The sequence below is a fragment of the Triticum aestivum genome, chromosome 3B, assembly GCF_018294505.1.
Source record: "Triticum aestivum cultivar Chinese Spring chromosome 3B, IWGSC CS RefSeq v2.1, whole genome shotgun sequence".
NCBI lineage: Eukaryota > Viridiplantae > Streptophyta > Magnoliopsida > Poales > Poaceae > Triticum > Triticum aestivum.
Window position 1 is genome coordinate 199,081,247 of NC_057801.1, and position 72,089 is coordinate 199,153,335.

Consider the following 72,089-nt stretch of genomic DNA (forward strand, 5'->3'; position numbering starts at 1 on the left):
CAGGTGTGGGCGAAAAATCTGGCCTACTGAGGAAGGCCTCAATGGATGCCGAACCAGGATTCCGGGCTAGTAACTGGCGTACTTTGATTGATCCATGTTAGAGGCTCTCAAGAGATACTTTGACGGCCATAACTCTTGTGGCGTGGACGCTATGGAAGCATGGCTATGATGTTGTCTTGAATGGAGCATCTCCATCGGCTAGCAAGGTTCTTAGTCAAGTGGCCGAAGAAAGACTAAGGTAGAGGATGGCAAGGCTCCTACACACGGATGGATTCATACCATCTAGGGTGAACATGTTGTCGGATAGCCGGTAGTCTATCTGTAGGAGGCTATCATTTGGGACAGGATGTGGCTTCGTCCGAATGTTGTCATGGTTCACCAACATTTTAGTGTGCATTTTTGAAAGAGCTAGTTATCGACTAGAGGGGGGTGAATAAGCGATTTTTATGAAAGTCTTCAAAACATGGGAGTTTCGAAGACAAACAATAGAAATGACATTATTCGTATGCAACGGAAGGTAGACTACAATAGGCAAGCCATAGTCAAGTATTCAATGAAGTGAAAGCACGAAGACTATTAGCAGCTAGGTAGTAAGGATCGGGATGGAAGATAGTATGAAGCCAATCAGAACAAGTAGTCACACAGTGAAGTCAAACAGATAATGCAAGCAGGCAATGACTTCACGAAGACAAACTGTAAGTAAAGAGAAGTGAGAGATAGAACCAGTAGCTTGGAGAGGATAGAGATTTGTTCGACCAGTTCCAGTTGTTGTGACAACTGTATGTCTGGTTAGGGAGGCTGAGATTCAACTCAGAAGACCGCGTCTTCACCTTATTCCCCTTGAGCTAAGGACACTTAGTCCCCGCCCAATCACTCTGGTAAGTCTTTAAGGTAGACTTCCAAACCTTCACAGACTTCATTCACCGGCAATCCACAATGACTCTTGGATGCTCAGAACGCGATGCCTAACCGGCTGGAGGATTCACAGTCCTCAAGTGTAACAACTCTTAAGATCACGCGAACAGAAAGACTTCAGTGATGCCAAACACTCTTTGGGCTCTGGGTGGTTTGGGCTTTGTCCTCGCAAGGATTCTCTCTCAAATGCTTCGGAGGTGGGTTGCTCTCAAAACGACAAAAGTCGTGCACTAACTCTGAGCAGCCACCAATTTATGGTGTAGGGGATGGGCTATTTATAGCCATAGGGCAACCCGACCTGATTTGTCCGAAATGACCCTAGGTCACTAAGGAACTGACACGTGTCACAACGGTCAGATTTCAAACACACGCGGCAGCTTGACTTGGGCTACAAGTAAAGCTGACTCATCCGACTCTGGATAAGATTTGCTCTCATTGTCTTCGCTCGAAGACATAGGATTTGGTTGAGCATCACTTCAGTCACTCTGACTTTGTTCACTTGGACCCCACTTAACAGTGCGGTGGTTCCTATGACTCAACAAAGAAGAAAAGGAAACAACGAAACAACTAAGTCTTCGCGCTCCATAGTCTTCATTCGATGTCTTCTCATGTCATAGTCTTCAACGTGAATAGCTTCACAGCCACCATTGTCTTCAATGTCTTCACACATTTTTAGGGGTCATCTCCGGTAGGTAAACCGAATCAATGAGGGACTACTACCTGTGTTATCCTGCAATTCTCACAAACACATTAGTCCCTCAACCAGGTTTGTCGTCAATACTCCCAAACCAACTAGGGGTGGCACTAGATGCACTTACAATCTCCCCCTTTTTGGTGATTGATGACAAACTGGTTGAAGTTTTCAACGGGGATAAAAGTATGTGAAATTGTAAAGGTTTAAGATATTGTCTTCATAGGTGGCAAAAAGGCTCCCCCTGAAGATGTGCATATAAATGTTTTGCGTTGGAATGCAAATGCACATGGCAGGTTGTACTTGTGGAGATCCTCTTCACCTTATGAAGACAATACATCATGCATGAACATATATAACAAGAATAATGACATGCATAATGAAAAATGGATGTCTGCAGAATGACTTCATGCGGGATTTATCATCGCACATGCGGAATTTATCGTCGCACCACAGAATAACAGAAAAAGTAGCAGACGACCATCAAGTTTAAGTGTTACAACTCAAAGAACCAAATGTATCAAAATTGAGAGTTGTAAACACTTGGCAAAAGTATAGCAACCACCCATATGGACCCGCTTGAAGACTATCAACATATGCTTCTCCCCCTTTTGTCAGTAAGGACCAAAAAGGTTTGAAGACATAGTCTCTACTCGTTCCCATGAGGAGTAGGTGAGGCAGCAGGGTCGTCGTTGAGGTTTGGTGGTGCAGACGAACTTGGTGCAGTGTTGATATGCGCCGAAGTTGGAGGTGGTGAAGTAGCATCATCGGCGTCATCAAGGACTCTGGCATTAACAGTTGCCGCGGAGGAGGAGTACTCAGAATCTTCGAGTGATGGAGTCTGATGCAAGACAACGTTCCTGGGAGGAGTGGTATCAAACTTGAATCTCTCTGTGAAGCCATCATCTTGAAGATCAGCTTCAGCACTGAGCAATGTCAGACTCTTCCAAGACCTCCGACAGGTTTCATGAGTGACAAATGCATTCTTGGTGGCAAGATTTCGAATGCGATTAATATCCACCAAGAGGCTTTGCATCTGACGCTTTAGCCAGTAATGATGCTTATCGTGTTTCTGATGCAAGGCCACGAGAAGCTCTCGGTCATTAAGCACATGAGATCTCTTTCGAGGCCTTGGAGCAATAGTGCTTTCAGTGGCTTCAGTACGGGCACGGCAAGGTGCACGAGTATTTCCAGCCAGGGTATAAACACGAGTGGCAACATGAACTCCTTCAACATGCTGAGAGAAACTCTGACGATCGACATTGTGAAGATAAATTGCCTCCTTGGCAGGCTCTGGGTATATGGCTTCGACGGACATATCAACCTCTGGCAAGAATATGAGATGGTTGCGTGCAGAGGGCTGATAGTCAACAGCAGAGTGAAGCTTGATCAGACGCATTACTCATGGAGCATAGAATTTCAGACCAAATATGTCTGAGCCAGATGCAACAAATTGGCGAATGAAGAAATCCTGAGCATTAAAGCTGATGCCATTGAGAATATAGAAGACCAATGTCTTCATTGAGCCTTCAAGCTTTGCTGAGGAAGAATGTCCTTTGATGGGCCATAGAGTTCGCCTGATAATGTGATAGATGGTGCGGGGCAGATACTCTAGGTCTTCAACAAAGAATTCCTTGGGATATTCAGCATCCTGCGGCAGTGGCTTCATCATACTCAGCATTTGGCTCATATTGGGCTCAGGCTTCTGGAAGATGCTTTCCAATGCATTGCGGTGAAGCTGGCAACCAGGTTCATATAGTTCACCTGGAGTGGACATGCCAGTAAGCTCAATGAGATCAAGAGCTTTGGCTTCATGGTGTACATTGCCTGTCATCCACTCAAGGACCCATGTCTTTGGATCCCTGTTGTAACCGCGAATGTGGAGAGTTTCATAGAATTGCAGCAAAAGCTCTTCATTCCAATTTTCTTTATCAGTCACAAACTGGAGAAGGCCTGCATCTCTGAAACAGTCGAGGGCTTCTTCTAAGCATGGCAGGCCCGCAATGGCTTCGCAGTCCAGATGCATATGGGGAAATATGCACCCTTGATTGTATAGGACACAGGAGTAATAATTGTGTTGCTGATAACTCCAGAACTGATCAGATGATATTCTTGGCTTGGAATATGGGTTCTTGGCTCTGTCAAAGAAAGTGTTGTGTGCAATGAAGCCATTTACGTTGAATGATCCTGGCGCAGATGCAGTACCTGGAAACCATGGCAGCCTTGGTTTTGGCTTCTGAACCTATGGCCTGTGCTCCACATGATAATCAAATTGAGGTCCAGGAGCAGGCGGAGGAACCAGAATTGGCCATCTGACAGTGACAAGCTCGCCTTGATAAAACGCTTGCCCAATGGTGTGTGGCCTTGGTGCCGGTACAGGAGCAGTGACATTTGCAATGGCGTTTGGCTGCACATTGGTTGCAGGTGCATCATTGGCTTCAGAAACCGTGTTCAATGCAGGCGCCACATTACCTTCAGCCATGACAATGTCATTGGCTTCAGTAGTGTTGTTGGTGGCTACCTCCGTATTTTCAACCTCCACTTTAGTAGCTGGAGGGTCGGGCACAGACACGTTCTCCTCGAGAACATATTCTTGGTTGGTAGGGGGTGTGGCAACACGTTCTTCTTCTTGACAGGGTTCTTGATTTTCATCGGCTGATGCAGCCAGTATGTCGTCAGCAGCTTTGGCTTCAGACGCAGAGAAATTCACAGTAGGAGTGGCTTCAGGAAACACTTGTTGTGCTGCTGAGGTGGGTTGCACTTCTCCTTCTGGAACGCTCGATGGAGCGACTTGTGGCCTTAGTCCTTTACGAAGCCTGTGAAAAACTGGAGACGCCTTTGGAGTAGGAGTTGGATGGACCACATAGTCGTCATCATCATCAAGCACCGGATTGGTGACTTGAGGTGGGGGAGTTCTCGGTGAGTCTTGACTTGGAGTTGCTGGTTGAGGGCGATCAGCCCATGAGGCATCCTGAGAGATTGGCGTCAAAGGACGACCAATACTGATGAGTTTGCTGTTCATGAGAATAGGCGATGATACCGTTTGGCGCTCGATCTGAGGAAGGACTTCATCATCATCTACATTGTCTTGGGGACCAATGTCTTCAGCCATGATGGGGTCAATGGCTGGAACTTCTTCAACTTCAGGAGCCTCTGTGGAAGCAGGCTTGTGAACTATCAACTGACGCTCTTGGTGTTCTGATGTAGGACGAGCAAAAGAGATGGGCTTGACAACGAGGGGCTCTATGGGACCAGCCCGATCTTTCTTCTTAGTCTTTCTCTTCTTGGGTAATGGAGCATCATCGGTGGTGTTCTTGAACTTGCGCTTTCTGGCTTCGGCTTCAGCTGCCCTAGTTTTCTTTAGTTCTGAAGCCACTGTGGGGATCTTAGGTTTCGAGCCTGTCATGCTGGCAGGGAAGACAATGCGAGGTTCTTCTCGCCCTGAAGCTTTGGCTTGGGCCACAGCAGGCTTCTTCTTCTTGGCAGCCAGCTTGGGGTCAATGCCAGGACTTCCAAGTGCCTTGCGCTTCTCAGCTTCATTGTAAGCTTGAACACACTTGGCAGCGAGGTTTTTCATTCGCCCGCGTGAACCTTTGGCTTCTTCACGTTTCTTGCAAAATGCCTCCTTGAGGTCATGCAACATCAGCTTGAAGTTTTGAACATCAGCCACACTGAGCTTGGCCACGTGCTTCTTGAACTGGTCTTTCTCATAGTCTATTTTGTTCTTCAGTTCAACAATCTTCTGAGCCAGAGCCAGCTCAGGAGCAATGGCGCCTTGGAAGGCGGAGCTGATGCCAATTGGGAGCTGAAGATCATCAAAGCTGAGATTCGGGTTTTCAAACCACTCATCAATGAAATTGTCCAGAATGTTCACATCGAAGAGGGGCAGGTCATTGAAGATCTCCGCCTCTTGCTTGCTCTTAATTAGCTGCTCAAGGGCATCATCACCACACTCATCATCTATTGACAGATCAATGGATTCAGTCTTGTTCCTCAGAACGGCAGCTGGTGTCAGTGCTAGACCAGAACTCTTGACATTTTTCTTCTGGGGCCTCTCTTTCTTCTTGGAGATGCGAGAGATATCTTCAGAGTTGATACTTGGTGTAGGAGGAGCAGTTGCCAATGGCTTCGCATGTGAAGCTTTTGATGCAGCGGTAGGCTTTGAAGCCTTAGTTTTCTTTTGCTTCTGCGGCTTAGGAGGAGCTGGCGCATCATCAGAATCAGCATCATCAGCAGAGTGATCCACATTTGCACCTTGGACGGCAATGTGAGTGATGAGGCCTTCGAGGTTGTAGAAGGGGCCGATTCTGTTTTCATTGGCTTCACCGGTGCCATCTTCCCGAGGAGTAGATGGACCTGGGTTGAAGTCAAGTCCAAATGCCATCTTGTTCTTCATAGCAGAGTCTTTGGCAAACTTGAAGTTGCACTTGAACAGATTGTCTTTGTGACACCACGGCAAAGAAGATGGGTCAGCATTCTTTGTCTGTGGTCCGCAAACCATGCACGGATAGAAGCCTTGATCAATGGCTTCAAACTTGGACCTGGGTGGAAGATTTTTGTATAGGATATCTCCCCAAGGTCGCTTGATGGCATTCTTCTCGGCATACTCAGCAGTGACAAATCTGTACTTGTACCATTCCTCTGCCCAATATCTTCGAATCCATTGGATTCAATTTTTGCGTTCACCATAGGTTTCTTCTAGGTCAGTCTTGTACAATTCATGCAAATCTAGCGGCAAATCTTTGGATGTGTTTCCACGGTGCTGTCTGCCGCCCTTTCTTGCTGACTTATCAGTTGCCATGAAGCTTAAACTGAATGGCTTCAAAACTAGCAAAGGCTTTCGACGGCTGGTCAGACAAGAACTGGCTTTAGGAGAATTTATGTGACTCTGTAAGAATTCTGCAAATGAATGCAAGCTATGAGAACCAAGGGATTCTCCCACGGACATGTACCTATGACAGCATTAGAGGTGCGAGGGAAGGGGAAGAGGTCATATGCATTCTCAAAAGATTTCGAAGATAAATCAGTTTGAAGACATTGACCTCATAACACGAAGACATTCACTTATTTGTTGTGAGTTGGTTCCAGATTTGTACGAATCCAAGAATAGGTACAAGTGAGGAATCTAACTTGTAGAGAAGCATAAGTGAACATACTAGGCATAATATGAGATGCAGAACGGGATAGATACTTTGGAAGTATAGAAACCACTTTTGGTAAAGAAGGATGAATCTATCAGATCAAAACGACGGTAAAAAGTAAGTTTTAATTACCACACGAAGAACTGCTAGACAGAGCGGAGTTGGAGGCCGAGCAGTTCGATCTCCCGTGCCCTAACTTGGCGACGGAAGATACCTACAGCGGCGACAGAGAAGACGAGGTCTGCGGCCGGCGTGAGGACGGCGTCGGTGAGGTCGCGGCAGCTAAGCGCTTCGTCGCCGGCGTCGTCGAGAGCTAGCGGTGGCGCTAGGGTTTGTGCGAGGTGGCGAGGTGGAAGAAGGATTTTTGACCGCGATGTGATGTGTATTTATAAGGAAAGGGATGGCACAGTGCAATTACGCAGGTGCCCCTGGCGGTTCACATCTGAAGGGCACGTGGCAAGCATGCAACACATTGGAAGTTGTTCCATGTTTCCACGCATGCCTAGATTGTCGGGGTGGTCGTTACGGTTTCTCCGGCTTTCAGGCAATAAGGATATAGCATTAAAAACAGATATTAATGTTTGTCAGATTGACCTCAGCTGACAAGGTCTCAGTGAAGACAACCGATAGTTTTCAATAGAATGCATATGATTTGGACAGATAGAGTTGAGGTAGAAGCATAGATAGGTTAGGGTCTGATCACATTCACTTAGATCAAAAGATTCAGCAAGAAGTCATAGCTATAAGTGAATGCTGTAGAGGACAGAACACAAATATGTATATAACCAGTATAAGATCAAATCAACGGGATGAAGATAAATATGAACATAAGTCAAGGATGAATACAAATCAAATACGAAGACTTTGCAATCATAACACCGAGGGAAACACTTCAAACAAAAGTTTGGTGGTGGCGTTACCCACCGTATAGGAAGTATTAGACCCAGACATGACGCACAATTATCATGGCGCTCCGAAGTCAAATTCCGCATTAATGTATTCACACTTAGAGTGTATGTCTTCATTGTTTGAAGATATACATTACTTCGTGTGTTGCACATCTAAGTCATCAATATGCATAAGTGTTAGGATGTGTGTCCAATCACAGGACATTTGAGGATTCCAAGATATTTAGCTCACACCGCAACCTGCAAAACCTTTTCTCATCCAAGGGCTTTGTGAAGATATCAGCCAATTGCTCTTCAGTGTTGACGTGAATGATATCAATATCTTCCTTCATGACATGATCTCTGAGAAAGTGATGACGAATTTCAATGTGCTTTGTCTTCGAGTGCTGAACTGGGTTGTTGGCAATCTTGATGGCGCTTTCATTGTCGCAGTAGAGTGGCACATGCTTCAGGTGGACACCATAGTCCTTGAGAGTTTGCTTCATCCAGAGAAGCTGAGCACAGCAAGATCCAGCAGCAATGTATTCGGATTCAGCAGTGGAGAGAGATACACAGTTCTGCTTCTTTGAAGACCAACAGACAAGTGATCGTCCCAGAAAGTGACGTGTGCCTGATGTGGACTTGCGATCAACCTTGTCACCAGCATAATCAGCATCTGAGAATCCAACTAGATCAAACTCTGAGCCCTTTGGATACCATAATCCTAGTGTTGGGGTGTAAGCCAAATATCGAAGAATTCGCTTCACGGCTAAGTGATGCGATTCCTTTGGTGCCGCTTGGAATCGGGCACACATGCAAACACTAAGCATTATATCTGGCCTAGATGCACATAAATAAAGTAAAGAACCAATCATGGAGCGGTATACCTTTTGATCGAACTCTTTACCATTGGCGTCGGGACCCAGATGACTTTTGGTTGGCATTGGCGTCGTGTATCCTTTGCAGTCTTGCATTCCAAACTTCTTCATGCAATCTTTGAGGTATTTTTCTTGAGATATGAAGATGACATTGCGTTGCTGACGGATTTGGAGACCCAGGAAGAACTTCAGCTCGCCCATCATGGACATCTGGTATTGCTCTTGCATCATGTGACCAAACTCATCACTGTATTTCTTGTCAGTGCAGCCGAAGATAATGTCATCCACATAGATTTGGCATACAAACAGTTCACCATCATATGTCTTTGTGAAGAGTGTATGATCTAGTGAACCAAGTTTGAAGCCTTTGCTCTTCAGGAAGTCTTTGAGTGTGTCATACCGAGCACGAGGGGCTTGTTTGAGGCCATACAATGCCTTGTTGAGCTTGTATACCATATCAGGATGTTTTGGATCTTCAAAGCCAGGAGGTTGTGCAACATATACTTCTTCTTTAATCTTGCCATTGAGAAAGGCACTCTTCACATCCATTTGATATAGAAGGGTGTTGTGATGATCTGCATAGGCTAGCAGTATGCGAATGGCTTCAAGTCTAGCCACTGGAGCAAATGTTTTATCGAAGTCAATCCCTTCCACTTGAGTGTATCCTTGAGCAACGAGACGAGCCTTGTTTCTGACAACTTGACCATGCTCATCTTGCTTGTTGCGATATATCCATTTGGTGCCAATGATATTGTGCTTACGAGGATCAGGGTGCTTGACCAATTCCCACACATTGTTCAGCTCGAACTATTGAAGCTCTTCTTGCATAGCTTGAATCCATTTAGGTTCCATGAAGGCTTCAGCAACTTTCTTGGGTTCACAGATTGAGACGAATGCAAAATGCCCACGGAAGTTTGCTAGCTGTGTTGCTCTTTGTGTTGCTATTGAACGAGTGAGTGGACCGGGTGCATTGATGCTGTCTATTATCTTCTCAATCTGTACTTCATTTGCAACACGAGGATGAACGGGACGAAGATTTTGCTCTTGCTAATCAATGTCATCATTTGGAGGGTTGTCTTCACGCTGAGCATTGTCTTCAGGTTGATTAGGTATATAAATGATCAATTCCTCTTCAGTCTGAGCCTCAGAAGGTATGATCTCTCCAATTCCCATTTGCTTGATTGATTCACTGGGAGGTACTTCATCTAGCACATTAGGCAGGTGCTGTCTTTGCGAACCGTTAGTCTCATCAAACTACACATCCATAGTTTCAACCACTTTATAGTGAAAGAGGTTGAAGACTCTGTAGGAGTGCGAATCCTTTCCGTAACTAAGCATAAAACCTTCATGTGCTTTCGGTGCAAATTTTGAAGTGTGATGTGGATCCTTGATCCAGCACCTAGCACCAAATACTCTGAAGTAACTGACATTTGGCTTCTTACCAGTTAGGAGTTCATAGGATGTTTTCTTCAGAAGCTTGTGAAGGTAAACACGGTTGATGATGTGGCATGCAGTATCAATGGCTTCAGGCCAGAACTTCTGTGGAGTCTTGTACTCATCAAGCATCGTTCGAGCCATCTCAATAAGAGTTCTATTCTTGCGCTCCACGATGCCATTCTGCTGAGGTGTGTAAGGAGCAGTGAACTCATGAGTGATGCCCAAAGTATCCAGATAAAGATCGAGGCCGGTGTTCTTGAACTTAGTGCCGTTGTCACTTCTGATATGCTTGATCTTGACGCCATAGTTCGTCATGGCACGATTGGCAAAACGTCTGAAGACATCCTGCACTTCATTCTTGTAGAAGATTATATGCACCCAAGTATGTCTTGAATAATCATCAACAATGACGAAGCCATAGAGGCAAGCAGTGGTAGTGAGAGTAGAGTAGTGAGTAGGGCCAAATAAGTCCATGTGTAGCAGCTCGAAGGGTTGAGATGTAGTCATGATTGTCTTCGAGGATGCTTGGCTCTTGTCATCATTCCAGCTTCACAGGCACCACACAGATGATCCTTCTTGAACTTGACGCCTTCGATGCCCACTACATGCTTCTTCTTCGCGAGAGTGTGCAAGTTCCTCATTCCAGCATGCCCTAGCCTTCGATGCCAAAGCCAGCATTCTGAAGCTTTTGCTAGAAGACATACGGCCATCTGTGGTCCTGCTGAGAAATCTACCATATACAGATCATCTTTCCGATACCCTTCAAAGACTAGAGATTTGTCAGATTCCATTAGAACAAGGCAACGATATTTTCCAAATAGCACAATCATGTTTAAGTCACAAAGCGTTGAGATAGACATTAAGTTGAAACCAAGGGATTCAACAAGCATCACTTTATCCATGTGCTGATCCCTTGATATTGCAACTCTACCTAGACCCAATACCTTGCTTTTACCAGTGTCAGCAAATGTGATGTGACTCTTGTCTGATGGACATAGCGTTGAATCCATCAGTAGACTTCGATCGCCGGTCATGTGGTTAGTGCATCCACTGTCCATAATCCATTCTGAAGTATGAGGTGTCATAGCCTACAGTACAGTTTGGGGGATAGGCTTCACCAAGCGAGTTGTGAAGCATAAACATTTGACGAACAAGTGGAACATGGAAAGTTCAGATCTTGGTTAGGATAGATAGGACGAGTGTCAAGGAATCCCGGGACGAAATACATAGTAAGACCATTTGGGCATTTTATCTTGCGCCCCACAAGATGTTTAAGGTCCCCAGCATAAGCATCAGACGCCTTTGATTTCCGGCTAGAGACCTTTCCCTGCAAAAGAGAGTGAAGTTTTCTTAACCACCCACATTTTCAGGGGTGGCTTAGAAGCAATGAATCTAAGTGCAGCATCTGAGAACTTCGGCTGTGGAGCCCTAGTAAATAGCCTTGCAGGAGGTGAATAATACTCATAGGAATAAGCAGAAAAGTTCTTTGTTCTATGAACATAGTGGTTTGAGGAAACACGCTCATATTCATGGGTCTGAGTATGATTTCCCTACAAAATATTGACGTTAGGGTGACTTAGATGAGTCCTCGGTCTGTATGAAGCTTTTGGACCATATGAAGCCTTTGGTATGGGGTTTGTCTTCTTCCCAGGTGGTGTCATGATGACATTCGTAGGAAGATTCTCAAGACAACTTTTGGGTACCCATATCTTCTTCATAGGTGGCCCGTTCCTGCAGTTAGTACCAATATACCTGGTAGACACTTCGCCATTCTGATTCTTAAACTGTTTATAGTTTGCATCAAAGGATTCATCAATGATAATAGGGTTAGCACAAGTGAAACCAGATAAGGTGGATGGATCTACTGAAGGTTCCTTTGCAGCAACCCATGTGGTTTTTGGGTACTGCTCAGGCTTCCAGTAAGACCCATCAACATTCATTTTCCTCTCGAACCCAACACCCTCTTTCCTAGGGTTTCGATTCAGAATCTGCTTTTTGAGGATATCACATAATGTCTGATGCCCTTTGAGACTTTTGTACATCCCTGTCTCAAGCAGTGTCTTCAACCTAGCATTCTCATCAGCAATAGTAGTGGTATCCTCAGCACAGGGGTTAGTTGCCACATTGGCGGTTGAAGATATTGCAACAGTAGTAGCAGTAGAACATTCAGCAACAGAGGTAGCGTTATCACGCTCAATGCATTTTAGACATGGTGGTTCAAATCCTTCCTGAGCGGGACTGATCTGTTGAGCGCGAAGTGACTCATTCTCTTTTTGAAGATCTTCATGAATCGTTCTCGATTTCTCAAGATCTTGCTTCCTTTGAAGATAATCGTAGGAAAGCTTTTCATGAGTTGTTGAGAGCGTTTCATGACAACTTTCAAGTTCCTCGTACTTAACATGAAGATTTTTGATGTCTTCAAGTAAGGACTGAGATTGGGTCATTTCCGCATCCAACAGGTCATCGCTTTTGTCTAACAGTTTTTGAATATGTTCCATAGCTTTTTGTTGTTCAGTTGCAATTTTAGCAAGTGTTTTGTAGCTAGGTTTGGATTCACAATCAGAGTCATCTTCACTTGATGTTTGAAAGTAGGCATCGCATGATTTTACCTTGGCACCACGTGCCATGAAGCAGTAGGTGGGAGCAGAGTCGTCCTTGTCATTATCATCAGCGTTGGTGACGGAGTCATTGTCTTCAGTGTTGAAGATGGACTTGGCAACGTAGGCTGTAGCTAGAGCCAGACTCGCAACACCAGAGTCGGACTCCTCCTCAGACTCCACCTCCGCCTCCTCAGAAGCAGACTCCTCCTCTGAATCCATCTCCTTGCCAACAAAAGCACGAGCCTTGCCAGATGAGCTCTTCTTGTGATGATGAAAGACTTGGAAGAAGACTTTGAGGATTTCTTCTTCTTCTTGTCATCAGAATCATATTCTTTGCTCTTCTTCTTCTTCTTCTTCTCATTGTCCCACTGTGGACACTTAGAGATGTAGTGACCAGGTTTCTTGCACTTGTGGCATGTTCTCTTCTTATGGTCATGGGTGGAAGCTTCATCATTTCTTGAGCTGGATCGTGAAGACTTTCTGAAGCCTTTCTTCTTAGTGAATTTCTGGAACTTCTTCACAAGCATAGCAAGCTCCTTTCCAATGTCTTCAGGATCACCTGAACTGCAATCAGATTCTTCTTCAGATGAGGAAACAGCCTTTGCCTTCAAAGCGCGAGTTCGGCTATAGTTGGGGCCATAGATATCTCGTTTCTCAGATAGCTGAAACTCATGTGTGCTGGGCCTCTCAAGTATGTGAGATGGATCAAGAGTCTTGAAGTCAGGGCGTTCTTGAATCATCAGGGCCAAGGTGTCAAATGAGCTATCAAGCGATCTCAGTAGTGTCTTGACTATTTCATGCTTCGTGATCTCAGTGGTGCCAAGTGCTTGGAGCTCATTTCTGATATCAGTGAGGCGATCAAATGTGAGCTGGACGTTCTCATTGTCGTGTCTCTTGAAGCGGTTGAAGAGGTTGCGGAGAACACTGATCCTTTGATCTCGCTGAGTTGAGACGCCTTCATTGACCTTGGAGAGCCAATCCCAGACTAGCTTCGATGTTTCCAGAGCACTCACACGGCCATATGTCCTTTAGTCAGATGACCACAGATGATGTTCTTGGCAGTAGAGTCCAGTTGAACTAACTTCTTGACATCAGCAGGGGTGACACCTTCACCGGTCTTGGGAACGCCGTTCTTGACGACATACCACAGATCGACATCAATTGCTTCAAAATGCATGCGCATCATATTCTTCCAGTAGGGGTATTCAGTGCCATCAAAGATGGGGCACGCAGCGGAGACTTTGATTATCCCTGCAGTCGACATAGCTAAAACTCCAGGTGGTTAAACCGAATCACACAGAACAAGGGAGTACCTTGCTCTGATACCAATTGAAAGAGCTGGTTATCGACTAGAGGAGGGTGAATAGGCGATTTTTATGAAAGTCTTCAAACATGGGAGTTTCGAAGATAAACAATAGAAATGACCCTATTCGTATGCAGCGGAAGGTAGACTACACTAGGCAAGCCATAGTCAAGTATTCAATGAAGTGAAAGCACGAAGACTATTAACAGCTAGGTAGTAAGGATCAGGATGGAAGATAGTATGAAGCCAATCAGAACAAGTAGTCACGCAGTGAAGTCAATCAGATAATGCAAGCAGGCAATGACTTCACGAAGACAAACTGTAAGTAAAGAGAAGTGAGAGATAGAAACAATAGCTTGGAGAGGACAGTGATTTGTTCGACCAGTTCCAGTTGCTGTGACAACTGTACGTCTGGTTAGGGAGGCTGAGATTTCAACTCAGAAGACCGCGTCTTCACCTTATTCCCCTTGAGCTAAGGACACTTAGTCCCCGCCCAATCACTCTGGTAAGTCTTCAAGGTAGACTTCCAAACCTTCACAGACTTCGTTCATTGGCAATCCACAATGACTCTTGGATGCACAAAACGCGACGCCTAACCGGCTGGAGGATTCACAGTCCTCAAGTGTAACAAGTCTTCAGATCACGCGGACAGAAAGACTTCAGTGATGCCAAACACTCTTTGGGCTCTGGGTGGTTTGGGCTTTGTCCTCGCAAGGATTCTCTCTCAAATGCTTCGGAGGTGGGTTGCTCTCAAACGACAAAAGCCGTGCACTAACTCTGAGCAGCCACCAATTTATGGTGTAGGGGGTGGGCTATTTATAGCCACAGGGCAACCCGACCTGATTTCTCCGAAATGACCCTGGGTCATTAAGGAAGTGACACGTGTCCCAACGGTTAAATTTCAAACACACGCGACAACTTGACTTGGGCTACAAGTAAAGCTGACTCATCCGACTCTGGATAAGATTTGCTCTCATTGTCTTCGCTCGAAACATAGGATTTGGTTGAGCATCACTTCAGTCACTCTGATTTTGTTCACTTGGACCCCACTTAACAGTGCGGTGGTTCCTATGACTTAACAAAGAAGAAAAGGAAGCAACGAAACAACTAAGTCTTCGCGCTCCATAGTCTTCATGCGATGTCTTCTCATGTCATAATCTTCAACATGAATAGCTTCATAGACCACCATTGTCTTCAATGTCTTCAAACATTTTTAGGGGTCATCTCCGGTAGGTAAACCGAATCAATGAGGGACTACTACCTGTGTTATCCTGCAATTCTCACAAACGCATTAGTCCCTCAACCAGGTTTGTCGTCAATACTCCAAAACCAACTAGGGGTGGCACTAGATGCACTTACAGTTTTGGTTTTGGTGGACGACGATCATAACTGAAGAAGTTGTGTCCTTGTTGCGCGGCACCATCCAAATGTCGCCTAGATGTGGCTGTTATGGCATATGCCTCATCCGCACACGCGTGTCGGAATCATAATCGAAAGCTAGGGGTCCAAGCAGCGGCAGAGCTATAATATCAAACCTGGGCGGGCCAGTACAAAGGAAACAACTAATTCTTTCTCTCACAACTCATATTACTCTGAGTCCTACACTGCATTTATTATAAGTTGGGTGCGCCATGGCCTGTTTATCTAACACACAGCTCTGCCAGTGGGTCCAAAAGATGCAGTATGTGATGCCATCAATCTATGGGTCCAAAACAGCACTTCCGCGATGTTTGTGACACATATGATGGAAACAGAGCCACGGTATTTTTACCACTATGGTGTCACCTCCACCTGAAATTGATCCATGGTATCCCTCTAGGTTGTCACGGCACCTATTTCCTTTCCTACGGTCTACGTGCGGGTATAGATGATGATTTCTTACATTTATGCAGACTCACTGTTCTCTTTCCATTCTTGGCCTTTAGAGAGTTTTTCTTTGTGATCCCATTTCTGTATTTTGGATAGAGATTATGAAAGGGATGGATCGTTTGAAGCGATAAGGTTAGTGTGGACAAGCACAAATGGACGGCCACCGAAGAATGAACCTGGTGATTTGTGGTTGCTCATCCAATTAGAACACATGCACATCACGTAAGTTGAAAAGATGCAAAAGAACACGCACAAGAAAGAAAGGAAGATATGCACATCAACTTAACAGTATATAAACATGAGCAGACTGCACTGTATCTGCGTCGCATTGCGATATAGGCATGGACGCCTCGTCGCCTTTTGCATCGTTGCACTCACCCTTGCTCTTCCTCGCCCTGCTTGTTCCGATCTTCGTCTCTTTCCTCCTCGTCTTCGCCAAGAAGCCTGGTCCATCCCGCGACAATGGCGGCGCGCGTCTGCCTCCGTCGCCGTGGGGCCTTCCCGTCCTCGGCCACCTCCCTCTTCTCGGTTCCCTGCCGCACCGGAAGCTCCGGTCCCTGGCCGAGGCGCACGGCCCCGTCATGCTCCTGCGCCTCGGCGGCGTGCCCACCGTCGTGGCCTCCTCAGCGGACACGGCGCTGGAGGTCATGAAGACCCACGACCTGGCCTTCGCGAGCCGCCCCGCGGTGCGCATGGCGGAGCGCCTCCTGTACGGCCGCGACATGGCCTTCGCCCCCTACGGCCAGTACTGGCGGCAGGCGCGGCGCGTGTGCGTGCTCCACCTCCTCAGCGCCCGCCGCGTGGCCTCCTTCCGCCGCGTCCGGGAGCAGGAGGCCGGCGCCCTGGTCGATCGTGTCCGGCGCGCTGCCTGCTCCTCGCGGCCCGAGGGTAACGTCGTGAACCTGACCGACGAGCTCATATCCTACACCAGCTCCGTGATCTCGCGGGCTGCGTTCGGGGACGAAGGGGGGTACGGGATCGACGACGACCTGACGGAGGTGTTCGCCGTGTTCGAGGAGCTGCTCGGGACGGCCACGGTGGGGGAGTTCGTCCCGTGGCTGGCGTGGGTGGATACGCTCATGGGGCTGGACGCCAAGGTGGCACGGGCGCGCAAGGTGATGGACGGGCTTCTCGAGCGTGTCATCTCGGACCACCGCCAGCGGCGTCTCAGCGGAGGACGGCGGCTCGTTGGCGACGGAGAGGACGATCACCGGGACTTCGTGGACGTGCTGCTGGACGTCAGCGAGGACGATGGAGAAGACTCCGGAGGAGTCCGGTTCGACACGGTCGGCATCAAGGCCATCATCCTGGTACGCAACGTTGGCACCTGTACATGTGTAGTGTGTACTCGCATACAAATTTCGCCGTCAAGTCTACTCCCTCCGTTCAGAATTACTTGTCGCGAAGATACTTCCATTTTAGCATTTTCGGGGAGATACATACAGTAGATGCAGAGCATGTAGTCAAGGGAACAAGACGAAGATCAGCGGCGAGCGTACGGTAGCGATCAGCTCCACGCATGTGCGCGTACGACGGCCGTCCGGTGATGCAAACGTCGACGGCGCTCACAAGCGGTGGGCAGCGGCCGGCCGGTGTACGTATCCGGGTCCTGATCGCTACAAGTTAGCGACAAAAACGTCGAGCGCACAACGATCGTCGTTAGCGTATAGAGGTGCTTTCACAGCGGCCACCACGTGCTCGATGGCATGGCCATCGTAGCCAATATTGGTAGACACTGATGTTTTGGTTCTCGATCCAACGGGTGGCGTTTAGTGTTTTAGCGTCCGGACTGGCCAGAGACCAATCGATTGAAAATGAACTTTGAAGCCTGTCATCTTAAGATAGACACTCGGCACCTATTGATGCTTCTCCGGTGAGTCTGCGGTTGCTCCTTCCTTCAGTGGCACCTATTGCTTACTTCATCCGAAATTGACTGACGCAAAATCGATATTCATGTGGCTGACGTCCACCAAATTTGTTTAGCGTGTCACTCATGGCAAAACGATATAGGTTGGTTCTCCCGTTTCGTGCTTTCATGGTCTTTTTATTCTGCCTCGACGGCCGGAAACAAAGCAGCGGAAGTTACGAAAGTGCTCTTCTCAGCTCGAGCTCAAATGAGCTTGAATGAAGAGTAAAATCTGAATTTTTTTAATCTGAACTTTTTTTTATGGAACAGACATTGAGAAAAGTTTTCATGCGTGCAAAATTTCGTGATGAAATCACATTTGTGGAGCTGTGGGCAAAATAAAAAACTCCATGTTCCAACAATAGTCTTTTTTTAGCACTGATTTTTTTCCACACTTCTAGGAAAGTGATTTCATCACGAATTTTTGTATGCATGTAAAACATTTTTTCAATGTTCGTTGGAAAGGGAAAATCAGAACCGTTGAATTTATTTTGAAATTTTCGGATTTTACTGTTTACGTGAGATTATTTGAGCTCGAGCTCAGATAGTCTGAGTCCCGAAAGTTAACTATTTAGCTTCATCAGATCAATGAAATGAAATGCAGCTCTACGTCTTCATTTTGGTTTCCCAAAACCCTGTAACTTCATGTTCTTTCTACACGATTGATGTCGATGAAACAGGACATGTTCGCCGCTGCCACAGACACGACCCACACGACTCTGACATGGGCCGTGGCGGAGCTCATCAACAACCCATCCGAGATGCACAAGCTCCAGGCTGAGATCCGCGCGGCCGTCAATGGCGCCGGCCACGTCACCGAGGACCACCTCGAGAAGATGAGCTACCTGAGGGCCGTGATCAGGGAGACGCTCCGGCTGCACGCGCCCCTGCCGCTCCTCCTGCCCCGGGAGACGCTCGAGGACACGGAGCTGCTGGGCTACCGCGTCCCGGCGCGGACCCGCGTGGTGGTGAACGCGTGGGCCATCGGCCGCGACCCAGCGACGTGGGAGCGCGCCGAGGAGTTCGTCCCGGCGAGGTTCGCGGATGGCCCGGCGGAGTACGTGCTGGGGCAGGACTTCAGGTTCGTGCCGTTCGGCGCCGGAAGGAGGGGCTGCCCCGGCGTCGGCTTCGCCGTGCCGTCGATCGACCTGGCGCTCGCCAGCCTGCTGTACCATTTCGACTTGGAGCTGCCACCGGCGGCGGCGGCCGGGGCGTCGAAGCTGGACATGAGCGAGCTGTATGGGCTGTCCGTCCGGCTCAAGGCCACGCTGCATCTGGTTGCTAAGCCGTGGTCTCCTTGAGCTGCACCTGACTCTGTAGACGCGGCTTTGGGATTGGTTGAACTGCCAGAAACGATTTTCTATCATGCAGTTGTGTCTATTGGTGCTTACAGATTTGCGCCCAGTGTTGCGGTCAGTCTAGGTCGCACAGAATACTAGAGACCGTGCACCAAATTGCTACTGTATATGATTTGTATGCTAGTATTGTCGGTGGGCACTCCGCAATTCTTGCAACTTATCAATGCCTCAAGCGATCCTTTTACTAGCCCTATGGCAAGCTTGATGTGGACAATGTTGTGCCAATACGAGACTTGTCATCTTGTGAAACATGAGCACACGTCTCCCTCTTGGTAAGCTCCAGCTCTACCAATTCCGCAGATGCATGGCAAGATGGTGGTGAAGCTACATTGGCCTCCCTGATCCAAGGATAGCCTCTTTGTTGGCATTTTTTTTACCGGATTCAATAGCATCATTTAGTCGGATTTGTCAAAACTTCTTTGTTTTTTTAAGGAGGACTACCCCGGCCTATGTATCAGGATGATGCGTGCAACCATATATTATTAAAAATGTAAAATCCAGCAGCCGAATACCATCGACCCGAAAATAAATCGGAAAACAAGCCCTGAGGACGTATACCTCGCGACAGTGCCTCCCAGATAGCCACTAATCCCTATAATACAAGACACAATACAAACGAAAATACACAACTTTTAGGCTATGCTTTCAAGAAGGAATCGCTGCACATGCGCCGATGATGGCGAGTCCACCATAAGGTTGAACTCTGGATTCTCATCCCTAAAGCCAAGCTTCAGTCTACCACCTTCAGCAAGGACACGACGCAGTGCGTGACGACATAGTCTGATCAAAGATCTTGTGTTTCCACCGGAGTGCATAAACTCATCGCTGAAGCCGTCTGTACCATCCGCCCTTATCCGTCTACCGACACCTCGATAGCCGGATACCTCTGGAGGAGACAACGGAAGAAAAAGATGTCCCATACCGCCTGCCTTCCGATACTGTCGCACCACCTTTGACCCGACAGCAACAGGCCAAACATGACACCTCCGCCAGAGCCACCTTGCATCACCTGCCGCTAGCGGGCATGACTTGACGTCTCCATATAAGACCTCGTGTGTAGCATCCGCCGGTAGCGCATCCACCATCCACCGGTGGCTTCACCTGCCGGCGACAGGCACCGCCCGACAACTTCGAAAGAGACACATGTCGAGCCTTATCAAACCCGATCTGTTGATGGAAGGGACGTCCCATACCGCCACCAGCCTCAGAAGGCCGTCGCCACCTCGAGATCCAGACTCCGAATCGCCCACATGATCCCGGAGTCCGCCGTCGTTGATGAAGAGGGGCCGCCGCCCCGATTCCGGGTGCTACGGGGAGCACCCACCGTCGCGCCAGCGTTGTCGGTGCCCATACAATAGCAACCGCCACCGCGATCCCGCATCACGCGCAGTCGACGCCGGAGGAAGCTCCAACCCCCACGCGCGTCCTGCGATGTCCCCGGGTGCGGAATCCCAAGATCCGCCGCCACCGGCGCCTCCATGTGGACCCACTATCTGGCCTGTCATCCCCGGCGGAGGGGACGCTGCCGCCGCCATGTTCGAGTCCGGGCCGGAGTCGTTGACGCGTCCGCCAAGACCGGATCCGAGCCGGACTCCGCCGCCGCCACTGGCCACGCCCAGCCCCACCTCCATCCTCTGGCCATCTCACCCAGCATCACCACAAACGCCTCCAGCAGGAGCCACTGCGCCGCCATGGATCGAGGGCACATCCACGGATTTGGCGCCCTCGCCGCCGTATAGTCCGGGAAGGAGGAGCAGCCCTCCGCTGCCGTCGAATGCACGGGCTCTGCCGGGCGCTGTCCCCCGGCGGCGGCGGAGGGGAAGGAGGGATGGGATCGAGGCGGCTGGGGGCGGCGAGGGGGTGTTGGTTTCCTTCGACGAGCTGATTTGTTAAAAACCGATGCACGCTGAACACAAACCTATCATCCGTAATCCAATGACCAAATTGAGCGAGCGAATCAAAGTTTGGAGATGTATTTTTGTAAGAAAAAAGGTCTTTGTTTGGACCGATGAGTTTGTACCGTCCTCGTCAGCGTCAGGATGGTGCAAGTGCCAGATGCCAAAATGACCATCTAATGAAACATCCATTGCGACCTCTCAGATTTAGATGCCCTGTTCACAGAGGAGGAGGTTTGCGGTGCAATCTATGACCTCCCTAATGATAAGGCCCCGGGTCCGGATGGCTTCACTGGGGCTTTCTTCAAGGAATGCTGGGACATTGTCAAACCTGAAATTATGCAAGTGATCAACAATTTCTCTGCCCTTCGCGTCTCCAACCTTCATTGGCTCAACTCCGCTAACATTGCTCTCATTCCCAAAAAAGAGGGGCAGAGGACATATCCGACTTTAGGCCCATAAGTCTTATTCATACTGTTGCAAAGATCATTGCTAAGATGATGGCCACCCGCCTTGCTCTTCACATGCCCAACCTCGTTTCCAATACTCAAAGTGCTTTCATCAAGAAACGAAGTATCCATGATAACTTTATGTATGTCCGCAACTTGGCTCGATGGTTGCACCGCAACAAAACACCGTCCTTGCTCTTCAAGCTTGACATCAAGAAAGCCTTCGACTCTGTGAGATGGGATTATTTGATGGACTTGCTTCGTCACCACCAGTTTCCGAGCCGGTTTCGAGATTGGGTCTCCGCCCTCCTATCCACGGCCTCATCTAGAGTTTTGCTAAATGGTGTTGCTGGTGATCCAATTAAGCATGGCTGTGGTCTTCGACAAGGGGATCCTCTCTCCCCTTTGCTCTTTGTCCTCGCTATTGATCCGCTCCACCACATCCTAGCCAAGGCTACCGAGCAAGGGTTGTTGCATCCTCTTCGTGGCCGGCCCATCCGTGCATCCTTGTATGCGGATGATGCTGCTATCTTTGTGGCGCCCATCATGGATGATATTCACTGCTTGGCTTCGACTTTGAGCTCCTTTGGGGAGGTTACTGGCCTAGTCACCAACTGCGCCAAAAGCCTTGTGGCGCCCATTCGCTGTGGCAACATCGGCCTTGGCAACATTCTACAGGCCTTCCCGGCAGTCCGTACTACTTTCCCCATGCGATATCTTGGTCTTCCGTTGTCGGTCACAAGACTAAAGCGCATCCACTTTCAGTATTTGGAGGACAAGGTGGCAGGCAAGCTTCTGCCTTGGTCGGCAATGCATGTGGCTACGCCGGGGCGCATTATTTTGGTCAAGGCCGTGCTCACTGCCATTGCCATTTACCACCTCACGCCTCTAGATCTTCCGGTTGAAGTGATGAAGAAGATCGATAGCCTGCGACGTGCCTACCTTTGGGCGGGCTGTGATAAGGTGACCGGCGGAAAATGTAAGGTTAATTGGGATCTCGTCTGCAAGCCCAAGATTTATGGTGGACTGGGAGTGCTCAACCTCCAAAAATTTGCAGCCGCCCTACGCTTGCGTTGGCTCTGGCATGAATGGGATGAACCACTTAAGACTTGGTGTGGCTCTGGAACACCTTGCACTAGCAACGATAAAGATCTCTTCGCGGCTGCTACACGGATGTGCATTGGAGATGGAAACAAAGCTAAGTTTTGGGAATCTCCATGGTTGGACGGCCTCCGGCCTAAAGATATTGCGCCAAAGATTTTTGAGCTGTCAAAAAAGAAAACATGCTTGGTCAGGAAAGCTCTTGACAACAACCTTTGGGTCCGCCAAATTGACACTTGGCAGGGGCTAACCTTGGACCATATTCAACAATTTGCAACACTTTGGGAGATGCTTGCAGATGTAAACCTCAACCAGGGTAGCCAAGACACAATATCTTGGAAGTTCACCAACAGTGGCGAGTACTCCGCCTCCTCGGCTTACATGGTGCAGTTTGTCGGTCTCTCATTTTGCCCAATGAATGCTACAATCTGGAAGATGTGGGCTCCTCCGAAGTGTAAATTTTTGCTTGGTTGATCTTCCAAAATCGTGTTTGGACAACCAATCGTTTGCTGCGCTGAGGTTGGCCAAACTGTAATTTGTGCCCTCTCTGCAAGCAAGTGCAAGAATCTGCTACTCACCTCCTATTGAAATGTAGGTTCACTGTCCAGATTTGGACTGAAATTTGCACTTGGCTTGGCATTCTTGACTCCTCACCAATGATTTGGCGTCATGAAGACTCAGTTAAAGATTGGTGGCTTAAGGCGGTTAGTGGGGGAGGTGACCACAGGAAGGCCACCGCCTCCTTGATGATGCTTGTCTCATGGGAAATTTGGAAGGAGCGCAACGCAAGAATTTTTCAGAATGTCTCCGCTCCGACCTCTATTGTTATCGCGAAAATCAAGGAGGAGGCTCATCTTTGGACTTTGGCAGGAGCGAAGCAGCTTAGTATTGTTATGTCACGAGAGTAGACCTTTTCGTTTTTGCCGCCCTGTGACTTATGTCTAAACCTTCTTCTTAATCAATGAAAATGGCAAGTCTTTTGCCTTGTTTCAAAAAAAAAAATTGTCAAGCAACAACATCTTATCTTTATTTAGCTGCATTTTGCGTGCGGTACTCCTGAACTTCTAAAGGTCGTGGTCATGTCTAGTGTGATGTGAGATATGTTTGGCTATGTCCAATCAGCTAATAAACTAAACACAGTTCTCAGTTGTTTTGGTTACTTCCAGTGTGTACAGTGTGCAATCCTTTTGCTACAGACCTGTGTGTTTTGGACTAATGACTTAACGCGTACACGTTTGCGTGGTCTCGAACTCTCTCGTATAGGCTTTCATATTATTTTATAAGGGTGCGATTAAGCATAACATGTAGAAAAGAAAAATGAAAAACTAAAATGAAAAATCTGCACAAATCATGTAAGATTCCACATATATAGCATCGACCGAAAATTTTAGCAGTCCCCATTTTATAAATAAAGACACATGACTGTGATGAAAAGATCCACCTAAAGCATCTACAGCCTGCGGCTCAGCCTCATACGCCTGGCCGGGCAGCCCGGTCACATTTTTTTACCTAGTCGGACGCCTGCACATATCTTCATGTAAGATTCCACATATATAGCATCGACCGAGACTTTTAGCAGTCCCCATTTTATAAATAAAGACACATGGCCGTGATGAAAAGATCCACTTAAAGCATCTACAGCCTGCGGCTCAAACCCGCCTCATACGTCTGGGCGGGCAGCCTGATCACGTTTTTTTACCTAGTCGGACGCCTCAAACGGGTCTCAAACATCTGGGCTGGCCGGCACCCCATATCCAGCCCAAATATGGGACGGATACGAGCGCGCCCGTCGGACTGATGAAGGGGGCCCATGCGAAAACGTCCTCAAACCCGACAGTCCGAAACTCGTCTCTTCTGTCGGACCGGTGGCGCCGTGTGGCGCAGCTCCGGCGGGCCACGTAGTGCATTGCCCGACTATTTAAGTCGATCGGCGGCACCGAAACCCTACCATCCATCCATATTTTCCTCCTCCTGTCCGTCGTCACCGCCACTTTCTACTCCACCCGCCTGCCTAGTAGCCATGCCCCCCGCCGCCGGGTAAGGAGCGAGCCATTTCTGTTGCCGGAGCGCGGACTCGAGCCCCTTGAGCAGGTCCAGGCTAGGAGCGAAGCTCGGATCGTCGCGGGACTACCTCCGGATGCAGTGGATCCGAAGGAGAGTTGGAGGAGGAGGAGGAGGAGGTGGAGGAGGACGACGAGGAGGAGGAGGACTTTGAGGAGGAGGGGGGTGAGCCGGAGGAGGAGGATGTGGGGGGTGCTGACGACGGGGATCTGCAGGCGGAATAGCAGGCCATCCTCGATTCTTTCGGGTCGGAGTCGGCTGCGGAGGCAAGACGCCATCGCAGGAGATGGAGGCGCAAGAGACCGCAGAGGAGGCAGAGGTCTTCACGTACATGGATGAGGTCGAGCAGGAGGAGGATGAGCTGGAGCACTCCTACCGGCCCGTCCAACGGCGCTCGGCACCGTCGTCCTGGACATCTCCAACAACGAAGAGTAGCTAGGATAGTATGTAGATGTAGCACGTAGGATATCTTTTACATGCTTTGTATGGATATAAGGGATGAGATATGAGTGGAGCGGATACAAAGTGACTAATTTGAAGCGTGTTGATCAGTGCCCGCAGAACCGCCCAGATATGTCCGCGGGTGTTTGAAAGGCGGATTTGCAAATCACTCTGCGTGCCTAGATGTCGCCGGAGAGGGTCATCTGCCCTCTCGCTCCAGCCCGAGAACGGCCGATCTTGATCCTGCTGGGCTGGGGCAGGACTACTGGTATTCATTTGACAATTTGCCATTTCTCTGGAAAGGTCACGCTCGCTACCAAGTTTCAACGTTGTCGTTTCTGTTGATATCTTTTGTTGAAATCTGCGGTGGAAAATTAAGATATAGGCGTCATTTAAACAATTAGATATATGACTACACTGCTGTTTTATTTGAATTATTGCGGGATGATACGCGGTTACAGCACCAGCGGCAGCACGTGCCAAATGACAAAAGGACCACCACCCTGATAAAACTATCCATATATCGTGGCCGTTGCCGCGCAGCAGCAACATATTACGTGGCTGCATTTAGCGTGCGGTACAGGTGAACTTCTGAAGACGATCCAGTCTATATCTTACGTAGCCTATCTTGGAGGATTCTACAGAAAACAAAAATATAGGACTCGCATCAACTACATAAGCAGACTCAGAGAGGGTGCAGGTGCGCTTGCGTCGCTACACTACAGAGGCTGAGGCATGGACGTCTCGTCACTCTCTGCTCTCTTGCGCTCGTCGCCATTATTCCTCCTCCTCGCCCTGCTGGTGCCAATCTTCTCCTCCCTGTTCCTCCTCTCTGCCAAGAAGAAGCTCTCCACGTCCTGCGCCGATGGCAGCCAGCGGCTGCCTCCGTCGCCGCCGGGTTTTCCCGTCCTCGGCCACCTGCCCCTTCTTGGCTCCCTGCCGCACCGGACGCTCCGGTCGCTGGCCGAGGCGCACGGCCCGGTCATGCTCCTGCACCTCGGCCGCGTGCCCACCGTCGTGGCCTCCTCCGCGGCCGCGGCGCAGGAGGTCATGAAGACTCGCGACCTGGCCTTCGCGAGCCGCGCCCAGATACGCATGGCCGAGCGGCTCCTCTACGGCCGCGACATGGTGCTGGCGCCCTACGGCGAGTACTGGCGCCAGGCGCGCCGCGTCTGCGTGGTCCACCTCCTCAACCACCGCCGCATCCTGTCCTTCCGCCGCGTCCGGGAGCAGGAGGTCGCCGCCCTGCTCGACGGCGTCCGCCGCCGCTCGCTTCACCCGCCGGGCGTACTGAACCTCAGCGACATGCTCACCTCCTACTCCAACGCCGTCATCAAGCGGGCCGCGTTCGGCGACGGGGAGTACGGGATCGACGGCGACGACGGGGGTGAGAAGCTGCGGAAGGTGCTGGACGACTTCGAGGAGCTGCTGGGGACGCCCACGGTGGGGGAGTTCGTGCCGTGGCTGGCATGGGTGGACACGCTCACGGGGCTGAAGGCCAGGGCCACGCGCACGTTCGAGGCGCTGGATGGGTTGCTCGAGCGGGTCATCGCGGACCACCGCAAGCGGCGTCTAGACGGCGGGTCAGTGGTGGGCGACGGCGAGGACGATCGGCGGGACTTCGTGGACGTGCTCTTGGACGTGAGCGAGACGGGAGAGGAGGCCGGCGGAATCCGGTTCGACGTGGTCAGCATCAAGGCCATTATGCTGGTACGTTGTTCGCATTCGTGCGTGTATTTTGTATGGGAGCACCTATTTTGGGGAAAAAAAATAGCGGTAGTCAATTTTCTGGAGCGTCCAATCAGCATCCAACGGTCAGGATCATGCTGTCACTGTTCTTCTTCTTCTTCTTCCCCTGTGCTCTTCCTCCCGAGCGGCGAGCGCCACGGACTTGCCCTGCCCAAGTCACTTGCCTCCACCCGCCCGCAGTAGGCAGGCAGTGCCTCACGCCGCCTCGCTGCCGGCCCTCCCCTCAACCACCGGCCCCCCTCCCCACTGTCATGGTTGCCGACGTCGTGACTATCCCTCAAAAGCCTTCGAGCATCCGATTTTCCGGTGATCCGTCAACCTGCTTCCTCGCCTCCACCTCGGACGTTGCAGCTTGCTGCCGCTTGTAGTGTCGTCCCCGTCTCGCCAGGTCAACACTTGTCGCGTTCGCCGCTCCTCACTTTGTTACCATCTTTTGGCCCTGCCCTGAAATCGAGTAACAACAAAAGTAACGACAAAGAAATTTTCAGGCATCTTAGTTTTAAAATACTCCCCTCCGTTTTGAAATAGATGACTCTTTATACTAACTTTATATTAAAGTTAGTATGAAATTGAGTCATCTATACTTTAAAATGGAGGGAGTAAGTGTTACTGATTTATTACAGCTTTAGTATAAAGTTATACTAAATCAACGACATTTATTTAGGGACGAAGAAAGTATTAATTAACAACCGTATGCTTTTACAGCTATAGTACAAGTTTGCAACGATCAGCACGAGGCTGTACAGGGACGTAGGAAAAACCGGGTTTGCTGATTAATTAGCTCTCATCCAAATTACAAGTCGATTGATGCGCAAACTGTTCAGAGCTACAGGGAGCGCTGACCCTGATCATCTTCCCTTCCCTTGTCGGTGGACGGTGGATGATGACGTGAAGGCTGCATGCTTGTCGTCTACCCGGGGGCGGTTATCTGCATCAAATGGTGTGCCATACGATGCCAATAGTACTTATCCACTTGCCTACAGCTCTTAGCGTCATTTTCCCTTCTAATACTACAATAGTGCTTAGCACTTGGCATTCGGCACTCGGCAGATGGTTACCTGTTGTTTGGTATCCAGCCTCTACTCTCTCTGCTACAAACAGCTATTCAGGATCGAAACACTTTTCCCGAAGTGTCAATTTGAATCCTCAATTGTTTGAATTGTGTAATCTTCCATTATGGAGATTGGTAACTTAACTTAAAGCAATTTGATTGTAGTTCAATTCTTGACGATCATAGGTAGTAAGTTCATATTCTTGTCACTGATAAACAACTTGCTTACTAACTCCGAAATTGATATTGTAATTAAGCAATTGTTTTCTTTTAACTTTCTTTTCAAATATACATTCCACAATGGGGTCGGACATACGTGAACACATACTTCACAAGCAATACATTTATCAAATTCAAAGTGGATTCGCCTTTGGAAACGATCTGCCGTAGTTGACGGTGGCAGAAGAGGGCCAACTAAACTTTGGGTATGAAAAAAATAATACAATTAATGGCCAAAAGTAAAATCAGAAGAAGTATTGAATATAATAATAAAATATGGAAAATGAGGATGTACTCCTGTTAGTGTTTACTCCATTTTCTTTTATATACCACCTAGATGGACCAATTATACATATTTATTATTATTTCTTTACTTCATTAAATATTTTTAGATGGCGCAAAGTTAGTTCTAGGGATAATTCCATTTAGAGTAGTTGTAGTAGCCGGCATGAGTTATGTCGGATCGCCCAACAGACACGACCCCCCCCCCCCTACACACATACAAGAATAGAAGAGTTTACAAGACATTACAAACGATCACAAATAAGAACAAACATTGTAACTCTCAAAAACCTCCCAAGCTAATCTATTATATGCACTTTCTCTCCCACTTTGGCACCAGTGACACAAAAAACGAAGAAAGAAGGCAATTGCCAACTAAAGGACTAATAAGAGCTTGAGACCACATGAGTTTGCTCCTCGCAGGACATTGCATTTGCCACTTGCAGCTAGTTATTTGATCCTTAGATGACTTATGCTGGACTGTGTGAGACCTCGACCGAGCTCCATGAAGAGAAGACTAATAAGAGCTTGAGACCACATGAGTTTGCTCCTCGCATGACACTAGATTTGCCACTTGCAGCTAGTTATTTGATCCTTAGATGACTTATGTTGGAGTGTGTGAGACCTCGGTTAAGCTCCATGAAGAGAAGCACTTGATTCATCTAAGCTTAAACTTGAAGCACTTGACTCCTTTGTTTCTTCTTTTCTTTCCACCTTCACTTCTTCATAATTTTTGTATTCATCCTTTTTAGCAGCACAAATTCTTGGGCATGAGCTTCATCTTGTTCCCTTTCTCTAGCGCCCCTCCTATCAAATTCTTGGATCTGATCTGTATGTTCTCTTCTTGATCTTCTGCTTCTTCTTCTCGAGGTTTCTCCCATTTTTGCATAAGGATTATATTTCAAGGCTTTCTTCATATCCTATTATCTTTCCTCAACTTCTCTTGAAGATGTATTTTCGGAAAGGGGAATACCCCTGCCTCTGCATCAAGCAATGCACATAGGCAATTTATTAAATGTGAAATATGTCCAAGTCACCGAGTACGAAAAGAAGTAAAATGAAACAAGGCCACATCCGGCTGATAACGATATTACATAGCCCATACACTTAATCTATTACTGGCCCGCCAACCAAACTGGTGAAACAAACCCTCTGCAACCAATTTCAGACAGTTGCACAGAAAGGCCATAAGCACCCACGCGTCAAGATGTATTGATTGATGTCATAGCTCTGAAGATGACCTGCAAAAAAAATTAGGAATAGATGATCTGTTAAAAACACACTCATTCTGGCAATTCCAGATTGCAAAAGGAATGACAAAAACTCTCGAACGTATTTGGTTTTTTAGTTTCGGTGAATACCATCCAATCAGTTCCCAAACAAATTTGGTATACATGTTGGTACAGATAAATTGTAAACAAGGTAAATTATGCGCGAAGTCAGGGTAGTGAACGTGCATAGCAAAAATAAATGACGAACTGTTTCCTCTTGAACACAAAAACAATTTTTTTGTGTACCATGTCAATTATGTTTTGCAAGATTACCTTTGGTAAAAACTACCTCTCTTGCAAGAATCACATGAACATTTTAATTTGAGAAGGGATTTTTGTTTTTCAAATATGCTTCCTGCAAAAAATATGCCCAGTTAAAGATATAAACCTCTGTCAAATTTTTAATTAAAAAAAGAGCTTGATTTTCTAAGACGAGATCAATCTTTTCCTTGTTCCTCTTTGGGATTTCCATTTCTGGAGTTTGAACATGGGAAGAAGTACCTTCGCACATAGGTATTGGCCCTGCTTTTTTGCTTTTCTTGAGGATAGTATTGGCCCGGCTGATATGCAAGAGTAGTTGCACATATAATGATATAAGTCGTAAAATGTTATACAAATAGTTTGAGCGACTTTAAGCGCGCTTATGTGTAACTAAATTGATATTCATTGGATCAAGGAATAGCTAGCAAATCTGTCATATAAATCTGTCGAAGTACAACCTGACCCTGCTGGACATGATTACACAGGATATGTTTGCCGCCGCGACAGACACAACCTACACGACAATGGAGTGGACCATGGCGGAGCTCATCAACCACCCGCGCGTGATGCAGAAGCTCCAGGACGAGATCCGCGCGGCCGTCAATGGCGCCAGCCACGTCACGGGGGACCACCTCGGCACGCTGCGGTACCTGAGGGCCGTGATCAGGGAGACACTCCGGCTGCACGCGCCCCTGCCGCTCCTCTTGCCCCGGGAGACGCTCGAGGACACGGAGCTGCTGGGCTACCGCGTCCCGGCACGGACGCGCATGGTGATCAACGCCTGGGCCATCGGCCGGGACCCGGAGACGTGGGAGCGCGCTGAGGAGTTTGTGCCGGAGCGGTTCGTGGACGATCCGGCGGACTATGGGGCTGGGCATGACGACTTCAGGGCCGTGCCGTTCGGCGCCGGGAGGAGGGGGTGCCCCGGGGTCGGGTTCGCCGTGCCGTCCATGGAGCTGGCGCTGGCGAGCCTGCTGCACCATTTCGACTGGGAGCCGCCGCTGGCGGCCGGCGGGGCAGCGTCGAAGCTGGACTTGAGCGAGCTGTTTGGGATATCAGTGCGACTCAAGACGGCGCTGCATGTGGTTGCTAAGCCGTGGTCTCCTTGAGCGGCGCGCGCGGCTTGCTTGAAGATGTACTGCTATACCTTCCATACTGGTGGTTGTTGTGTCTTTCTTGTATGTACTCCCTCCATTCCTAAATATAAGTTTTTGGAGAGATTTCACTAAGAACCACATACGGATGTATGTAGATGCATTTTAGAGTGTAGATTCACTCATTTGCTCCGTATGTAGTCCATAGTGAAATCTCTACAAAGACTTATATTTAGAAACGGAAGGAGTACTATATACTGCTTTAAATGTATTACTAGATCATGTAGGCGCGTGTTGCCGCGTCCGTCCATTAAAATTGTAGAATGTCAAGAACTGATAAACATATATTTTGATTTACACATAGCATATACCGACCATGTCAAAATAGAGTCGTCCAACTTCTTCCGAGATCACAACAAAAACTTTTGCACAAGTCACATAGTGAACTTAGATAACTAAGTGTATCTACAGCCGGACGCTTCAAACTCTCCTCAAACGTCCGGATGGCCAGCCCGGTCATCGACTGCTCACGATTTTTCGACACAACGGACGCCTCGAACGGGCCTCAAACTCTCGGGCTGACCAGCACCCCTCACATTCAGCCAGAATATGGGGCAGATATGGGGCGTCCGGGCAAGCCCGCCACGTCGGACATGGCCCATGCTGGCCCACTCGATCCCACATATATTCATCCCCATCCGCTCGCCGCAGCAAACCCTAGCCACTTTACTCCACTCCCCTCCGCTAGCCGAACTCACCTCCGACGGTTTCCGGCCTTCTCCGGCATGGCAGGCAACAGATCGGACTTCGACCAGTCCGGATCCGTCAACTGGGGTGTCATCCCGTGCGGGTTGGAGGAGGCAATGGCAGTCCGCATTGCACTGCGTCGCTCCCGGGAGGACAGCGCCCAGCCGACGGACGGATTTGTCCGCCGCGACTCCATAGTGTCGGCTTACCGGGCGCTCGGGTCCTCTGGGGTTGGATCCTTGCGGTCCCGGTAGCCGGAACACCTCTCCTTCCCCATCACTAGCCGGGCAGACTATAAGTGCCGATGGGGCCCGTATCATGGTAGAAATGGCGGCGGCGGAGGCGGCTAATGCGGGGCGCGGGCGGCCGCAGAGGAGGAAGCCATCCGTGTCCGCATTGTGAAGAAACGGCGGCGGAGGAACACGCATGCCCTCACCCGAGAGCAGAATCAGGAGGTCCGTGCCATGGCCGAACTGCCATCGAAGGAGGAGAAGACGGACAATGATGGCGAGGACAGCTCCGACGACGAGCAGATCCGGCTCGATCCGTCTGCGCATTTGACCGGTACTTCCGCGAGAAGGACGACAAGGGCGCCGAGAAGGGTAAGGGCAGCCGTGGATGAACTCCACTATAGCCAAACATGCCAAATTTTGGTAGTCCGATGGCATGTTTAGTTAGTAGTGATATAGTAGTCGGATTGTGCTTCAACGTAGTTGCATGAGGTCGATCCGGGGGCGGTTTATCCGGTCATTATTCTTCTCATCCGGGGAGCAGATGAGGTTGAAGTCACCTCCCATGACAACAGGGAGGAGGGAGGCGGAGACCTTCTGCTGCAGCTCCGCGAGGAAGGCCGGGGAGCGCCGGTGGTCTGCCGGGCCATAAACAATTGACATTGAGACTGAATGCCAAATGATGTCTGGATAGTCAAATCGGGGTGAAGTTCACCAAAGAGAAACTGAGAGGGACTGCTACCTCCTTCATGAGCGGCCCTGAGGGGTAAATGATGACCTCTGAAAACCCACAAGTGTAGGGGATCGCAACAATTTTCGAGGGTAGAGTATTCAACCCAAATTTATTGAATCGACACGAGGGGAGCCAAAGAATATTCTCAAGTATTAGCAGTTGAGTTGTCAATTCAACCACACCTGGATAACTTAATATCCGTAGCAAAGTATTTAGTAGCAAAGTAGTATGGAAGTAACGTTACAGTGGCAAAAGTAATAGTAGCAGTTTTGTAGTAATTGTAACAGTAGCAACGGTAAAGTAACTAAGCAAAGAGCAATATGTGAAAAGCTCGTAGGCATTGGATCAGTGATGGATAATTATGTCGGATGTGATTCCTCATGTAATAGTTATAACATAGGATGACCCAGAATAGGTTCAGATCTGAAATCATGGCACTCGGGCCCTAAGCATAGCAAAGTCATAGCAACATCAATCTTAGAACATAGTGGATACTAGGGATCAAACCCTAACAAAACTAACTCGATTACATGGTAAATCTCATCCAACCCATCACCATCCAGCAAGCCTACGATGGAATTACTCACGCACGATGGTGAGCATCATGAAATTGGTGATGGAGGATGGTTGATGATGACAATGGCGACGGATTCCCTTATCCGGAGCCCCGAACGGACTCCAGATCAGCCCTCCCGAGAGAGTTTAGGGCTTGGCAGCGGCTCCATATCGTCAAACGCGATGAATCCTTCTCTCCGATTTTTTTCTCCGCGAACGTGAATATATGGAGTTGGAGTTGAGGTCGGTGGAGCTCCAGGAGGCCCACGAGGCAGGGAGGCACGCCCTAGGGGGGACGCGCCCCCACCCTCATGGACAGGGTGTGGGCCCCGTAGTGCTGATTCTTTCGCCAATATTTTTTATTAAATCCAAAAAGTTGCTCTGTAGATTTTTAGGTCATTCCGAGAACTTTTATTTCTTCACAAAAATAACACCATGGCGGTTCTGCTGAAAACAACGCCAGTCCGGGTTAGTTCCATTCAAATCATGCAAGTTAGAGTCCAAAACAAGGGCAAAAGTGTTTGGAAAAATAGGTACGATGGAGACGTATCAACTCCCCCAAGCTTAAACCTTTGCTTGTCCTCAAGCAATTCAGTTGACAAACTGAAACTGATAAAGAAAAACTTTTAAATACTCTGTTTGGTCTTGTTGTTGCAAATATGTAAAGCCAACATTCAAGTTTTCAGCAAAGATTATGAACTAATCATATTCACAATAACATTTAGGTCTCATGTTTACTCATATCAATGACATAATCAACTAGCAAGCAATAATAATAAATCTCGGATGACAATACTTTCTCAAAACAATCATAATATGATATAACAACATGGTATCTTGCTAGCCCTTTCTGAGACCGCAAAACATAAATGCAGAGCACCTCTGAAGATCAAGGACTGACTAGACATTGTAATTCATGGTAAAAGAGATCCAGTCATAGTCATATTCAATATAAATTAATAGTAATGGATGCAAATGACAGCGGTGCTCCCCAACTGGTGCTTTTTAATAAGAGGATGATGACTCAACATAAAAGTAAATAGATAGGCCCTTCGCAGAGGGAAGCAGGGATTTGTAGAGGTGCCAGAGCTCGATTTTGAAATAGAGATAAATAATATTTTGAGCAGTATACTTTCATTGTCAACATAATAACCAAGAGATCTCGATATCTTCCATGCTACACACATTATAGGCGGTTCCCAAACAGAATTGTAAAGTTTATACTCCTCCACCACCAACAAGCATCAATCCATGGCTTGCCCAAAACAACGGGTGCCTCCAACTAGCAACAATCCTGTGGGAGTTTTGTGTGCATTTATTTTGATTTGAGCATGGGACTGGGCATCCTGGTTACCAGCCATTTTCTCGTGAGTGAGGAGTGGAGTCCACTCCTCTTGAGAATAACCCGCCTAACATGGAAGATACAGACATCCCTAGTTGATACATGAGCTGTTCGAGCATACAAAACAGAATTTCATTTGAAGGTTTGGAGTTTGGCACATACAAATTTACTTGGAACGACAGGTAGATACCTCATATAGGAAGGTATGGTGGACTCATATGGCATGACTTTGGGGTTTATGGATTTGGATGCACAAGCAGTATTTCCGCTTAGTACAAGTGAAGGCTAGAAAGAGACCGGGAAGCGACCAACTAGAGAGCGACAACAGCCATGAACATGCATTAAAATTAATAGACATTGAGTGCAAGCATGAGTAGGATATAATCCAGCATGAACATAAATATCGTGAAGGCTATGTTGGTTTTGTTTCAACTACATGCGTGAACATATGCCAAGTCAAGTCACTCGAATCATTCAAAGGAGGATACCATCCTATCATACCACATCACAACCATTTTAATAGCATGTTGCCACGCAAGGTAAACCATTATAAACTCCTAGCTAATTAAGCATGGCATAAGCAACTATAATCTCTAATTGTCATTGCAAACATGTTTATTCACAATAGGTTGAACGAGGAACGATGAACTAATCATATTTACACAAGATAGGTCGAGTTCATACCAGCTTTTGTCATCTCAATCAGTCCATCATATATCGTCATTATTGCCTTTCACTTGCACGACCGAACAATGTGAATAATAATAATAGTGCACGTGCATTGGACTCAGCTGAAATCTGCAAGCATTCAATTCAAGGGAGAAGACAAGGTAATATGGGCTCTTGGTTAAATCAACAATAATGCATATGAGAGCCACTCAACATTTTCATCATGGTCTTCTCCTCTCGACTCGCGAAGAAAAGAAAAGAAATAAAACTATTTACACGGGAAAGCTCCCAACGAGCAAAAGAAGAACGAGAAATCTTTTTGAGTTTTCTTTTAATTACTACTATAGGCATGGAAAGTAAACTAGCTTAAAGGCTATAACTAATTTTTTGGTTTTTCTTAAGGTTATTCAAACACACAGGAAGAAAGCAAGAAAAGGAAATAAACTAGCATGGATAGTACAAGGAAAAAGTATGAGCACCGACAACTAGAATGAGTGTGTGAATATGAATGTAATGTCGGTGAGAAATACGTACTCCCCCAAGCTTAGGCTTTTGGCCTAAGTTGGTTTATGCCCATGCATCAAAGCCGATCGATTGGATGAACAGTGAGCGTTGCGGGAGGGGGGGGTGGATGAACAGTGAGCGGTGGCGTTGCCTCTAGATGAACAGGACCCCGTGGTGTGGAGGGTTGGATGAATAGTAGAAGGTGGAGGGGTGCTCGTGGGGGGTGGTTGAACAGTAGCCGGTGGAGTAGCGCGTGGTGGAGGCTGGATGAACAGGAGCCCGTGGAGGCTAGAGGAGGTCGACGGTAGCCCGTGGAGGCTGGAGGAGGTCGACGGTGAAGATGAACAGTATCCCGTGGAGTCCTGTTTTGTGGTACGCCACACCCCTCTCGATGAACAGGACCTCCGTTTCGACCGTAGCGCTCCAACACAAGTCTGTTTTGTCCGTTTTGCGGTACGCCACACCCCTCCCGATCAACAGGACCCCCGTTTCGACCATAGGAGGTCCGTTTCGTCCGTTTTGCGGTACGCCACACCCCTCCCGATCAACAGGACCCCCGTTTCGACCGTAGGAGGTCTATTTCCTCTGTTTTGCGGTACGCCAGACCCCTCCCGATCAACAGGCCCCCCGTTTCAAACGTGGCCGGTCGAACACAAGGCCGTTTCCTGTTCTGCGGTACGCTAGGCCTCGTTTCCATCGCCTGTTTCGTCCAAGCCCTCCCGATGAACACGACCACGCATTCCGTTCCGACCCATCCGGTTGGCTCCCCATGAACACGACGACGATGTTGTTTCTCCGTTCCGACCCAGCCATGTACACGAGCCCTGGCCGTACGTATGCGCGAGTAGGCGCTCGAGACCCTGCCCGTATGTATGTACGTGACCGTATTTTCTTTCTTGCACCCTGGCCGTTGTACGTACATGTACATGCTATGTGCGCGCCTCTACTACGACACGTGCGCGCCTCTACATCGACCAGTATATATGTACGTACACGTTCGCGACCAGAATGACAACGCTACGTACGCTTCGACTAGGTGGGTCCCGACTGTCAGGCACTTCCTTGCGTGCGAAGATGTAGCTCATGGATCCCAGCAGTGAAGGGGGCGAATCGTTTTGTGTTTTTTTGCCCGGACGCACTTTCTTGCGTGCGAAGGTGTAGCTGCTGGGTCCCAGCAGTCAGGGGGGCGAATCGTTTTTTTTTTGCCCGGACGCACTTCCTTGCGTGCGAAGGTGTAGCTGGTGGGTCCCAGCAGTCAGGGGGTGAATCATTTTTTTCGGACGCACTTCCTTGCGTGCGAAGATGTAGCTGATGGGTCCCAGCAGCAGGGGGCGAATTGTTTTTTTTCGGACGCACTTCCTTGCGTGCGAAGATGTAGCTCGTGGGTCCCAGCAGTTAGGGGGCGAATCATTTTTTTTTTGCAAAATACGGTGGACCGTTTGGTGGGTCCCCGCTGTCAGGTGGAGGAATAATTATTTTGCGTGTAATAAGGAGGCACTTCCTTGCGGCTGTCGTGGACCCAGCTGTCAGCCTCTCCACGTACAGTCCACGTTCGATGGAAGTAATTCCTTGACCACGTTAACCACTTCGCCCGAGAGCACCACGGCGGTGGACGACGGCGAGGCCTAGGAAGGGGACGACGCGGAGCCGGAGAAGACGCGGCAGTGGATGCACACGCAGAGAGGAGTACGAGGGTTCACTTGTTCGGTTGCGCTGCCGTCAACGCAGAATAACAGGGGGTGTGGGTGAGTGGAGGGATGGCCTGGCCAGCGGTGGGAGTAGTTGGGGGCGGTGAGGCCTCCGCGACAGCACAACTGGCAACGGGAGGCAGGAGCAGGCGGCACGACCGACACTGCTTTGGGTGGCTGGAGCAAGAAGACCAGAGGTTGAAGAAGCACGACGGCCGTTGGATGGACATCGTACGGTCACTGCAGCTAGAATCGTTTATATTGACCAAGTTGACAAAGCCGTTGGTACGTCAACTTAGTACGCCCACATGTCAGCTTCCGAAACGGTGCGCCCCAGATGTCAGGGGGAGGAATCATTTTTTAGGCGGGTGAAGCTAGAATATCCGAGATTGAAGAAGCAGCACGGCATCCGTTGGATGGACATCCAACGGCCACTGCTGCTAGAACCGTGTGTTGACTATAAGTTGACAAAGCCTTGCATACACGTCAACTCTGTTTTTTTAGGGACGCGTCAACTTAGTAAGGCCAGAAGTGTGTGGCAGAGAACTTATAGCCCATTTGAGATTTGTAAGAATGTGTAGCCATTTTTGAATTCTAATGGAATTTACTACAGCCCATTTACAGTTTGTTAAAAGTACAACCCATTTCAACCAACCGTTCAAAACAGAATTCAATAAAATTTCCCACATTTTGATGGGATCCGAAATATTTTTATCCCGAAATTTCTAGTCAAATTAAATACAATTTCAATATAAATTTATCTTACGTAAAAATCCAACGAAACATTGCGCTCGCAACAATTAATGAAATTAAAATTTTCAATATCCAAAAATAATATTTTATAAAGTAATCATGTGTTTGGTGCATTTTTTTATAGTTACTGCCCAGTTTTTATAATTACATCTCATTTATTATTTCTTCAAGCCCATTTTCTTGTTAAGCCTAATGCATCCCTCCTAGGAAATATTTGCAGCCTAGCGGGGTGGAGAATAACAACTTGATCTTTCCTAGGTATTCCTAAAAAAAGTATAGTTGGGCTAGCCATTTTCAGCTTGAAAAAAATTAATATCTGGGCTGGACGGGCCACAGCCCCCCCAGTTAATACCTGCAGCGATATTTTCTTTGTTGTTCAGAGGAAAAAAATTAATATCTAGGCTGAACATCAAAAAACTCTGCAGTGCTCACACCTCAAAAACACAAATACTGCTCGAGCTGCTTGGTCCCAGTTGTCGGCCACTTCTTGTGCAATTCTCTCGTTTATTGACTACTCCCTCCTTTTCGGTTTATAGTGCTCAATTCAAAAATCTCACCAATCAAGGTAGATGGCGAGTGGTGGAATACTTTTTGTAGTTTTGCAAAAGCACCTAACTAATGCTCTTGTTATCCTCAAAAAATTATGTTTATCAATGCATTAATTGCAATGCATGCATGCATAAAGTACATGCATTGGTCAATTTTCTCTTAATACTTGCATGCAATGATTTAATGCACCTTGGAATCTGAACATGTGATGGAAAACAACCAAATTGAGCCTTATAAAATGGAAAAACTAAAATTTTGAGATAAGCCCTATAAACCGGAAAGGAGGGAGTACATAGGTTGACAATGGTGTGGGACCGTGATGTCAGGAAACCAGGAGGAAGCAAAATAAATTATAGTTATATATATATATATATATATATAATAAGGAGGCACTTGCGTACGTGAGGCTATGGCCCTGGTGGGTCCCCATTGTCATCCTCTCCAAGTAAAGTCATCTCCTCGCCCGCGCGCGCTTTCCGCCCGAAACAGTCAGCGCCGCCCGCCCCGCTTCCCGGTGCAGGCGATTGCTCCGCCTTCAAACGACACAAGTGTCGTCCGTCCGTCCATCTGCCGCCCACATTAATGATACGCGGTTGCCGAGGCGGCTACTCCAGCGCCACACGTCCGTCCCTCCGCCCGCCCACCATTGCTATATAAACTGTTGCGCCGGCCATAGCCGCAGTCATCCGCATACGTTCCCTTTCTCCTGTCCACACCACTACTGCCCACCATGGCTTCCTCGCGCTCCAGCGCTCTTCGGGACGGGCGGACGACGGACCACAAGGAGATGGCAGCCATTGCTGCCGACCGGCTGGCCGGCAGGCAGCCGGAGGACGACGACGTCCCAATGGAGAACATGGTAGTCGACGATCCGGCGCCAACCCCCTCCTCCGCGACATCCTCACCGGTGCATTGCACCATGACCATCGGCGAGGCCCATGCCCAATATATGGACACGGTGAGGCAGATGCGTGAGGAGCAGTTCCGGGAGGCGCAGGCCGACGCCGCCTACAACCACCATCTCCTCCAGGAGCACCTGCAGGCGGAGGAGCAGATCGCCGTGGAGCGGGTGGAGCAGGAGGCGTTGCTCGACTCGTACCGCTCCGCCCGCAAGGGCCGCCTCGAGCGCTGGCGGTACCGCATGCGGGTGGCGGAGGCTGCGGCCGCCTAGAAAGAGGCTAGCAAAGAGGGCGATGAAGCGGGCGAGGCGCTGTTTCGCGAGACCGAGGACGAGGCAGAGGATAATGCCGGCTCCGAAGAGTCCCCGCTCTGCTGGCGTCAATGAGGCCCTGCTCCGCCGAGGCCCTGCGGCGCCAACAACGAGGCAGAGGACACCGCCGGCTCCGCCGAGGCCCGCCCCGCCAACAATGAGGCAGAGGACATCGCGGGCTTAGCCGAGGCCCCACCCTGCCGGCAACGTGGGGGAGGATTTCCACCGCTCCGCTGAGGCGCCGCCCGACGGCAACGAGACAGAGGACATCGCCGGCTCCACTGAGGCCCCGCCCTGCTGCCAACGAGGCCGTGCCACACAAAAAACAAGGAAGAGTAGAACACGGTAGGTCGCCGTCGCTCGGGTCCAAGTAAGGCCACCGCTGCTACCCTCCGGTTGAAGCCAGGCTAGGCGGGTTGACCATTGACGGCCGGTTAGCTTCTTGGCGGCGACGTGGAGTCGGAGAGCTGCACTGGAGAAGAACGCTGCTTCTACTTAACTGCTGGTGCAGTTGGCTGACTGACACGTGGGCCCAATAGGCCACATGTCAGTTACGCAACTGCACCTGCAGTTAACTCACTGAAGCTTCTGTTCGGCTCAGCGGGACACAGGTGGGTAGCTTCGGTTAATTAATTATACCTCCAGCGCACCCCTTTTTAGTTGAAGAATGTATGAAATGTAATGAAATCCGGCATGTTTATATGAAATCCGACCGTGTATGAATGAATTTATTTCGATTAGTTCGAATTCCTATATCACTGGCATTGGATGAACTTGCAAAACAATACGTACTAGCATTATTCCCAGGGTGATCACCTCGTTTGCAGCAGTTTCACATGTACTCCCTCCGGTCCTTTCTAGTCTGCATACAAGTTTTGTCTGCAGTCAAAGTATCTCTACTTTGACCAATCTTATACAAAAAAGTATGCACTTTCACAATGTGCGAAGTAAAAAGGAACAGAAGGAGTACAAAGAGTTTGAGCAGCTTTTTAGCGTTTCTGTACATTGCAATCAAACACACAGGCCTGGCAATTCATAGAGAACATTCAAAACAATCGATGATTATGCATCTCAGCGACTCACATGTCAGAGGCAATATTTACTTCACAACTAAAGAATAAAGAAAAAATTGATCGACGCTGCTGACAGCAAAGGGCGTCCCATTCGAAAATATCAAACGCATGTCTTGCTAAAATCAATGAGCAAAATTTGACAAGGTTGTCCCATTCCAAAATATCAAATGCCTACGATTGTGGAATGGGCAGGGTTTGCCATCAGTTCGGACATTGACATGGCACCTCGTGCTAAATAAACCAGCTGTTCTTTTTGTGCAGTTCCACCAAAATCAACCAAATTCGCGCGTAGCTTGTATGATTTCGCCCTTATATGTTGCAACGCCTTGAACTTATCGGCACCTCCTTTCTTGTGGTGGAAATGAATGATTCGATGTATTCATGAACATTTTGTGCAGTTCCCATTGAAATCAAGCTGAGCACCCCTGTTTGCACAAATACAAAAAAGTGATTAGTATAAAGCAAACTGTACTATGAATTGACAGTTTCAACAGGCACATACATGGTCCATGTAGAGCACACTTTTAGAAAAATGGAACTCACCAGAAAGAATCCTAGAACAACATTGTACTCGCGCATCACAGCAAAAAAATGGAGATTTGTCAGTCCTTCTGAGCTGAAGTTAGTTTGGTCTTGTGGGGAGTAATGTAACCATCCTTCAACTGCTCCTTCTGATGAGAAGATAGACAGGGCTTCTTCATCCTGGCATAATCGGAACTAGTCACTTCACGTACTCCATATTCTTCTTCAGAGGAAGATGATCCTGTTGTGCAAAGACAAGAGGACTACTAAATGCTAGCATCCCTGTTTGCTCGAAAAAAAGGAAAGGAAATATTTAAAACAACACAGATGAAGCACTTCTCAAGGACAATACCACTTTTTCATGACAGTATCTAAACAGTAGCACAACACCAATAGAGATGACAAAGCTCAATCATATGGATGAAATCAGTGGGCGAGTACCAACCTTTGTCAGGAGGCTTATTGTGTAGAGCATACAGATGAAGCACTTCTCCGGAACCATCTGTTGCTATCTACGGTGGTGGCCATGCTTACTATATACTCCTCGATTAGTTTAATGTTTCCAACATCTTCTTGTGCAGTTCCACTAAAATATATGGTATCTTCAAAGAAGATCCCTGTTTGCACAAGTAGAGATAATTACGTATTACATTAAGAGTGGCATCAAATCAGTGGCAAAACAATTGCTCGTTCCAGCCATAGCAATAAATTAAGATGCAAAACTATATCATTACTTGTGTCATCACAGTTCCAGTGCTTCATTACAGCACCGGGAGTTGATTTTTGTTTTTCTTCCGCTTGTTCTTCCCCTTCATCACTTGGTTCAATAACAGACAAGCTTCGCCTTCAATGTAAGATTTGGCATGTCAATTAGGGAGCACAAGTATAGTACTAAACTTAATTTTCTGATGAAAGTGGCAAAATACAGGCCAACAGTTGTGAAATATCCTTATCTTACCTCAATGGGATATTACGGTGCACATACAGATTGGAAGTCTTGTCTCCATTTGTGCAGTTCACTAAAATCAAGCAACATTATCGTACAAGTAGCACAACATATGAAAGCACACTGCAGAATCATGTGAAAGAAGGCTAGTACTGACCTCTCATGATGCGGAATTCAAACAACTCACAAGAAGAAGATCTGAACCAAATTTGCCTTAACGGATAGGAAGTAAGATCTCCTCTTGTGCAGTTCCACTAAGATCAAGCAATCAAGCAACGTTGTCGGTGTGACATTTTGGTTGAACTGCACAAAACACTCTTAAAACAAAAGTGTTTTGTGCAGTGCAACAAAAGGTCACAATGGCAACGAGGTGAAGTAGATAACCCTGTTTACACAGAGGTGCAAAGGAAACAATTAGTGGTCAATAACGGTGGATGACACAGAAGCCAACAAAAAGAAGCATCTACCTTATCTAAATGGGAAAGAAAGCAAGACAGTAGCATTTCTCAAACGGTGGCATTGATTAATATTAACATAGAGATTATATTAACAATAAAATTCGTTAAACATGTAATTTGCTTTTAACTGTGGCATTGCATCAATTTTCCAGCGGCATTATTAGAGGGTGTTTGTTTACAGGGACATTTTGGTGTAGGGACTAAAAAAACTCCGTGTCAGTCCCATCTAAACCAAACAGGAGGGACTTTTAGGGACTAAAAGTGGGCATTTGGGACTAAAGAAAGAAGACCCCGAGGGAGTCTTTTTGGGACTTTTTCCAACAGTTGCCCCTGCCACGCATCGCACCTTGTCTCTATTAGTTCATTACTAGGGGTAACATGGTCTTTTAGCATGTCATTTAATAACCTCTAGTCCATGTTTAGTCCCTGGAACCAAGCAGGTAGGGACTAGGGAGTTTTTAACCAAACAGGGCCTTAGATTAACAACAGCTAATGAGTTGCACGGGACAGTGGACGCACCAGCACCATGTGCATCTACCGATGTACTGTGGTCATGCACAGTCTGTTGCAACAAAGAACAAACAACCAAGGAGCATATTTGTGTTGGTCCCAGTTTTGTTATCTTTAGACACCTTTCCCTATGTGAGCGCAGCAAATCTAGTCCTGCTCAAACTCTACAGCCTTGTCCCTTCCTTTCCTTTTTGAACTAGTACTTTCGCCCCTTCCTTTCCTCTTTGAACCACGTCCTAGATTTATGCGATACAACTTTCCCCACTACTTTCCCCCATTCCTTTCCTCTTTGAACCACGTCCTAGATTCATGCTATACAACTTTCCCCCTTCATTTCCTCTTTGAACCACGTCCTAGATTCATGCTATATACAACTTTTCCCACTACTTTCCCCCACTCCTTTCCTCTTTGAACCACGTCCTAGATTCATGGTATACATGCAGCTAGAGCAATGCATGTGGAGTAAGTAAATTATACCTTAAGGTTCTTGGGGCGTGGTTCAGGTGGGCGACGGGACGCGGCGAAGAAGAAGGGGTCGGAGGCCCTCCCGCGCCGCCGCTGGGTGAAAGTGAACAGCTGCGCCGGTAGTGGATTCCCTCCCTCGCCGACGGCGACAGTGTTAAGCCTCCTTCCCTTCCCGGCGGACGGATCCTGCCGGCTCTTTGAGCAGCAGTGAGGGAGAGAGAGGCCAACGAAGTCTTGTTTAGATCTGGAGAGGGCGAGAGAGTGTGAAGAGAGGAACTACAAGCGCTGAGGCTCCAGCGTGTATATATATTGGAGAGAGAGTGTGAAGCATGCAAACCCTAGAAAACAAGTGCCGAGGCTGCAGCTTATACGTGATGAGGTGATTATACGGTCACTACGACATCGTATAGCTCCGTATCCATCCATTTTGACCAGTCAAAGAATCCTCCTGGCACAAATTATGCTCAAGTGTAGTTATCGAACCCCGAGACCTCAAGTTTGATGAGCGAACAAGCTAACCAGCTACACAACCCTCCCGTTATGTTCAACGAGAGGAAAAAAACCTTTAATACATTCCTGCATTCATGTGACAAGCATGCCGTGTTTTTTTGTGTGTGTGGGAGTCATTGGGATTTCAATCATAATCGTGTCATGTGGCTTTGGTGTTAAGACTATCCGTAGTGGTGCAGAAATAATGCAGCCTTAGTCACCTTACCTCTCTCCACGTAGTACGTTGGGTCCCACCAGTCAGAGGGTGAAACAAACAAATTAATAAGAAAAATTAAAAGCGCCAGCGATGTATCTTACCTCACACATCTCGCTACTGCTCAGGAACACTGTCCAATTGATCCCTCTGTTCGCTCACGTACTATTTTAAGTGAATCCTTATTATAACATGCACACAAATTTTGGGCACTTGTATTCGACTTAAGTCAGTGTGCCACCGTATCTCGTATACTTACTACTCCCTCCGTCTAGGTGTAATAAGTCACGTTAGAAGGTGCAACGGGACCAAGGTGCGTGCGTGTGCGTGTGTGTGTGTTTAACAGCATGTGTGTGTTAGAGAGAGCGACAGATCGACCTACTCCTACAGAGAGATGGTGTGTAGTGTACGATTTTAGCCGCGAGAGTCGGTGCATCCTCTCGTTTCCGGGCGTGTCCGGTAGGGACATGCGGACAGCTGCCACGCCCGCTCCTGACCAGCCTGGCCCACCCAAAGCCCCTCCATCGCCCGCGCGCGCTTCCCGCCCGAAACGGTCAGCGCCGCTCCAAAGAATCGGTGCCGCATTCATGCCCGGGCAGAGCGGACGCGACCTCTCACTGGCGCAAGAGTGATGGTTGCTTCGTCCGTCCAACTTACTGCTGGGTCTATGTGATTTGACGGCTCATTGGTCTTTATTACTGAGGTGGTAGGACTGCTGGATGTCCCACGCTTTCGGCGAAAGGAGGTACTACTACTACTAGATTACAATTTTCTCCATTCTTACAGCGGAGGAGTGCAAGAGCAGTGAAAACACGCAGGCTCAGTGATTACATGGCCCACCTCACACTATCACCGTGCGACACCTAACTCTTTACATAGTACTCCCTCCGTTCCTAAATATTACTAGATGAGTCCCCGCGCGTTGCCGCGGAACAGCCGTATATCTCTCTGCGCAAAATTATCGATTTCATAGAACTAAAAAAACTCTATAACCGCATGACAAATGTGGTAGCCAAACTAAATAAACTCCCATCATCATTTAGATCATCCCACGTAAGGAAAAAAGATCAGCCAACTCCTACTGCATAATGGGATTATATTTTTCTTTTTGACATGTTAATGGGACTTAAAAGCTCACTTACATGCATGCTACCGGTGCATGCTTGCATGCAGACATGTTGATGTGATTTAAAACCCACTCACATGCATGTGCCACGGTATTTCTGCATGCTTGCATGTGGCTTAGTGCGGAGCCTCTCAACGTCTAGATCAGACGGCTATTATGGACTGATTTACTTCATCTAACGGCTACATCAATTTTGATGATGTGGCTCAAGGAGAGGATAGAGAATTCCTAGTAGTGGGGGCTAGCTATTACTAGTAGATAAGTCTTTGTAGAGATTCCACTAGGTGAACTACATACGGAACAAAATGAATGAATCTACACTTAAAATGCATCTATATACATCCGCATGTGGTTCATGGTGAAATCTCTACAAAGACTTATATTTAGGAACGGAGGAAGTACTAGTATAGTACGTACTGTAATTTATCAGCGAGATAAATTTGTACAATGCTATGAAGCTTCCAGCTTCTGTTACATGTATCTTGCGTCCAAGGTTGCCCGTTGCAACATTTCATCAAATACAAAGGAGACTAACATGCATGCTATTGCATCTCAATGATTGACAGATCATAGCAAATATGTACTCCCTCCGTTCCAAAATAAGTGTCTCAACTTTGTGCAAACTTTAGTACAAAGTTGTACTACTACTAAAGTTGACACTTATTTTGGAACAGAGGCAGCTAAAGAAAAAAACGATCCATGCAGTCCCTAGCCCTTGAACCGTGAACCCTGACCAGGCTTCAATTTGCTGGCAACGTTCGAGCTTCCTAATAAATGAAGTTTGCAACCTTTTGACCATCGGATCATTTTGTGCAGTTTCACCAAAATCGAGATGAGCATCCCTGTGGCAAAGAAATTGAAGAAGCGTGATTAGAATAAGATTACTGGGACTAGTTGATGAGACATAAACTCATCACAAATACAGTACGTAGAAGCCAGTAGAGGTATGTGCGGGGCAAAGAAGTAGAGAAATATCCACAGGGAGTGATGTGGGCAGCTGGAGCAGTGGTGCAAGCCGGCTGTAAAGGGAGTTGTACCTGAGGGACGTAGCTCAACCTTGAGGAGGGCGGCGGGAGGCGGCAACTGCCCACGTCGCGGCAGTGAGCAAGGGACGAAGGCAACCTCACCGGCTTTGTGAGAGAGAACGGCGGGGACCCCTGATCGGGACGTGCCGACAGTGGGTTTTCACCGTCGGCGACGGCCACCGCATCTACACTAAGCATCCACCCCTTCCCCAAGCGGACGTGATCCGCCGGGATGTTAGAGATGTGGCCACAGTCGTTTTGTGCGAGAGAGTGTGAAGAGAGCAACCCCAGCAAGCAACCGTGTAGGCTGGCCCGTCCTGACTATGTATATAGTGGAGCGGTTTCCTTTTCTCTCCATATGAACCTATCATATTGCGTACGTGCCACTGAAGAAAAAAACTTTATTTATAAATGACGCGGCACCTACTACTCGTTCTCCTATAACCTTGCGCTTGGCATCTCCAAAATATTAACCTTGCGATTGGCTCTTCGCCTCTTCGGGAAGTCGAGCAATAATGGTAGTGCAGTATATATCGTTCTGGCTATATGAGACCGAATGAATTGCTGCACGTCCACCACGTGGGCGAGGGTCGAGGGGCGAGGGAGAGTGCTACATACGGAGCAAAATGAGTGAATCTACACTCTAAAATACGTCTATATACATCAGTGTTTGGAGTATGTACTAGTAGTTCATATTGAAATCTACTAAAGGACATATATATTCCAAACAATATGATATAATCTCTATAACCAAGGTAGTAGGGACGAGGAGTAAACGGAGGGAGTAGTAAATTTTTCTCCTCGTCCTGCGAGCCACCGCGCGCATGGGCGAGGGAGCGGGCGTAAGGCGGAGCAAGCTTCACCTCATCCTGCGAGCCACCGCGCCCGTGGGCGGGGGAGACGGCGTACTAAGCAAGCTTCTCCTCGTTCTGCGAGTTGACGGGACACATCAAAAGTACTCCAGTGTATAGAGCCTTGCCTCTAAGGTAGGCCCCACATGGTTTGCCTCTTTTTTATTAACATAACACGTCAAGTCGCAATTTGTTTGTTCACCCGTGGTAGACGATCCTCCCTCCACCAAGTGGACAACCAGTACACGTGCCAAATTACCACGTGGGCTGCCTTTTTCGTACAGAAATGAGCTCCACCGTGTACCCGCGCGGGTGTGGTTGGGAAAGAGACGGGAGTACGTGCGCCGTGCATGCACCTCTTCTCTTCGTGCACGTCCCCCACCTACGTGGGTGTGTTAGAGAGATGCAAACCGCGTTCGTGAGTGTTTTTTGTTTTGGGGTGGGGGTGGGGGCGGGGTGGGGGTTGATTTCGTGAATTATTTGTGGGAATATGTGTCGATGACATCTCAAACAAAATTTTGCATGCAATGTGTGTGAAATGGAGGCCTATCCATATCATACATAGAGGGTCGGGCAATCCACGAGAAGAGAGGGAGGGGTCATAGCTATCGATAGAGTCGAAGAGAGGATCAAGTGGGTGGGTGCGAGATCAATGAAGAGAGCCATCAAAATTGTGTGTGTGTGCAAGTCAAAGATATAGGGCGACTGGCCTACCGGAACGTTAGAGGGCACATGTCAAGTTTGTGTGTGGCAGGGAGACATGACTAGAGCGCTCGATGTATCGGTGTGTGTGGGGGGAGGGGGTGGGGGGAGGGGTAGGCAGAGGCCTAACTATAGAGGTAGAACGACTCGTATATGTGTTGAGAAGGAGAGACCCAGCTATGTCTTGAGGGAGATCGGTCGACATCCACACATAACTAAAGGACGGGAAATATGATGGGACAGAGAGAGAGAGAGGAGAGAGAGAGAGGGAGGGAGAGGGGTAGAGTGCTGGATGGGTGATGGAGTTGCTTCTCGGAGATGGTGGGAGAGGCCTACTAGACAAACTGAGGGTGGAACTGCAATGTTATCAATAAGAGTGGGGATGTGTTTCTGTGTGTGCCTGTGCGTGATAGATCTGTCGGGACGCATCCATAGATGATGAAGGGGAACCATGTGTTTGGTAAGCAAACCTAACTAGATTGGTAAATCAATTGTTGCTTGTCGGAGGAAGGGAGAGACACAACTAATGAGGTAGATCGATCGACGTGTGGGTAAAAACGAGTTATAAGGACCTAGCTAGCTATATGTATAGCGAGAGATCGGTCGGTGTACGTCCATTTGTTAGAGGCAAATAAGGCCCAGCGAGACGGATAGACAGAGAGAATGGAGCTAGGAGGTGGTGCGAGAGGCCCAACTACTAGCTAGATAGGGGGAGGAGTGTGCGGTTGTGAGATCGATGAAAAGAGGGGCGAGAGTTTACACGTGTGTGTGACCGTATGAGAGACACGAGGCAAGGACACATAAAGGAGGAGATTGAAGGTGTGTGTGTATGTTGTAGGCAGGCATCGCTGGAGAGGTTTATCGATCGGTGTGTGTCGGAAAGGAGTTGTGGAGACTCTGGGAGAACGACCTAAAGAAAAAAATGAATGTGCCCGGTGGATAGAATGCCGAGGGAGGGGGAGGGCGAGGAGGGCGTGTGCATGCACGAGAGAAAGTTAGTGGTAGCTACAAAGGTTAGAGGATTGTGTGGGTGTAAGAGACTAACAAAGATCATAATTTGATATGAAAGCGGATTCATATATTTGAATAGGAGATCATAGTGTTTTAAACATTGCATGCATGAATATAGCGGTGATACACGTGTTGTGCACATGTTATACCATAATGTGATAATGCATGGCGTTTGCAACTCACAGCTAAATGCCGAACAATCTAAACCATACTATACATCAAACAATCTCACATTTTATTTGAATTTGTGATAATGTGTGGCGTTTGCAGCTTACAACTAAATATCGAACAATCTAAACAATACTATATATCGAACATTCTCACATTTTATTTGAATTTGTGGTAATGTGTGGTGTTTGCAACTCACATCTAAATACTTGTAGGCGTAGGGGGCGGGGCACCATACATAATGTGATAAACACATTATACATATGAGACATGGTTTAGATTATGAAGATCTAGCTAGAGCTAGAAATGTAATGTGATTTGAAATCAAAATAAAGTGGATTCAAAAAATCTAGTTCGAGTTCATATAGTACACATAGTTCATATGTAACTCGAGACTAATCATGTGGTGTGCTGTGAAGATAATACAAAAACGATGGTTTAACTTGACAATACTGATGATTGTAGATCTTATTAAAACAGAGAAACGAATTCAAATGCTTTGACTTCACAACAATCATTACTGTAGATCTTATTCAAATAGAGAAACGAATTCAAATTTAGTTCATATTGAAGCGGTAGTATATACGTTTGGAATGCACTAAAACGTTCATTTGAGTAGTAGGTTGCATGCATTATACACGTAGCGAAATATTTTAATTGAACATAACATGAATTCAAAGTTTTGAATGACATTTGTAGTGCGCATTGATTTGGTACAGTACACATTAGGCTTGTCCGGGAATTTCAACCCGCGCCTTGTTAGCCCGAAATATTTAAGATATATCTTTGTCTCGTTGTGCTCCAACAACTCCCTCCATCTCAACCCACGCCTTGCTATTCCGAAATTACAACGCGCGCAAAAACTCCCACCTCCCGTGAAATCCCGACACGCGAAATGCCCGTGGTACCCCTGAACCGAAAGAACCGCCTCAAATCGGTGGGGGTACTTTCGTAACTTACCCCACATTTCGGACAAGCGCGTCTCTAAGCCATGGTTCCCCACTGCCATCCCATCCACCCACCCATTCGTACACCGAGGCTGCGAAAACCCACGACGAAACCCCACACCCTGCTCCGTCCGCCACCCAGCCGGAGCCTCTTCCCCGACGACGTCATCCACAGCAACACCTCGACGTCCCTCATCCACCGTACCGGATGAGGATCCGTCGTCGATCTCATCGTCCCGCCTGTTCAGCCACCCCGTCCTCCACCTCCAAGGAGCTGCCCCGATGTTCCCCTCGTCTTTCATGCCACCTCCATTCCCACACCGCCGTCTTCATCTGCACCACCGGAAGAGCATCATCATCACTGTTTCCTCGGATGAAGCTGCGGCCTAATCGGTGCCACCAAAGAGGTTGTACACTAATCGCCGCATTTTCTTCTTGATTCGATCTCTCGGTGCTGCCGGCGCTCGGCCCCGAGCCGACACAGCTCGGCTCCATCCATGCTGGCGTCGCCGGCCACTTCCTCCACGGCGTCGCTCCCTTGGCGGCGACGTCCACATCAGTAGGAGTTGTTGCTGCTTTAGCTCTCGCTCGCTTTGCTGCTCTTCTCTTGCTCTCGGTCCCCTGCCTGGTCTGCTCTTGCTATTGCTCTTGCTCGCGCTGCTGCTCTCGCTCTTGCTCTTGCTTGCGATGCTGCTCTGATTTAGCTACACTTCAGTCGACTGAATCGACTTTTGGGTCAGTCGATTTTCAGGGGGTGGGAGGGGCTCGCCGGGGTGAAGGAAGAACCAGCCGGAGCAGGGAGGGGGGCTCGCCGGAGAGGTACCCCACTATCTATCTTAGGGTTTAGGGTGGGGGCGCTGGTCGCTGGCACTGGTGGGGTGTTAGCGGGGCGGTGGCGTGGGGATCACCGGAGAAAAAGCTAGGCACGGGGGGGCCTAGAGGGATGGCCGGGGCGGCGGAGGACCGGTGGTGGGGAGTGTTTTCGGGGCGGGTGGGGCGGCGTACCGCCGGCCGCGGGCGGCGGGGGGCTGCTGTTTGGCCGGTGGTGGCTGGCGGCTCAGGGGGGTGAAGGTTGAAGATGAACCGCAGGCCCTTGATTTTGTATCCAATGGCTGCAAAATCGACTGACCAGAGATGAAAAAGTCAGTCGACCGTCGTGTAGCCTCACCTTGCTTGTGCGTTCAGTTTCGACAGCAAAATTCAGTTTCGACAGTTAAGTTCAGTTTCGACAGTTAAGTTTAGTTTCGACAGTTAAATTCAGTTTTGACAGTTAAGTTCAGAGATGAGCGGCTGATGTATTTTACATCTAGCACTTTGTGGTTATGTATTTTACGTCAATGTATTGGAGATGCTATTAGAATTCCACTCAGGTTAACGTTGTTCATTTTCTCTCTTGTCCTGCTTCAGCCTCGGCGTCGTACAACTCACCGGAGCTGCTCCAACAACGAAATCCTCCATCATAGTGGAGCAGTACCTCGGGCTCCATCTCCAGAAGCCTAAGATCTTCTTCCCCTCCTCCGACAGCAAAGTCAGTCGGAGCATCCTCACCGGCCAACCCAATCACGCTGAGATCGACATGGCTTTGCCAAAGAGGTTGTACACTTGTTGCATCTCTTTTTTACTCTACATGTTATATATATTGTCCACTGAGCACACGGATTTGTTCCTTTAGTGTCTCCTTGAAAGAAAAAAAGGTAGGAATTTTAATCTTCACTTGTCCTCCTTTTCAAATTCCTATTCATGAAGCACAAGACTAAGAGATAGTAGCATAATAGCATTATAACCGTACATTTTCTTGTGGTTTGACTTAATCTCACCATGCTTCTTTGCATCATGTGATCTTCCAATTGTTGTGAATCAAACACCTAGATTCGCAGAAATCCTGTGTTTTTAAATTCTCTGTTTTGCACGTGCATTCCTATCCTATTCTTGTCTATTTCCTATCCCTGCATTGTTGGAATCCTCCAATTCAAATGAGCCCTTACAGAATTACTTCTCTTACAGATAGTTGTCAAACAAAACCTTGTGTGGTTTGTCCCGCTCCTACTGCGCCGTCGTCCACCCCAGCTCAGCTGCTCCAACGACAGAAGGGTCCAGCACAGCAGGGATCCGGCCTCCAGACTGTCTTTCGCCGCCTCAGATCTTCTTCCCCACCGCTGGCAGCCATGAAAACTGCATTACCATCATCAACCGAGCAGATGACCTCGAGGACTACACGGGTCCGCAAAAGAGGTCGCACTATTTTGTGTCTGATTATGTTATGCATCGCTTAATATTACATGCTACTTTATTGTCCTGTTCACCGATTAGACTCTGAGTCAGCTCCAAACTAATGGTCAAACTTGAGTTTTTAAATGGTTGTGGGGTACATATCGGGGCCGCTATTAATAGTATCTATCTACTATCTGGTTAATCTCCGATGTCTACTATGAGTTTCATGTTGGGTGGGAAACAAACAGTAAAGAAGCCATTATCTGTATTTTTTAATTGAAGCCATTATCTGCCTGCTATTATTGGTTTTGGGTCTATCCACAGGTTGCTACCATCACTCTGGATTTCTGCATGCACTCCTTACATAATCTCACTATGTTTTATTCCTATGCATGACAAATATTCTAAACAATGGAACGAACATGTAGAGCAAAAGAGACGAGCCTTGCGTGGCAATAAAATTTCATCCAGACGTTGCTCCATGGTAGGCGCAAAGGCAGCCCCCCTCCACGCATTTTGGATTGTAATCGAGAGGAAGATATCTGTTCTGAGGGGGATTTAGAAGGAGAAGACAACTCCTATTTACCCTGAGGTCTTCGCTCTAACTTGGCATGCTGATGTTGGTTATATCATGCATATGGTGTCTTGCATTGCTTACTTTATACATCAAATATGTCATCTGCTTAGTTTAGACATCATTTGTGCGAATGCCATTTGTTTAGTTTATTCATCGTTTATGTGAATTATGCAACGCCATCTTGTTTAGCCAAGCATCATATATGTGAATTTTGCAATGACATCCTGCTTAGCTAGTCATCTTATATGTAAATTATATCAGGCCATCCTTTTTTTCGTTACATATTACATTTGTCAACAATGTTAGTACATTCAACTGCTCTTCGTGTGCATCAGCCATTTGACACGGTGATGGCAAATTTTGGAGTGAAAACAAGGTCTTCAGAGCAGACTATGCTATCTGACGAAGCGCATATCTCGCTGGTTACGGATAGCTCCTCGGAGGAGGATTCATAGACAGATGGCCAGTCCTATCCCCCCCCCCCCGAGGTGTATGCTCTAACTTGGCAGGGATATGTTGCTCATATCGTGCGTATGGTGTCTCGCATTGCTATGTCATTTGATTAGTTTAGACATGCTTTTTGTGAATGCCACCTGTTTAGTGTCTAATTACCATATATGTGAATTATGCATTGCCATCTTGTTGCAAGACATTATATATGTGAATTATACAATGCTATCTTGTTGCAAAGGCATTATATATGTGAATTATGCAATGCCATGCTGTTTAGCCAATCATCATGTATGTGAATTATATCATGCTATCATTTTTTTGTATTACATGTTCCATTTGTCGACAATGTTTGTATATTCAACTACTCTTCCCGTGCATCAGCCATTTGAAGCGGTGATGGAAGTATCTGGAGTGAAAACAAGGTATTCAGAGCAGACAGTGCTACCTGCTGAAGCAGACATCTTGCTGGATACAGAGAGCTCCTCGGAGGAGGATTCAGAGACTGATGACCAGTCCTATTTCCCCCCTGAGGTCTATGCTCAAACTTGGCAGGGTTATATTACCCATGTCATGCATGTTGTCTTGCATTGCTTAGTTTTTACATCATATATGGATTTCCATCTGCTTACTTGCTTACTATATAAATCATATATTTGAATTATATCATGCCATCATGTTTACATAGTGCATACACATCATCTATCTGAATTATGGCATGGCAACCCATTTAATAAAGACATCATTGTTGGGGAACGTAGTAATTTCAAAAAAATTCCTACGCACACGCAAGATCATGGTGATGGTATAACAACGAGAGGGGAGAGTGTTCGTCCACGTACCCTCGTAGACCATAAGCGGAAGCGTTAGCACAACGCGGTTGATGTATTCGTACGTCTTCACGATTCGACCGATCCAAGCACCGAACGTACGGAGCCTCCGAGTTCAGCACACGTTCAGCTCGATGACGATCTCCGGCCTCCGATCCAGCAAAGCTCCGGAGATGAGTTCCGTCAGCACGACGGCGTGGTGACGATGATGATGTTCTACCGGCGCAGGGCTTCGCCTAAACTCCGCGACGATATGACCGAGGTGGAATATGGTGGAGGGGGGCACCGCACACGGCTAAGGAACGATCCGTAGATCAACTTGTGTGTCTATGGGGTGCCCCCTCGCCCCAGTATATAAAGGAGCAAGGGGGAGGCCGGCCGGCCCTTGGGGCGTGCCAAGGAGGGGGGGAGTCCTCCTCCTAGTGGGAGTAGGACTCCCCTTTCCTAGTCCAACTAGGAAGGAGGAAGGGGGAAGGAAAGAGGGGGAGAGGGAGAGGGAAAGAGGGCCCCCCCTCCCCTAGTCCAATTCGGACTCCCCATGGGAGGGGGCGTGCCACCTCCTGGGCTGCTTCCCTCTCTCTCCCCTCAGGCCCACTAAGGCCCAATGCTTCCCCGGGGGGTTCCGGTAACCCCTCCGGCACTCCGGTTTTCTCCGAAATCACCCGGAACACTTCCGGTGTCCGAATATAGTCGTCCAATATATCAATCTTTATGTCTCGACCATTTCGAGACTCCTCGTCATGTCTGTGATCACATCCGGGACTCCGAAGAAACTTCGGTACATCAAAACTTATAAACTCATAATAAAACTGTCATCGTAACGTTAAGCGTGCGGACCCTACGGGTTCGCGAACTATGTAGACATGACCTAGAACTATTCTCGGTCAATAACCAATAGCGGGACCTGGATGCCCATATTGGTTCCTACATATTCTACGAAGATCTTTATCGGTCAAACCGCATAACAACACACGTTGTTCCCTTTGTCATCGGTATGTTACTTGTCCGAGATTTGATCGTCGGTATCCAATACCTAGTTCAATCTCGTTACCGGCAAGTCTCTTTACTCGTTCTGTAATGCATCATCCTGCAACCAACTCATTTGGTCATATTGCTTGCAAGGCTTATAATGATGTGCATTACCGAGAGGGCCCAGAGATACCTCTCCGACAATCGGAGTGACAAAACCTAATCTCGAAATACGCCAACTCAACATGTACCTTTGGAGACACCTGTAGTACTCCTTTATAATCACCCAGTTACGTTGTGACGTTTGGTAGTACCCAAAGTGTTCCTCCGGTAAACGGGAGTTGCATAATTCTCATAGTTACAGGAACATGTATAAGTCATGAAGAAAGCAATAGCAGTATACTAAACGATCAAGTGCTAGGCTAACGGAATGGGTCATGTCAATCACATCATTCTTCTAATGATGTGATCCCACTAATCAAATGACAACACATGTCTATGGTTAGGAAACATAACCATCTTTGATTAATGAGCTAGTCAAGTAGAGGCATACTAGTGACTATATGTTTGTCTATGTATTCACACATGTATCATGTTTCCGGTTAATACAATTCTAGCATGAATAATAAACATTTATCATGATATGAGGAAATAAATAATAACTTTATTATTGCCTCTAGGGCATATTTCCTTCAGTCTCCCACTTGCACTAGAGTCAATAATCTAGATTACATAGTAATGATTCTAACACCCATGGAGTCTTGGTGCTGATCATGTTTTGCTCGTGAGAGAGGCTTAGTCAACGGGTCTGCAACATTCAGATCCGTATGTATCTTGCAAATCTCTATGTCTCCCACTTGGACTTGGTCCCGAATGGAATTGAAGCGTCTCTTGATGTGCTTGGTCCTCTTGTGAAATCTGGATTCCTTTGCCAAGGCAATTGCACCAGTATTGTCACAGAAGATCTTCATTGGTCCCGATGCACTAGGTATGACACCTAGATCGGAAATGAACTCCTTCATCCAGACTCCTTCATTTGCTGCTTCAGAAGCAGCTATGTACTCCGCTTCACATGTAGATCCCGCCACGACGCTTTGTTTAGAACTGCACCAACTTACAGCTCCACCGTTTAATAAAAACACGTATCCGGTTTGCGATTTAGAATCGTCCGGATCAGTGTCAAAGCTTGCATCGACGTAACCATTTACGACTAGCTCTTTGTCACCTCCATATACGAGAAACATATCCTTAGTCCTTTTCAGGTATTTCAGGATGTTCTTGACCGCTGTCCAGTGATCCACTCCTGGATTACTTTGGTACCTTCCTGCCAAGCTTATTGCTAAGCATACGTCAGGTCTGGTACACAGCATTGCATACATGATAGAGCCTATGGCTGAAGCATAGGGAACATCTTTCATTTTCTCTCTATCTTCTGCTGTGGTCGGGCATTGAGTTTGACTCAACTTCACACCTTGTAGCACAGGCAAGAAACCTTTCTTTGCCTGATCCATTTTGAACTTTTTCAAAATTTTGTCAAGGTATGTGCTTTGTGAAAGTCCTATTAAGCGTCTTGATCTATCTCTATAGATCTTGATGCCCAATATGTAAGCAGCTTCACCGAGGTCTTTCATTGAAAAACTTTTATTCAAGTATCCCTTTATGCTATCCAGAAATTCTATATCATTTCCAATTAATAATATGTCATCTACATATAATATCAGAAATGCTACAGAGCTCCCACTCACTTTCTTGTAAATACAGGCTTCTCCAAAAGTCTGTATAAAACCATATGCTTTGATCACACTATCAAAACGTTTATTCCAACTCCGAGATGCTTGCACCAGTCCATAAATGGATCGCTGGAGCTTGCACACTTTGTTAGCACCTTTTGGATCAACAAAACCTTCTGGCTGCATCATATACAACTCTTCTTCTAGAAATCCATTCAAGAATGCAGTTTTGACATCCATTTGCCAAATTTCATAATCATGAAATGCAGCAATAGCTAACATGATTCGGACAGACTTAAGCATCGCTACGGGTGAGAAAGTCTCATCGTAGTCAACCCCTTGAACTTGTCGAAAACCTTTCGCAACAAGTCGAGCTTTATAGACAGTTACATTACCATCAGCGTCAGTCTTCTTCTTAAAGATCCATTTATTCTCAATGGCTTGCCGATCATCGGGCAAGTCAACCAAAGTCCATACTTTGTTTTCATACATGGATCCCATCTCAGATTTCATGGCCTCTAGCCATTTTGCGGAATCTGGGCTCATCACCGCTTCCTCATAGTTCGTAGGTTCATCATGGTCAAGTAACATGACTTCCAGAATAGGATTACCGTACCACTCTGGTGCGGATCTTATTCTGGTAGACCTACAGGTTCAGTAGAAACTTGATCTGAAGTTTCATGATCAATATCATCATCTTCCTCACAGATTGGTGTAGTCGCCATAGGAACCGGTTCTTGTGATGAACTACTTTCCAATAAGGGAGTAGATACAGTTATCTCATCAAGTTCTACTTTCCTCCCACTCACTTCTTTCGAGAGAAACTCCTTCTCTAGAAAGGATCCGATCTTAGCAACGAAAATCTTGCCCTCAGATCTGTGATAGAAGGTGTACCCAATAGTCTTTTTTGGGTATCCTATGAAGACACATTTCTCTGATTTGGGTTCGAGCTTATCTGGTTGAAGTTTCTTCACATAAGCATCGCAGCCCCAAACTTTAAGAAACGACAACTTTGGTTTCTTGCAAAACCACAGTTCATAAGGTGTCGTCTTAACGGATTTTGATGGTGCCCTATTTAACGTGAATGCGTCCATCTCTAAAGCATAACCCCAAATTCGATAGCGGTAAATCAGTAAGAGACATCATAGATCGCACCATATCCAGTAAAGTTCGATTCCGACGTTCGGACACACCATTTCGTTGTGGTGTTCCGGGTGGCGTGAGTTGCGAAACTATTCCGCATTGTTTCAAGTGTAGAACAAACTCGTAACTCAAATATTCTCCTCCACGATCAGATCGTAGAAACTTTATTTTCTTGTTACGATGATTTTCCACTTCACTCTGAAATTCTTTGAACTTTTCAAATGTTTTAGACTTGTGTTTCATTAAGTAGATATACCCATATCTGCTCAAATCATCTGTGAAGGTGAGAAAATAACAATATCCGCCGTGAGCCTCAACATTCATTGGACCACACACATCAGTATGTATGATTTCCAACAAATCAGTTGCTCGCTCCATAGTTCCGGAGAACGGCGTTTTAGTCATCTTGCCCATAAGGCACGGTTCGCAAGTACCAAGTGATTCATAATCAAGTGATTCCAAAAGCCCATCAGTATGGAGTTTCTTCATGCGCTTTACACCGATATGACCTAAACGGCAGTGCCACAAATAAGTTGCACTATCGTTATCAACTCTGCATCTTTTGGTTTCAACACTATGAATATGTGTATCACTACTATCGAGATTCAATAAAAATAGACCACTCTTCAAGGGTGCATGACCATAAAAGATATTACTCATATAAATAGAACAACCATTATTCTCTGATTTAAATGAATAACCGTCTCGCATCAAACAAGATCCAGATATAATGTTCATGCTCAACGCTGGCACCAAATAACAATTATTTAGGTCTAAAACTAATCCCGATGGTAGATGTAGAGGTAGCGTGCCGACCGCGATCACATCGACTTTGGAACCATTTCCCACGCGCATCGTCACCTCGTCCTTAGCCAATCTTCGCTTAATCCGTAGTCCCTATTTCGAGTTGCAAATATTAGCAACAGAACCAGTATCAAATACCCAGGTGCTACTGCGAGCATTAGTAAGGTACACATCAATAACATGTATATCACATATACCTTTGTTTACTTTGCCATCCTTCTTATCCGCCAAATACTTGGGGCAGTTCCGCTTCCAGTATCCAGTCTGCTTGCAGTAGAAGCACTCAGTTTCAGGCTTAGGTCCAGACTTGGGTTTCTTCTCTTGAGCAGCAACTTGCTTGCCATTCTTTTTGAAGTTCCCCTTCTTCTTCCCTTTGCCCTTCTTCTTGAAACTGGTGGTCTTGTTAACCATCAACACTTGATGCTCCTTCTTGATTTCTACCTCCGCAGCTTTTAGCATTGCGAAGAGCTCGGGAATTGTCTTGTTCATCCCTTGCATATTATAGTTCATCACGAAGCTCTTATAGCTTGGTGGCAGTGATTGGAGAATTCTGTCAATGACACTATCATCAGGAAGAATAACTCCTAGTTGAATCAAGTGATTATTATACCCAGACATTTTGAGTATGTGTTCACTGACGGAACTATTCTCCTCCATCTTGCAGCTATAGAACTTATTGGAGACTTCATATCTCTCAATCCGGGCATTTGCTTGAAATATTAACTTCAACTCCTGGAACATCTCATATGCTCCATGACATTCAAAATGTCGTTGAAGACCCGGTTCTAAGCCGTAAAGCATGGCACACTGAACTATCGAGTAGTCATCAGCTTTGCTCTGCCAGACGTTCTTAACGTCGTCAGTTGCATCAGCAGCAGGCCTGGCACCCAGCGGTGCTTCCAGGACGTAACTTTTCTGTGCAGCAATGAGGATAATCCTCAGGTTACGGACCCAGTCCGTGTAATTGCTACCATCATCTTTCAACTTTGCTTTCTCAAGGAACGCATTAAAATTCAACGGAACAACAGCACGAGCCATCTATCTACAAACAAACATAGACAAGCAAAATACTATCAGGTACTAAGTTCATGATAAATTTAAGTTCAATTAATCATATTACTTAAGAACTCCCACTTAGACAGACATCTCTCTAGTCATCTAAGTGATCACGTGATCCAAATCAACTAAACCATGTCCGATCATCACGTGAGATGGAGTAGTTTCAATGGTGAACATCACTATGTTGATCATATCTACTATATGATTCATGCTCGACCTTTCGGTCTTCCGTGTTCCGAGGCCATATCTGTATATGCTAGGCTCGTCAAGTATGACCTGAGTATTCCGCGTGTGCAACTGTTTTGCACCCGTTGTATTTGAACGTAGAGCCTATCACACCCGATCATCACGTGGTGTCTCAGCACGAAGAACTTTCGCAACGGTGCATACTCAGGGAGAACACTTCTTGATTATTAAGTGAGAGATCATCTTAAAATGCTACCGTCAATCAAAGCAAGATAAGATGCATAAAGGATAAACATCACATGCAATCAATATAAGTGATATGATATGGCCATCATCATCTTGTGCTTGTGATCTCCATCTTCGAAGCACCATCGTGATCACCATCGTCACCGGCGCGACACCTTGATCTCCATCGTAGCATCGTTGTCGTTACGCCATCTATTGCTTCTACGACTATCGCTACCGCTTAGTGATAAAGTAAAGCAATTACAGGGCGTTTGCATTTCATACAATAAAGCGACAACCATATGGCTCCTGCCAGTTGCCGATAACTTCGGTTACAAAACATGATCATCTCATACAATAAAATATAGCATCACGTCTTGACCATATCACATCACAACATGCCCTGCAAAAACAAGTTAGACGTCCTCTACTTTGTTGTTGCAAATTTTACGTGGCTGCTACGGGCTTAGCAAGAACCGTTCTTACCTACGCATCAAAAAACCACAACGATAGTTCGTCAAGTTGGTGCTGTTTTAACCTTCGCAAGGACCGGGCGTAGCCACACTCGATTCAGCTAAAGTGAGAGAGACAGACACCCGCCAGCCACATTTAAGCACGAGTGCTCATAACGGTGAAACCAGTCTCGCGTAAGCGTACGCGTAATGTCGGTCCGGGCGGCTTCATCTCACAATACCGCCGAACCAAAGTATGACATGCTGGTAAGCAGTATGACTTGTATCGCCCACAACTCACTTGTGTTCTACTCGTGCATATAACATCAACGCATAAAACCTAGGCTCGGATGCCACTGTTGGGGAACGTAGTAATTTCAAAAAATTTCCTACGCACACGCAAGATCATGGTGATGGTATAGCAACGAGAGGGGAGAGTGTTCGTCCACGTACCCTCGTAGACCGTAAGCGGAAGCGTTAGCACAACGCGCTTGATGTAGTCGTACGTCTTCACGATCCGACCGATCCAAGCACCAAACGTACGGAGCCTCCGAGTTCAGCACACGTTCAGCTCGATGACGATCTCCGGCCTCCGATCCAGCAAAGCTCCGGAGATGAGTTCCGTCAGCACGACGGCGTGGTGACGACGATGATGTTCTACCGGCGCAGGGCTTCGCCTAAACTCCGCGACGATATGACCGAGGTGGAATATGGTGGAGGGGGGCACCGCACACGGCTAAGGAACGATCCGTAGATCAACTTGTGTGTCTATGGGGTGCCCCCTCGCCCCCGTATATAAAGGAGCAAGGGGGGAGGCCGGCCGGCCCTTGGGGCGCGCCAAGGAGGGGGGAGTCCTCCTCCTAGTGGGAGTAGGACTCCCCTTTCCTAGTCCAACTAGGAAGGAGGAAGGGGGAAGGTAAGAGGGGGAGAGGGGGAGAGGGAGAGGGAAAGAGGGGCCGCGCCCCCCTCCCCTAGTCCAATTCGGACTCCCCATGGGAGGGGGCGCGCCACCTCCTGGGCTGCTGCCCTCTCTCTCCCCTCAGGCCCACTAAGGCCCAATACTTCCCCGGGGGGTTCCGGTAACCCCTCCGGCACTCCGGTTTTCTTCGAAATCACCCGGAACACTTCCGGTGTCCGAATATAGTCGTCCAATATATCAATCTTTATGTCTCGACCATTTCGAGACTCCTCGTCATGTCCGTGATCACATCCGGGACTCCAAACAAACTTCGGTACATCAAAACTTATAAACTCATAATATAACTGTCATCGTAACGTTAAGCGTGCGGACCCTACGGGTTTGAGAACTATGTAGACATGACCTAGAACTATTCTCGGTCAATAACCAATAGCGGGACCTGGATGCCCATATTGGTTCCTACATATTCTACGAAGATCTTTATCGGTCAAACTGCATAACAACATACGTTGTTCCCTTTGTCATCGGTATGTTACTTGTCCGAGATTTGATCGTCGGTATCCAATACCTAGTTCAATCTCGTTACCGGCAAGTCTCTTTACTCGTTCTGTAATGCATCATCCCGCAACCAACTCATTTGGTCATATTGCTTGCAAGGCTTATAATGATGTGCATTACCGAGAGGGCCCAGAGATACCTCCCCGACGATTGGAGTGACAAAACCTAATCTCGAAATACGCCAACTCAACATGTACCTTCGGAGACACCTGTAGTACTCCTTTATAATCACCCAGTTACGTTGTGACGTTTGGTTGTACCCAAAGTGTTCCTCCGGTAAACGGGAGTTGCATAATTCTCATAGTTACAGGAACATGTATAAGTCATGAAGAAAGCAATAGCAGTATACTAAACGATCAAGTGCTAGGCTAACGGAATGGGTCATGTCAATCACATCATTCTTCTAATGATGTGATCCCACTAATCAAATGACAACACATGTCTATGGTTAGGAAACATAACCATCTTTGATTAATGAGCTAGTCAAGTAGAGGCATACTAGTGACTATATGTTTGTCTATGTACTCACACATGTATCATGTTTCCGGTTAATACAATTCTGGCATGAATAATAAGCATTTATCATGATATGAGGAAATAAATAATAACTTTATTATTGCCTCTAGGGCATATTTCCTTCAATCATATAGTTATATCATCTCATCCTGTTTAGTGTTTACAGTCATCATATTTTGAATTATGGCATTCTACTCGTGAATGTATGTGAATTATGGCATGCCAACCTATTTAATAAACACATTATATAGTTATGTCATGTCATCCTGTTTACATAGTCTCATATTTTGAACTATGTCTTTCCATCTTTTTTAGTTAGCCATCATAATGTGAAATTGTGTCATGCTATCCTGTTTAGTTAGCCATCATATATGTTAAATTGTGTCATGCTATCCTTTTTGGTTAGACAACATAAATATGAATTATTTCATGCCCTCTTTTATTCCCCACTATCCATTGTACCTGTCTATCATACAATGTCTATACTTTCAATTACTTTTCTTGTTTATCAGCCATTTGAATTGGAGAGCGTGATGGCAGTATCTTAGGGAGTAACAACACGGTCTTCAGAAAAGATAGTGCTACCAGTTTATGCAGATAGAACCACGGTTGTACTTGCCCAAGGACCAGATCCACCACATATAACCCAGACTCTCACAGATTGTACCCCTACCCAGTTGGACAGAGAAATAGCTACACCCCTTCTAACCCCAACCCCGGCAGATAGTAACCCAGTTCCAGTTGACCCAACACTGTCTCCACCACAGAGCACCCAAACACGAGCAGTTAGTAAGGGAACTGCAGTGCCCAAAGCACGAGGGCCACACTCAGAATCCCAACTCAACGCTTAAAGGAGAAGAAGATTTGTTCTCAGGTCAGGTTCTGTAGCTATGGTTCATACTCCTTTGCTCTTGCATTACTGTATTTACTCATACCAACTATTTTCAAATTTGAAGGATGGAACTGAAACTCCAATGGCGCAACAGGTATGTTTTAAACCTGTTTCTTTAACTGGTTTGCTGTTGTAACCTGCTCTATGTTGATTTCAGTTTCAATTGAATAAACAGTTATCTTCTCATGTCATGCACATTACAAGTGTTGTTATTGCTCTATAGTTACCTATACTTATATTCTGTCTATTCTGCTTTGTCTTGAACAAATATTATTTGAACTGTGTCTCTATCTTGATTTGGCAACAAAAACTAGAATGATATAGACCATAAAGTGACCATGGTACATAGATATATGTTTGTTTCATGTTGTTATCCTGTCCACTTTACTACTGAACTGATTTACCAAAATAAGTTTCATATACAACATGGTAAACATGTGATGTGTCTGCTTGTTTCTCTTTTAGAATGCGGACAAAATATTGGAGAACAGTACCGCGTTATCCAATGGTAAAGGAAGTAATGCAGATAAGGTTCAAGATAGTGAGACATCCCTGTTGGTCTCCAAGAAAGCTGATAAAAACTATCTTGACGACAGTGAGGGAACCCAAAAGTATGTCTTGATGTAGTGTTCAAGTTACTGGCCACTACTGGTGGCACAAGCTCTTCAAACTCGCTGCCTGAATCGGTTCATCTTCTTGAGTATCAACTTCAAGTTGAAAGACATCGATCAGATGTGCTGCGACAGGAAGCTGAAGGACTGAGGAAGTCCCTGCAGAATTCAGATGCATATTTTCTGGTGCAACAGCAAGCACTGGAGGATTTAAGCGCCAAATAAGAGAAAGTTAATAAGCTTGCTAAGCATCTTGCCAGCATTATGGGTACCCAGGATATTGTTTCTTGAGATCTTCTGAAGTGGTTTCAGTTCTGGATTTGTTTTGCTGCGGCGTTTATTTGCGCTCTTCGCCAACTTTGACAACCAGTGTATATGATATGCTGCTTTGTTCCATATATTTGCACTGGTGGCGAACTTTGATGGCCAGTGGATGTAATATTTGTAATAGCCGTGATAGCCTAGCGTTAGTTGCTTGCTTATTTATTTCCTTGTTGTCTTGTTTATTTGTTTGCTTGTAGTCATTGCAGTTCTTTTTCCGCGGTTTGCTAGTGGCTGCAATAACCTATTTTTTCAAACTAGGCCACAATAACCATGGGCTAATATTTACTGTAGTGACATTGGGCCTCCTACTGGCCGTAGAAAAAGTGGGCCTTCTACGGGCCGTAGAAACAATGGGCCTTCTATGGGCCGTACAAATAATGGGCCTTCTGCGGGCCGTATCATCAATGGGCCTTATACGGGCTGTATGATCGATTGGCCAAATATGGGCCAAACAGACCGCATTATAGCCGTAAACGGGCTAGAGTTGGAATCGTCCGTTCATGGGCCGACCATAATGGGCCATCATTAATAGGCCGTATTTGATGACGCTATGAAAACGGCCCAACATATTAACGGACCACAAACGGGCCGACTGTAACCACGGGCTGAATTTGGCCCAAAAGCAGAAAATGACAGTAACGGGCCGTAAGTAAAAGAATGCTGGAAATGAGCCCAAGAATAAATGGGCTCTGAGAAGGCCGAAAGATAACATGGGCTGGAAACGGCCCAACGGAATAACGGGCCGTTAATGGGTATAAAGTGATACACTGTTCATTACGGGCCAGTTTCACCACGGGCCGTTAATGGGTGTAAAGTGATACACTGTTCATTACGGGCCAGTTTCACCATGGGCCGTTAATAGGCCAAGAGTTACATAGGGCCTCATATGGGCCGAAAGACGTCATGGGCCATACATGCGCTAGAAGTGAAAACGGGCTGGAATCATATTGGATGGCCCAGATGACGCTACTGAGCCTAATTCGGATAGAGCGTAACGGGCCTTGGGTTAGCGGGCTGTAAATGGGCTATATGCGAACATGCCGTTAACAGGCTTTTCATGGGCCGGCCCGCCACCTTTTGACCAAGTCAAATGGGCTGACCTTTTCACAGGAATGGGCCTCTGTTAGGCTGTGCCACGTATCGACGTACCATAGGCGCCTTCCATCCCAATGATGAGCCGACACGTGTTTTCTCCAGCCAATGATGATTTTACACATGGAAAATCCCCATTGGTCGGGGCTGTTAACGGCTTATCGGATCCAAAACCCGACCCGATAGCTTAACGGCGTTCCGTTACGGTGGATGCCACATGTCGGTCACCCTTGACGAAAGCACTTCTATGACGCGCGATTTATCGTCATGGAAGTAGACACTTTCGTGATGATAATTTTGGTAATGTCATGAAACACTTCTAAGACAACACAGGTATGACTATCTTGATTCTGTCATAAAATCGTCATGGATGTACATGCATGACAAAAAATGCGACCTACTGTGACAAACACGTATCATCACGGAAATGTATTTTTTTTAGTGTTCTTCTTTGTCCCTCCTCTTTTTTTCCCTTCTGTATCTCTCTCGTGCCCGCTGCCGCCCCTTCTCGCTGTGCCGGGGAACCACCATGGTTGTGCTGCCGGAGGAAGCCGCCATCCGCTGCGCTGGAGCCGCGCAGGGGGCCTTCACCACCGGGAGCCGGGGCGCGCTCGCTGGCAAACCTCCTGAGCAGGAAGCCGGCGGGGAGCACACCAACGTTCACGCGGCCGAGGTTTGCCTGGGGAGCTGTCGGCAAGGCGATGGGAGGAGCTACTGTCTGGTCCCCCATCACCAGGGACTGTGGCGTCAAGCAAGAGTCGCCGGTCATGTCATCAACAGAGGAGGCTCACCATGGAAGAGACGTGCAGGTGCCACATGGACGCTGCTTGGGTGCCGTAACTGCACCTGCAGTTGGGTCAATGGCATGTGGGCCAGCCGTCTGTTAGGCCCACATGTCATTGGCCCAACTGCAGGTGCAGTTATGGCACTGAAGTTCAGTCCGTGCCACATCGTCAAAAGAGCTGCAGCTGGGAGGAGGTGAGGATGCGTAGTGGGACTACCCCTTCACTTATGGTTGCACTTTCCCACGTGAGCTCCCTTCTTCTAGCTCCTCGCTTCACTTCTCTTCCTGCTCCCTCTCCCCTTTGCCCTCCTCTGTTAGGTGCTCCATCCTCTAATTTAGTGTTCTAATATATGGCTTCTCTGAACCTGATCTCGGCAGATCTGAGAAATAAGAGGAGGAGTAATCTAGCAGAAGAATTTGGTGAAGAAGAAGAAGAACAAGGTGATATTTCTCTCTTTTGAACACAACCAAACTTGTGTTTTTTTTCTTAGGTGTACTTTGATTTCTTGTGAATCTTGTGGTTACAACCAGTGTGTCTATTTTGGCTAAATTCTAAGTTTTCTGGCTCCGACGTTGTCAGTGGAGCAGCGCAGAGGAAGGGAGGTGGAGATGAGATGGGGGACAAATGATCCTGCAGCGACAGCAACAAGCAGTCCATGATGAATCTTTGGTAGGTGGTCCTTTCTCTTTATGACCCATACTCTCTGATTTTTATTTCATTACATAATATGTAGTTTTAGCTAGACACCTTATCTACAGATTCGATAAAGGGAAGATGAATATTCTACCAGAACTTTTTGAAGAAAAAGGTCTCTCTCTCTTCCTATTCCCGTTCTTATGGTTATGACTCTAGCATTAAAAGGGGATTTTGATGTTCCTGCTGAAACAGAGGACTTGAATTGATTTTTTTTTCTAGGATTATTAGACATTAGCATATTCCTGATTATTCGGTTGAGCAATTTTCTGTTTTAATTACGATGAGATGAGAGTAATGAGGCTGCAAGAGTTGTCCTCTAATTTTTCCGAGTTCTTTTGTCAGTAGCACTCTTCACTTTTGTCGCTGGTTTACATAAACTAACAATAATTAAGAGCTTAGTAAGGTATCAATAATCTAGGATATATAATATTAGATGTGCTTGTATCAGTAGAGCGCAGAGTTTAGAAATGAACTGAAATCTGAGAGCAGGAAGTGGTAGGCTTAATTTCATTTAGAAAAACTAGCACATATGCCCGTGCGTTGCAACGGGAAAGATATTTTTTTGTGAGAAGCAATAGGAAAGATAATTGATGTGTCGTCCAAAAAAAGGGTCTCCACAATAGTACGCGACAAAGGAGTTATGGTCTTCTCGCTGGACATGTATGACACGGAAAATCTCGATAGTGGTGGGGTTGGTCGGATTGGTGGCAAGCACCCAACTCATGCGTTTTTTCCTCCGGGTCTACCTCTATCTTTGGGTTGTGCCCGCCTCCTCATTGGTGGCTGCGCGGCAACCTTTGGGACACGGTTGCTTCGACCACTCTATTCTACGACGGCGTAACCAGGTGGATCATTAATTGCAATGTATCAATCCCATTTCATTAGCATGATTAGGCATGAATGTCCCTTCTTTTTGAGGGTTCATTCTCTTTGATTATTTTAGTGCTCAAGTGCCCATCATTTTGCTCTAATTAAAGACAAACAACATATTCTCTTTTATTGGCATGTGCCCATAATTTCTTTCATTTATAGTCAACCAACATAAAACGACCATGCAACACCAACCAATGGCCAGTGCGAATATTTAAGAAAATACTATAGCGTAATATTAGAAATATTTTTTATTTTTTTAAACATTCAATATAATTATGAATTGCGAATATCTTGGAAACGTGAACAATTTTTTAAATGCCAAACAATTTTCAAAAGATGCGACAATTGTTTTGGAAAATCCAATATTTTTGGAAAAACACAAAAAATAAGAAACATTAATTGTTTTTGAAATTCACAAACAATATTTTGAAAACATGATAATTTTATAAAAACACAAATATTTTTTATCTTTTTAAAAGGGGAACATTCAAAAAAATTAGAAAATGTTTTCTTAGACAAAAATATTATTTTGGATTTGTGAACATGTCACTAAAACAGGAATAGTTTTATATATGGAACAATTTATAAAATGTATTTTATTAAAAAATATGTAATAATTGTTTAAAACACAATAAAAAGTAAAAATGATAAAATTTCAAAACATGACTTTTTAAGTTTCAAACATTTTTCAAATCCGAAACAAAATTTTGAACTCTGACCATTTTTTCAATATTTGAACAAAAATTGAAGTTCTGAATATTTTGTAAATTTTTACTTGACAGCAAAAATAAAAATAAAGATGGAAAAAAGCAAGAGGAAATATAAAAGAGAAAGAGAAAGGAACAGAAAAAAAAGAAATAGAACATCTAAAAAGGGGAAACGGGCCGACCCAGTTTTAGGTGTCCTATGGGCAGCTTGAACTATTTATCGCTCAATACAACAAATAAGGTCTCCCCAACTACGTGGGCAATAATAAGTGCGTTGGCTTCATTGGGCCGGAGCGTGCGCGACCCAATTACGGAATTCTGGACAAATCTTTTTTCTTTTCTAGCGGATAGACGCATAAAAGTTTAGTACCACCTTAGATAGAGAGAAAAAAAATACTTTCGAAGGTGAACGGATGAAAAAATTAGAGAAACACACCTTGCTTTATTAGTAGGTATAGATATAGATAGGTGTACTGCAGCATTATATATTAAGTTAATCCCTCAGCCAAAACAAATTGGAGGGGAAGATCGACTCAGTTTTCATTTTGTGGGCATTCCTCTCTTCAAAGAAAGCTCCAGCCCGAGCAAGGGCATATCAGCTACAATATCTATCGGTTGGTTGATTATGTCGCCCATTCTGTAAATTCAACTTAGCAATAAAGCAATGACATGTGTGTTCACTGCTCTCCATGCCAAACAAAATATGGTCATCTGGTTCTTTAATCTGTTTTTAATCCTTATATCAGTCTGCGACAATGGAACCAATTCTTCACCCAATCTGAACTATACGTCCAGCAGCTTCTTTGTTGTTTTACCTCTTCTCTTTTATTCTCCATTAATTTACAGCTTTATAGAAGTTGTTGTATTGCTTGGGGCGAATTTACTTATATTATGCATAACTTTAGCTTATGAACTGCATGGCAAAAGCTAATTCTGGTGGGTCTTCTGCCACTTGTTTTATGGATGTCTAGGCAACGGATGGCATTCTTCTTTGTTGCCAATTTTGAATTATTTTGTACAGGGCCTCTCAGGAGCTACTTATGCTTTGCGAGGTTATGAGAGTATGTAGGTAGCATGTATGGTTTTTACATACTTTTGCACAGGCTGAGATGCATCACATGACCTTCTTCTCTTGACTGATGGGTATTGCAGAGTCCTTTCTTTGCCACAAAGGGCAGGAGCTGTGCCATTCGACTCAAAAGGACAAAGAGTTCATCACAAGGGGCTGGTCTCTAGGATATTTACGCAAAAGAGGAAATTTCTTTTTGTATAGAACCAAATTATATGAACTAATTGACTAAATTATATCATGTATCAAGTACATTGTATTGTGTCACCTATGTATATCTCTTTTTTTAATGTAAGTTTACAACTACTCGGACTTTCTAATTGCAGGATCAACTATTTGGACCCACTGTTCTAATTTTGTTTGGTCTGTGTATGTGTATACGGAAGTCTTGTTTATCCCTAAAGAACCAAATCTTCATTCCTATCTCATATATGCTATCTTAAATGCAAAGTGTTAGCTACTCCAGTCTCATGTTTGAAATGTGATTGATTATAAATTGCACACACCTTCGTATATATTTGCAAAGAAAAATCCTTATTAATTTTTTATTAAGTATTTTCTATGTGCTCACGGTTTTAAATGAGACTTTGCGCCATTTGACACAACAATTTTCAAAGCGGTCATAGTTTAAAATGGGACTCTACGACTAAGTGCTTGCTAAAACCTATTTTAACCGAGAAAGACAAGCGTTTGCAAAACACCTATTGTATGGGTTTTGAAAGACAATTCTATTTGATTTTTTCATACCAAGACATGTATTTTTGTTTTAAACTAGACTCTACACTATTAAGTTAGGCTGTGTATATTCATATCATTATACACAACATTTCACCGTGTTTCCTATTAGAGGGGGATTAAACCATGGGAAAAAAAATTCATCACGAACATGGCTTTAGCGTGCCTCTGTGCCATTTGGTGCAACGGGTCCACTAGTTGTGATAACTAAAGAATGCACTTAAGTGGCCGGAGCAGCCATGAGACCAAACGCCAACGCCCATGGCCTTTCACCAAAATGCCAACGCCAACGCCGATGGCGTTTTCTCAAACGCGAAGCATCATGCCGTTTTTGCATTGCCACGTCAGTGTGGACTGGACGAGTGTGGGTCAAAGAAAACGCCAGGAGCAGTGTCGTCTTCCGTGCAACCAAAACGCTATGGATGTTGGCGGAATCAAAAAAGGTCATATCATGAAATAATTACGAAGTAAGATCAAATCTTGCTAATCTTCGCTTAAAGGGTCAAGAATATTGCTTGGAAATTGTGAACAAAATTTAAAAAGCGAATGTTTGAAAATCCAACAATTTATTGAACAACTCGAACAAATTTTGAAATTTCGTTTTTTGAAAAGCCTGGACATTTTTAACAAAACTAATTTTGCAAATCCTGATTTTTTTTGAATTTTGAGAAAAAATTAGATAATGGGAACATGTTTCTAAATTCTAAGGAGAAAAATCAAAAGCACGAACATTTGGTTGAAATTCTCGAACATTTTTCATAAAGGCGAACACATTTTTTACTTTATGTGTAAAATTGAAAGAAGGAACATTTTCCAACATTCTGAACAGCTTTATAGAAAAACAAACATTTTTGGAATTTGTGAACAAACTTTGAAAACATGACATTTTTAATTTTATCAAATTTGTATAAAGACGAATATTTTTTAAATTTATGAAAAAATTTCAAAGTCATGAATAATTTTTAAAAAACACGATCATCTTGAAAATCCGGAATATTTTTTTAATTTTTGAAAAATTCTGAAAGTTTTAGAAAGCATAAACATTTTTTTTAAATTAGAAAGAAACAAAAAAATGTAAAATAAATAGAAAACAAAAACAAAAAAAGAAAGAAGAGAAAGAAACAAAAAAAGAAAAAAAAGAGAAAAGATGAAAACTAAATGAAAACCGAAACCAAAAAAAAATGAAAAACCCATTTTAGGAACCTTCTAGAAGGTTTCCAAAACTAGATGGGATAGTTCCCACGCTATCTATAGAAATGGGCCAGCTCAAATGCATCACTCAGCCCCTGTGCGAAGCGCTGGCAATTTTCGGCAATAGACGACAGATAAG

The 72,089-nt window shown here is 46.4% G+C and overlaps 2 protein-coding genes across 2 annotated transcripts; both read left to right on the plus strand.

Annotated features, from left to right (window-relative positions):
- Positions 1-16,026: 16,026 nt before the first annotated feature.
- Positions 16,027-19,236, plus strand: LOC123069344 (cytochrome P450 71A1). The gene is made up of 2 exons (XM_044492175.1): positions 16,027-17,031; positions 18,308-19,236. Exons 1-2 carry the CDS (start codon positions 16,063-16,065, stop codon positions 18,926-18,928), a joined length of 1,590 nt encoding a protein of 529 aa, XP_044348110.1. The 5' UTR covers positions 16,027-16,062; the 3' UTR covers positions 18,929-19,236.
- A 6,305-nt stretch (positions 19,237-25,541) lies between these two features.
- On the plus strand, positions 25,542-31,218 carry LOC123069345 (cytochrome P450 71A1). Its single transcript, XM_044492176.1, has 2 exons — positions 25,542-26,642; positions 30,251-31,218. Exons 1-2 carry the CDS (start codon positions 25,668-25,670, stop codon positions 30,872-30,874), a joined length of 1,599 nt encoding a protein of 532 aa, XP_044348111.1. The 5' UTR covers positions 25,542-25,667; the 3' UTR covers positions 30,875-31,218.
- Positions 31,219-72,089: the final 40,871 nt, after the last annotated feature.

What these genes read in the sequence shown, in the direction of transcription:
- LOC123069344 (XM_044492175.1), top strand. Translation starts at nt 16,063, where the DNA reads ATGGACGCCTCGTCGCCTTTTGCATCGTTGCACTCACCCTTGCTCTTC. An exon ending in GCATCAAGGCCATCATCCTG is followed by an intron (nt 17,032 to 18,307) that starts GTACGCAACGTT and finishes TCGATGAAACAG; the next exon opens with GACATGTTCGCCGCTGCCAC.
- LOC123069345 (XM_044492176.1), top strand. Translation starts at nt 25,668, where the DNA reads ATGGACGTCTCGTCACTCTCTGCTCTCTTGCGCTCGTCGCCATTATTC. An exon ending in GCATCAAGGCCATTATGCTG is followed by an intron (nt 26,643 to 30,250) that starts GTACGTTGTTCG and finishes ATGATTACACAG; the next exon opens with GATATGTTTGCCGCCGCGAC.